The sequence below is a fragment of the Quercus lobata genome, chromosome 2 (assembly GCF_001633185.2).
Source record: "Quercus lobata isolate SW786 chromosome 2, ValleyOak3.0 Primary Assembly, whole genome shotgun sequence".
Classification (NCBI taxonomy): Eukaryota; Viridiplantae; Streptophyta; class Magnoliopsida; order Fagales; family Fagaceae; genus Quercus; species Quercus lobata.
This window is the reverse complement of record NC_044905.1, coordinates 91,110,157-91,182,245: the sequence shown is the minus strand read 5'-3', so window position 1 is coordinate 91,182,245 and position 72,089 is coordinate 91,110,157. Positions and strand designations below refer to the sequence as shown.

The 72,089-nt window shown below is 36.5% G+C and overlaps 5 protein-coding genes and 1 pseudogene across 5 annotated transcripts in view; 3 read left to right on the top strand and 3 right to left on the bottom strand.

Moving 5' to 3' along the window:
* LOC115977165 overlaps nucleotides 1-96 on the top strand; it is a 3,289-nt gene extending 3,193 nt beyond the window's left edge. Inside the window, exon 5 of the mRNA XM_031098858.1 lies at nucleotides 1-96. This exon is cut by the window's left edge and continues 408 nt beyond it. The gene's annotated coding sequence lies outside the window, so the exon portion shown is untranslated.
* An 825-nt stretch (nucleotides 97-921) lies between these two features.
* On the bottom strand, nucleotides 922-3,712 carry LOC115957255 (annotated as a pseudogene).
* A 10,134-nt stretch (nucleotides 3,713-13,846) lies between these two features.
* Nucleotides 13,847-21,370, bottom strand: LOC115977164 (E3 ubiquitin ligase BIG BROTHER-related-like). Its single transcript, XM_031098857.1, has 6 exons — nucleotides 21,068-21,370; nucleotides 17,014-18,003; nucleotides 16,437-16,610; nucleotides 14,495-14,634; nucleotides 14,246-14,356; nucleotides 13,847-14,129 (listed from the first exon to the last, which is right to left on the bottom strand). Exons 1-6 carry the CDS (start codon nucleotides 21,188-21,190, stop codon nucleotides 14,048-14,050), a joined length of 1,620 nt encoding a protein of 539 aa, XP_030954717.1. The 5' UTR covers nucleotides 21,191-21,370; the 3' UTR covers nucleotides 13,847-14,047.
* Nucleotides 21,371-38,280: 16,910 nt separating this feature from the next.
* Nucleotides 38,281-45,634, top strand: LOC115977162 (110 kDa U5 small nuclear ribonucleoprotein component CLO). The gene is made up of 11 exons (XM_031098855.1): nucleotides 38,281-38,591; nucleotides 39,730-40,497; nucleotides 40,956-41,024; nucleotides 41,143-42,342; nucleotides 42,463-42,561; nucleotides 42,654-42,812; nucleotides 43,066-43,151; nucleotides 43,231-43,429; nucleotides 44,056-44,166; nucleotides 44,338-44,544; nucleotides 45,192-45,634. The coding sequence occupies exons 2-11, from the start codon at nucleotides 39,757-39,759 to the stop codon at nucleotides 45,288-45,290; spliced, it is 2,970 nt and encodes a 989-aa protein (XP_030954715.1). The 5' UTR covers nucleotides 38,281-38,591; nucleotides 39,730-39,756; the 3' UTR covers nucleotides 45,291-45,634.
* Nucleotides 45,635-45,718: 84 nt separating this feature from the next.
* Nucleotides 45,719-48,899, top strand: LOC115977163 (putative glycerol-3-phosphate transporter 5). The gene is made up of 2 exons (XM_031098856.1): nucleotides 45,719-47,839; nucleotides 48,168-48,899. Exons 1-2 carry the CDS (start codon nucleotides 46,894-46,896, stop codon nucleotides 48,710-48,712), a joined length of 1,491 nt encoding a protein of 496 aa, XP_030954716.1. The 5' UTR covers nucleotides 45,719-46,893; the 3' UTR covers nucleotides 48,713-48,899.
* A 2,391-nt stretch (nucleotides 48,900-51,290) lies between these two features.
* LOC115977161 (probable protein phosphatase 2C 27) lies at nucleotides 51,291-55,267 on the bottom strand. Its single transcript, XM_031098854.1, has 4 exons — nucleotides 54,881-55,267; nucleotides 53,454-53,651; nucleotides 52,630-52,841; nucleotides 51,291-52,221 (listed from the first exon to the last, which is right to left on the bottom strand). Exons 1-4 carry the CDS (start codon nucleotides 54,983-54,985, stop codon nucleotides 51,660-51,662), a joined length of 1,077 nt encoding a protein of 358 aa, XP_030954714.1. The 5' UTR covers nucleotides 54,986-55,267; the 3' UTR covers nucleotides 51,291-51,659.
* Nucleotides 55,268-72,089: the final 16,822 nt, after the last annotated feature.

The following is a 72,089-nucleotide window of genomic DNA, read 5'->3' as shown; positions in this document are numbered from 1 at the left end:
ATGTAGTACCCAATAGGGAGACTTGTAAGTAGTACCCTATATCAGTTTACTTTTATGTACCATATGAACCATGAAAGACTCTTCAAGTAATTCAAATTCTTTTGCCCCCCACCTTTTTTTTTTTTTTTTTTTGGGGGGGGGCTCCACTTCAACAATTTCTTGCTACAAAAAAATTGTATTTATGAAGATAACACCCGAAATCTGACTTCATCTACTAATAAAAACTAGCTAGGAGCCTAGGACGGCAATCAGTCTGGTGCGAAGCTATACGTCATGTTCCTGTGCACTTATCTCAGAAAGCACAACTTAGGAGCAGAAAATAAGGAAAAATGAGAAAAGTCTAATATTTTCATTTGCAAGCAACATACGGGGGGACAATCTACTGTATGAATAAAAATAAGGTAGAGAAAACAATGAACGGGGGCAGTGAAATGTTGATCTTGCCCCATTGCACAAAAGGACACGAAGTTCCTACTCCGGTAGGCAGATTGGTTAGATACTTTTGGATTGTTGCCATATGTTATGAAGTTTATTGAAATCAGTGGAAAGCCACCCCAATCAAATTGACTGTAGGGCATAAAAACTAAAAAGATGCATTTCATACCTAAAACCAAACAAACCATTTTATAAGAGCTTATATATATTAGCCAATCCTAAGGACTTTTCTTTTACCAATCTCTTAATGTGGTTAAGGAAAACATAAAACAAAAAGTCATGAAACACATAATTTGCTTATGGAAAACATTTCTGAAGTGATTGTCATACAGTAGCGATTTAAAAAATTATTAATAAGGAATTTAATTTGAATTAAGAGTAAACAACTACAATTGACAAGACCAACAGAAAGGAAGCTTTTCTAAAGGTAAAAATTGAATTATATTGAATCACTTGTTGCAGAAACAACTACAATCATTATAGTTTTGAGTTACAGCAAATACATTAAAGCTAAAGCTCATTGCAGAAAGTAAAGAAGGGAGAGAAAACTAAATTTAAAATCCTATAATTCTTATTCTAGCTACAAAGAATTGTATGATTCTGATTCTCTGGATATCAAAGTCCTAATCCTAAATAGAAAGAAAATAAAACATTATCATGCAACTAATCAAAATGCTCAGCATCATCAACCCCATCAGCTGAAGATGCAAACAGATTTGAACATTGGGCTTTGCATATACTCCCCCCTTTTGTCACGCATTGGCAAATCAAACTCAATCAGAGGGTCCAGGAGGTGGTGTGGAGGACAAAGAACTTTTCAACTGATGAAGCTGGATACGCAAATCAGCCATATTGCCCATCAGTGTATCCAAGAGCTGACCGTGTGCAGCCTGAGAAGTCATTAAAGACTGCAACATGTCTCCTTGAGTTGCTTGAATTCCAAGCACTTGCTCTGGAATGGCACGAATAGATGTGGAGGAACTCGAAGTAGCAGGAGGTGCATCATCAACAACAGGATTTTCATAGGAAGCAGACTCAAAGCCCCTGGATTGCTGCAATGTTTGCGCAAAAGCTTGATACTTGCGGATGTCAGCATCACTCACACTCCTTGCAAACTTCAATGACTCCTCAAAGTGAGCTTCGTTGATCTCAGCCATTTCATCTGCAGAATCCTTTGCCATAGTGCCAATTTCCCTCTCAATATCCTTCTGAATGTCCTCTCTAATGGCATATTTGCAAGCCCGCTGGCATATTTCTGTGATATCAGCGCCACTAAAGCCTCCTGTAAGCTTGGCAAGAGCTGTAAGGTCAACATCTTTTGACACAGGTGATTTCCTAAGACAAGATTTGAAAATCTGAAGCCGTGAAGCCTCATCCAGCAGAGGGATATAGATCAATTGATCAAGACGACCGGGTCTCAGAAGTGCTGGATCGATTATATCAAGCCTATTAGTAGCTCCAATGACAAAAATAGTTTTCTTGGATGATAACCCATCCATTTCGGTTAAAAGCTGGTTCAAAACTGTCAGCAGCACCACCAGCATCTCCAATTCCACTTCCTCTCTGAATAGCAATGGAGTCAAGTTCATCAAAAAACAGGACACAAGGTGCTGACTGGCGAGCCTTGTCGAAAACATCCCTAACATTGGCCTCACTCTCTCCAAACCACATTGTGAGTAACTCAGGACCCTTGATGCCAATGAAATTAGCCTGACATTCATTGGCAATAGCCCTGGCCAAAAGGGTTTTTCCACAACCAGGAGGACCATAGAAGAGAACTCATCTAGATGGTGACAACCCAAACTTCTCAAACTTTTCAGGATGCTCCACTGGATATTGAACTGTCTTTTGAAGCTCTGTCTTGACACTCTCAAGTCCACCAATGTCTTCCCAGCAAACATTAGGCACTTCCACAAAAGTTTCAGGCAAAGCAGAGGCAGTGCTGGTTGCAAGAGCAGCGCTGTAGTGATCATTGGTGACAGCCATGGAGTTGAGAACCTCAGCATCGATGGTTTCATCCTCCATGTCAATCACATCCATTTTTTCTCTAATACATTGTAGTGCAGCTTCGGTAGAAAGAGCCACAAGATCCGCACCCACATGTTCATGAGTTTCCTTGGCCACTCTTTCCAAGTTCACATCTTCAGAGAGTTTCATCTTCCTGGTATGGATATGAGGAACCTCAAGACGCCCAACTTCATCCGGAACACCAATATCAATCTCTTTATCAAACCTCCCAAACCTTCTTAATGCAGGGTCTAAACTATTAGGCCTATTGGTGGCTCCAGTAACAATAACATGTGCCCGGGAATTCACACCATCCATCAATGTCAAAAGCTGTGAAACAATCCTCCTCTCTACCTCTCCACCGGTCTTTTCATGCTTGGGAGCAATAGAGTCAATCTCATCAATAAATATAATCGAAGTAGCATTCTCCTCTGCTGCAGCAAAAGCTTTCCTCAAATTACTCTCGCTCTCACCAGCCATCTTGCTCATAATCTCCGGACCATTAATACAGAAAAAGAAAGCCCCAGTTTCATTAGCAATAGCCTTCGCTATGAGTGTCTTTCCAGTACCTGGAGGCCCATATAGCAAAATTCCCTTGGGAGGCTTCACTCCAATATTTTCAAAAAGCTGTGGATGCCTTAAAGGCAATTCCACCAACTCACGAATCTGACCAAGTTGCTTCTTAACACCACCAATATCATCATAACCAATCTCATCCAAACTTTCTGCATCTTCTCTCCTCAAAGGCTCTCCTTCACAGTAAACTTCAGTCTCAGGTGCAACAATGCAATACTCTGCAGGATCAGTCTCCATAACCTTAAACTCTACACTCCTCATCCCACCCCTCACAACAAAAAGATCACCTTTCCTCACCGGCCTAAACGAGTCCATAAAATAAGGCTTCAAGTAGGCATCAAAGATACTCCCAGTAAGGCCTTCAATGGTGTCATCAATAGGAAGAACGTGAACTTTATTGCCGTAATTAATACCATGACAGTGATGAATCGAAACCACATCACCAAGCCTGACTCTGAGGTTAGACCGCACCACCTTGTTCATAAAAACCTTGGAACTGTCACAAGCAGCGTCATCAAGAACAACGCAAACCCTGTCCCGTCTCTTCTTCCCCTTGATCAACACAGTATCACCATGAAAGAAGTTGAGGGTGTGCATGGTATCAGGGTGTAGTAAGATCACAGAGTTTTCATCGTTGTTGATGGGTTCCTCCACGATCAACCTATTGGGAGTGAAAGCCTTGGTTCAGAATATTCAAATCATGAAGAAGAAGGCACTGTTCCAACGGCTACTCGCAAACCCAAAATGGTGTCGTCTGTCAGAGTGGTTAAATATAAAACACGCCTCAAACCAAACGTTGTCGTTTCTCATTAATCCTAACGATGTCGTTTCTGTGGTGCTTGAATTATCAGTTATTGAAGCATTATGTTATCTCACGTGTGGTGTTCTGTTATTGCACGGGTAAAGTGGTTGAAAGTCAGTTGTAATAGACTCCGTATTTCTCGGGCTTCTCTCTTCTTCCATTGTCTGATGTATCTATATATATATATTCTCTTGTATTCATAGATCGTATTGTACTCTTTGTTGATAATAATACTTGATACTATTCAGTCTATTTTCTCTCTCTGTTTTTTCTTCCTAGTTTGATTGATAGAGTAACTGTGAGATTTAGAGAGTTTTATATGTGAAATTGAAAGTGTTTTTACATGGTATCAAAGCTTTGTTCCTTATCAATGGCTTCTGCTCAATCTGATTCATCTTCTTCGTCTTCTTCTTCAAGTGCTTTGCCTGCTATGGCTACTTCAGGTTTACCAATGAACTCATCATTACTGTTGCTGTCAAATATGTCATCTATGATGACTGTAAAGCCTGACTATGGGAATTATATTGTTTGGAAACATCAAATTGAGGTAATTCTTGATACCTATTCAATGATTTGATGTCCTTGATGATTCAATTACCCATCCAGATAGGTTTCTAAAGGATTCATCTGGGAATTTCACTACTGAAATTAGTCCAACATTCATAGCTTGGAAAAATCCTGAGCATGCTATGTTTACTTTTCTAAATTCAACACTCTCTCCTGCGATTCTTGCTCTCACAGTTGGGCAAAAATCTACTAAAGGAGTTTGGAGAGTGTTAGAGAAGAGATTTGCTTCAGTCTCAAGGTCTCATGTTATCAGTCTGCATAATGAATTGAATGCAATCAAGAAAGGGGTTGATTCTATTGATGGTTATTTTCAAAAGATTAAGCAAGCTCGTGATAGAGTAGCTGTTATTTCTGTGTTTGTGGATGATGAGGAGCTTCTTCACATTATTCTTGATGGTCTTCCCTCTGAATATGATTCTTTTAGCTCGGCTATAAGAACTAGAAGTGATGTGTTGTTAGTAGAAGAGTTGAATGCATTGCTTAATGCTAAAGAGAGAGTTATTAAAAAGAGATCCAATAGTGTTGATCCATCTTCTATGGCTATGGTTGCAAATTTCCACTCTCAAGGTTTTCCATGAGGAAGAGGAGACAGAAATCACAATCAAAGAGGTAGAGGTGCTCATGGAAATGGTAATAATTTTGGAGGTATGAGTTCTAACTATGGTGGAGGCAGTTATTCCAATTCTGGTTCTTAGTTTCAGAACTTCAACCCAGGCAATCCACGCTTTTCTTCTCAGTTTCAGACTTTTAATCAAGCTAAGCCTTCCAACAATCAAGGTCAATCTAGTGGGCCAATCTGTTAGATTTGTGGAAAGAGTGGTCATTCAGCTCTTGATTGTTACCATCTCATGGATTTTGCTTATCAAGGAAGGCATGCACTTGCTAAGCTTGCTTCCATGGTGGCCAATGCTGCTTAGGTTCAAGCTTCCAACTCTTGGCTTATAGACACGGGTTGTTCTGATCATGTGACCCCAAATTTGTCACAACACTCTATTCATCAACAACCAGTCCAAGGAAATGAGACTATCACAGTTGGTAATGGCCAAGAACTGCCAATCACTCACATTGGCAATGGTGAGCTTCAAACCTTAACTCATAATTTTAGGATTGATAATATTCTAAGAGTGCCTAACCTTGCTTCTAATCTTTTGTTTGTTCATAAACTTTGTCTCCAAAATAATGCTTTTTGTTAATTTGATGCCAATAAGTTCTTAATTCAGGATTTTCCCACGGGGAAGATCCTCTACGCAGGGTTGAGTAAAGATGGGGTCTATCCTATTTCATCTATCTCTGACTTGTCTTCACTTCCTTCCTTAAGTCACTTCAAGACTTCTGCTTTTGTGTCTGTCAAACCACAACATCTTTTGCTTTGGCATCACAACCTTGGGCATCCAAGTTCTAGAATTCCATATTCAGCTCTCAAGAATGTATTTTCATCTCTTTCTTTGTCCATGAATGAGGTTTGTTCCTCTTGTGAATATTGTCTAAGTGCTAAGATGCATAGATTTCATTTGAATAAAACTCCACTTGTAACTACTTCAGTTCTTGAAATCGTGCATAGTGATGTTTGGGGTCCTTCTCCCATTACTTCTTTGCTTGGATTTAACTACTATGTGATCTTTGTTGATGACTACAATCATTTCACTTGGTTGTTTTTACTTAAGCATAAGAGTGAAGTTCTATCTATGTTTTAGCATTTCAAGTCTATGGTTGAATCTCAACATAATTCTAAGCTTAAAATTCTAAGGACTGACAATGGTTCTGAATACACTAATGCTGAGTTTCAATCATTCTGTTCTGTCAGTGGTATTCTTCATCAAACCTCATGTCCTCATACTCCTGAGTAGAATGGTGTTTCTGAGAGGAAACACAGGCATGTTGTTGAAAAAGGCCTTGCTCTTCTTTACCAATCTCATCTTCCTCTTAATTTATGGTCTTATGCTTTTACTATTGCTACCTACCTTATTAACAGACTACCTTCTTCAGTGTTAGGTTTTCATTCTCCTTGGGAGAAATTGTTCTCTAACCACCACATCTTCATGCTCTTAAGGCTTTTGGGTGTGCCTACTATCATTTTCTTAGGCCTTTTTAACAAGAACAAATTACAACCTAGGTCTAAACCTTGTGTTTTTCTTGGTTACCCTCCTCTGTCTAAAGGGTATATCTGCCTTGATCCTACCTCTAACAAAATCTATATTGCTTGTTATGTTCTGTTTAATGAGACTTTTTTTCCTTTTGCTCATGATTCTCATCTTATCAATCCTCATATTCCTTTTTCTTCATCTTTGTCTACTTGGTTTCCTCAATCTGAGTCTCCTAATCTTCCTTCAGTGACCTCTCCATCTGTTGCTCCTAATACTCCTTCCTTTCCTTCAAATTCTGATTTAGTCTCTTCTCTTCTTCCTTCCTTTCTTTCTTCTTCTTGTCCTATTCTTGTTGTTCCTCCTCCTATTAACACTCTTTCCTCAGTGGATACTCCACGTCCATCTTCCTTACCTGTACTTGCAAATCCTATCCTTCCTTCCTCCTCTTCTTCTGATCTTGTGTCTACTGCTCTTGTTCCTTCTTCAAATAATTTCCATCCTATGATTACAAGGTCTAGGCATGGCATCTATAAGCCTAAAGTTATGTAGGTCCAATGTGATTACACTGTGACAAAACCTCCTTTATTTGCCATTGCTTCTAAACATCCTTAATGGGTGGCTTCCATGGATGCTGAATTTCATTCATTACAGAAACAACACACCTGGTCTTTGGTTCCTCTTCCTTCTCATAAGAATGTTGTTACCTGTAAATGGGTTTATAAGCTTAAAAGGCATAGTGACGAGACTTTTAGTCTTGTTGTCAAGCCTTCTACTGTTAGACTTCTTCTTGATTTGGCTGTGCAACATGGTTGGAAATTGAGACAATTGGATGTTAGTAATGCCCTTCTCCATGGCTTTCTTAAGGAAAAGGTCTATATGGCTCAGCCTTAAGGTTATGTTGATCTTGCTTTTCCTAAACATGTATGCCTTCTTCATAAGGCTCTTTTTGGTCTCAAACAAGCTCCTAGGGCTTTGTTTGAGAGGTTTACTTCTCAGTTACTTCATGTTGGGTTCTATGCTTCAGTTGTTGATGGTAATCTGTTCATCTTGAGGCATCAGTCTTTCATTGTGTATCTGTTGCTCTATGTAGATGATATTACCATCACAGGTAACAATTCTGCTTTAATTTCTAGTATCATCAAGCTGTTTGGCACTGATTTTGATCTCAAGGATCTTGGATTGCTTTATTATTTCCTCAGTCTTCAAATTGATTATACCTCTACTAGTGTGTTTGTACATTTGACCAAATATGCTTCTAACTTGCTTCAGAAATTTGGCATGACTGACTGCAAGCCTTGTAAAACACCATGCTCACCTAATCATCATCTCCTTCCTAATGATAGTCCTCTCTTATCTAATCCTAAGTCCTATAGAAGCTTGGTTGGGGCTTTGCAATATCTTACTTTCACCAGACTAGGCCTCTCATTTGCTGTTCAACAGGCTTGTCAATATATGAGCAGTCCTACTCATAATCATCTTCAAGTGGTAAACGGATCCTCGGATATCTTCAAGGCACTCTTTCATTATGGTATTGCCTTAACTCCAGGCCCAATTTCTTTATCTGCTTATAGTGATGCAAATTGGGTTGGGGATCCTATAGACAGGCATTCTATTACTAGTATTGTTGTGTTTCTTGGGAATTCTCCCATCACTTGGTCTGCAAAGAAGCAATGCACTGTGTCTCGTTCATCCACAAAAGCTGAGTATCGTGCTTTAGCTTCCACTGTCGCTGAATTGTATTTGATTAGGATGCTTCTTCATGATTTTGGAATTTTCCTTCCTCAACCTCCTCTTCTTTGGTGTGATAATGTTAGTGCTTTGGCCATTGCTTCCAACCCTATGTTTCATGCTCGGACCAAGCACATTGAGGTTGATTATCACTTTGTTCGTGAGAAAGTCCTCAGGCGTGATTTGTTGGTTAAATTCATCTTCACTCATGATCAACTTGCTAATTTGTTTACCAAGGGTCTTCCTTCTCCCAGGTTTAATTGGCTTACTTCCAAACTCATGTGGAAATTTCTCATTCGTTTGAGGGGGGATGAAAGCCTTAGTTCAGAATATTCAAATCATGAAGAAGAAGAAGGCACTGTTCCAACAGCTACTCCCAAACCCAAAACAATGTCATCTGTCAGAGTGGTTAAATATATAACACGTCTAAAGCCAAACATCATCGTTTCTCATTAATCCTAACAATGTTGTTTCTGTGGTGCTTGAATTATCAATTATTGAAGCATTTTGTTATCTCACGTGTGGTGTTCTGTTATTGCACGTGTGAAGTGGTTGAAAGTCAGTTGTAACAGATTCCATATTTCTCAGGCTTCTCTCTTCTTCCATTGTCTAATGTATCTATCTATCTATCTATCTATATATATATATATATTCTCTTGTATTCATAGATTGTATTGTACTCTTTGTTGATAATAATACTTGATACTCTTCAGTCTATTTTCTCTCTCTGTTTTTTCTTCCTAGTTTGATTGATAGAGTAACTGTGAGATTGAGAGAGTTTTATCTGTGAAATTGAAAGTGTTTTTACAGGGAGCCTTCTTCTTCTTCTTCTCATTCGGGGAATCCATGGATGTTGATACTTGCTTTGCCATGTTATTGACTAAATAGAAACAAAGGAAACAACAGAATAGAACAAAAGCAAGAGTAGTTTAAGTGTTGGGGAGTATGTGGTGGTATGTATTTATAAGAATAGTTTTGAGGTTTAACCTTAACCTTTGTTAAAAACTGAGTTCTGTGGGGATGACCAAATTAGGAATTGTGGAGTCACAGTTAGTGCCTTGGTGGAAATTCATAACAAGTTTCAGACTCTAATATTGTTCACTAAATTCTGTAGGAATTCGAAGTTGTATTCTCAACTAAAATCAGTGTCTCCACCTCTGGGCCATTGTACACTTGTACTTGGAAAAGCCCACTAATTTTCACTTTTTTAAAATTTAAATATTGCTAGTTTAGTGGCAAATTACTTTATATAGCTCAAGAGGAAAAAAAAAATTAGAAGAGAAAATAATTATTAAAAAAATAATTAATTTTTTGTGCTAAGACATGGTTTTTTTTTTCATAGAAAAAAAGTGCATGGGTGATATGCTAAACACTTATTATTAATGATATATATAAATTACAATGATTTTTTTTGTTTAAAATTATTATTGACAATATTAACGTAAAAAAATCATATATAGATAAATACATGTATGTAATGTAGGTTCAAGCGTTACCGGATTTTGACTTTTTTTTCTTTTATAGAAAGATTTTGATTTATCTTAATGTGAAGTGAATCCTATAAGAATAGGTCCTTATTTGCATTATTGTTTCACGCTGCTAAACCTGCAAATAATGTCTATGGTGGGCCTTTTTTGCAACTCTAGGCTGGACTGTCTCTTGCCGCATTATAGCCGAATGGTTCTGGGGTAGGATAGTCGGGACTGGCTTGACTGCAACACACCCCAAGCCAACTTGTGCATAAGCTAAAACCCCTTTGCTGGGACCTTGGACACATGCCCAAGGCAGAGGATGTTGTTACAAAAAGAGTTATGGCAGGCAGGTGCAATATGACAAAAATAAGAAGAATATGCTTACTGTCAGCCAAAAAAAAAAAAAACTAAATCATTTTCTTAGTAAAAAAGGAAATAATACAATGATATAAATGCAACAGAAATGAGTTAATAACAACAATAAAAAAGAAAATGAAATAATACTAATACTTAATCAATAAAAGGAAGAATGATTAGTCTGTCGTGCTTGATTTCTAAACAGAGTCAAGTCCAGGAAGGGAACCACTCTTCAAGGGGGACAATCTCACAGGGAAGTCCTGCCACAGAAATTGCCCACTTTGAGAGAATGGGTCTAGATGGCTTATCCTCAAATTCCTTAATCCTCACTAGAGAGCAGGCTATTAGAGGGAGAGAAGGGAATAGCTTATTAGTCCGTGCCCACCATCACACTTTTGCTCACTCTTTGTTTTTCCTTTCTGATTCCTTTTTCCTTTTCTAAGTTTCCTGTTTTCTCTCTTATCTTTCACTCCTTTTCTTACTCGTTTTTCTCTTGTTTTATCTCTCCTGTTTTCCTTCCCCCTTCTTCTATTCTCCTCCGTTGTCCCTACTATGCACAGATAAGACCCTTTTTATACTGCCTGTCATGACAGGTTTTTACTGTTTTACCCCTTAACTGCTTTTGTCCTGGTATAGGTATCCTTCCCAGACCACCCATTAGTCTGTCGGCTACCCAACCGTCACTAATTACCTGTGATGGTCGTGCCACATTTCATTCCCAGAAAAAAGAGTTTTATTTTGTTTTCTTGCTCTCCGTGGCATTCTCAACCGGATAAGGGTGGGCATGCTCTCTTACTAACCCCTATGGCATGCACTTAGTGGTTTCAGCTCATCTTTCCCTCTTTTAGGTGGAATGTCATCCCAGTAGGATATTTCCCCCAAAAGAGCTTAAGCGGGAACCTCAGAATAGGCTTTCCCCTTCGCCCCACTGCCAGACCATACCCTCTCTTACCTTTAACCCATGGCCCACCACTCCTGTATTGGCTGGGTACAAGTGGGTGATGTCTGAGCCTTCTGCGTGCTCCAATTCCATGTTTGTCCATGGCTTGTCTGTTGTTCATGCTTTGCCATAACCTGGGGGCTTGCCTGATCTTCGCTACACGTTCTGTTACTCATTCTTAACCTTTTATGGCTTGGATGAGTCACTGGATTTTCATTCTTTATATCTTGCTTCCTCCCTAGGCTTGGTCTTGCTTGGGCATGGGCCTTTCCTTCTTCAATCCAACCCTTACCCTCTTTGTGTGTCGGTTGACACCATTGCCATGTCGTCCCGTTGTTTCTACCATGTTATCATTTGACTTGTGCTTGCTAGCTCTCTTTTAGGCCTGCAGTACACTTTCCTTCTGCTTGCCCAATGCTATCGTTGGGCTTATACTCACGCTGTTTTAGGCTTCCTTAGCCCATTTCATCCCTTTAAGGCTTCCTTGGTCCATTTTATTCCTTTGGGCATCCTTGACCCGTTTCATTTCCTCGAGCATTTTCGACCCATTCCAATCCTTGATTCCCATGGGCTTTTGCCAAGTCTTTTGGGCTTCCCTGACCCAAATTACCATATCCTTTACTTTCGAGGTTTATAGGCTTTTCCACCAACCCCATTTGCTTAGTTCCTTCCTTTGGGCTCCTTCGGTCCATTTTTGCTTGCTTTCATTTCTCATAATGCTCATAGGTTTACTACTTCTTTCTTCAGACTCCTTTGGGCCCGCTTGCTTTCTTTGAGGCCCTTTCACTATTTTACAAGCCTATGGATCATTATTCATGTCATTCGGGCTTAATGATTTTCTTCTCAATTTGCTAATTCTTTCTTCTTTATTCCCTCCCATATTGTTGGGCTTCTTCCTATTATTGGGTCTCCTTGCCAAAGTGGGCATCAACAATGTCCATGGCACACCTTTGAGCCAATGACGAAACTACAAAATTTCTTCTTTTTTTTGGAGGGGGGGGGGGGTGGGGAGCAAAATATACACAAAGAAATTAAATAAATAAAACATATATAAACACATAAAATATGTTTATAATGGTTTTTTTTTTAATGTTTATAACATGATTTAACATATACTATTTTTTTTATATTTAACAAATTATTCACGTGTGTGTATATAATCAATAAAAATTAAATAATTCTTAACTCCTAACCATCAAATCCACATTTATGGTTTCTTTTTGTTGACACTTCATTTTGCAACCCGCATTTAACCTCACATAGAGGGTAAAACAGTAATTTCACATTGGAAATAGTCATCTTAATTTTGACAATTAGATCCTTAATCTTGTTTCATCAAAATGATGTTGATGTTGTAACGATCAAATTGATTAGTCATAAGCCTTAATCGAACTATCAGATCGAAAGTTATCATCAACTCAAGTTTTAAAGGCCAAAATGTACTATCACAAATTAAGTCTAACTATATGTAATTATGAATAATTGATTCCAAATGGATATAATTATAATCACTTTGAAATTGAGGACGTGTCATAATTTGATTGGCTGGGACTACAGCTTATGATAAGGTTGCACACACTCAATTAATTAGATAATCAAACATTGATTATTCAATGAATAATTTGTGTAATTATCTTTTTTTAATCGAGATAAATTTGGGACTAATTAAATTTGAAATGAAAGTAATTGGAGCCTATTAATGTTAATTAGAAATTAATTTTTGGTTTATTAATATTAATTATGCTGAAATTATTTTCCAACAAATGACCTCTGCTCACTATTTCATTAATATCTCTCAAAATATTTTAAATTTGTGAGTGAAGTTAATTTTTCCATAAACTAGACATCTGGAGCTTCAATTTGAACACAAGAATAAGACAATTCCAATCAAAATTGGAAATTATATGATTTTTCGAAGTTAGCTCTCAAAACTGTTACAGGAGCTACAGAAAAAACTGAGGTTTTAGACATTTGGATTGGTCATCACTCCCACCAACCTCCAAATTTAATGCACCAGTTTTCTCTAAATACTGAAATAAGATCTAGGTTCATGATTCTCTTTGATCCTTTGTCAACCTTCATTAAATGTCATTTCATTTATATTTTTTCCACCATTACTATATAAACTCCACCTCTCCTCCATTCCAAAACACACAAAGACACCATCTCTTCTCCTCTCTTAAGTTCTAGTGAAGTAGAGCTAGTCTTATCATATCTTAGCTTTCCTAACACTCAAAATATTGAGTTAGACTCTCTCTCTCTCTCCTAGTTTTTCTTTTCTACTCCACCCTTAGGACCTCCACCAAAAGCCTCCTCCAAAACAATGGTAAGAGAACAGCCGTTTTTTCACCCAATATGAGGCTAACCACCAATTAGTTCAAGAAAAACGACCTTTGCCTTCGCAGCTGATAACCCATACGGCAAAAAATTCAATTTGTTCCATATGCTTTCACAGCATATCACCGGTCCACCTTGACATACTCTGTTTAAAATATCCTTTAGAAAGTCTCCCTTATTTAAAGATCACAACCTGCTCTGAGAGGTCGTATTCACAATCCAGTAATAATTCTGTAAATAGCATCCCCAAGAAACATTTCTTTTTTAATTCAAGTTCACTCTCCTGTCCTCTCCCTCCCAAGTCCCATTCAAAAATATGTAAAGGTGCATCTTCCATTACAGTGATCATTTCTAGACATTCAAGTAGGAAACTACAACATGACATTACTAAAAACCATGGCAATACATGCAAGAACCTTGCAGCTGAGTCAACATCATGCACGGGCCTGGGTAGGTTAGATTAATCATATTTATAAACATTTTTTTTTTTTTGCTGAATATATTTATAAACATTTAATAGAAGGTATAACAATGAAGAAGCTAAAGGGCCGAGCAGCAAAATCTCAATTTCTAAACTGGTATGAAAAGTTGCACAAACCAGATCATGAGGAACAGAAGCTACGAAATAGGAAAAAATAACATTAAATTGTGATACAGTTCAACATATAAAGACTGTGAATACACATTGTATGCGTGACAGTGTGAGAGGTTATCACTATTTACATCAGTATGTACAATTCTATCAAAGGGAAGGGATTTCTGAGTTAGAAACAGAAGATTCAGTCAAACCCTCACGAACATCTCCTCTACAAAGTGGACATACTCTGTAAAACACCAATGGAGAAAGAGAGAGAGATGCATCAGGGGAAAAAAGGATTATAATATGAATAGGGGAGAAAAAAGACAATAAAGGAAGAAGTACAGAGTGGCAAAGACATACCCGTGTATCTCTTTAAGCCACTTATCAACACATGACATATGATACTCATGGTGACAAGGAAGAACTCGGATTTTGTCCCCTTCCTCATACTCAGCCAGGCAAATGTAACACCTATCAAAATATAACTCATTACCAACACATACACAAGCATGCTCAATGCACATGATAGTTCACTAATAAATACACACACACACACACACACACACATATATATAATCATAAATGACAGTGATATGACAAGAATCATACTGTTCTGCTTCACTGCCCTCAGCTGTCTCAACCTTTTTGTGGCTCTTGAGAGGAAAAGAGTTAACAACTGATTCAGGGGCTGGAAGTGAAACCATAGATAGGGAAAGTGACACAGGCTGACGGTGAATTTCATCCAAAACCTGCAAATCACACATTACAACAAAATTAAGTTACCAATATAATCGGTGGAATTCCACAGATGTTATTGTGATCCGATACTTCAACAGTTGAAAGAATAAATAAGAATATTTTGGATAGGAAAATACAACTCAAGAACCAACACAGGATCCGACTGTGGCCTGACACCACACTGCTTATTTATGGGGGAAGGAGACACTGTTTGGTTCAAGGATCATTGATAAACGGAGAATTTTATCCAAGTAGCCATGAGCAAGAATTTCACATTCTCTGAGGACCCAAATCTCACAACTATCCCATCTCTTACAACTAAGGGATCAGTAAACAAGTTAATATGCAATCAAATAGATGCGATTAATGATTAGCACAGGGACACAAACACTCAAAACAGAACAAAAAATAGAATGACAACAATACCAAATTAAAAAAACTAGAAGAAAACTTAATATCATAGGGAAGATTTAGCGTTGAAGGATAGTGAACTGTTGAACCACCAAAGAATCAAACCTAGGCCTCATCTTTAACTTGGTGGATCTCCCAATGTCCCCAAATAATGCTTATTTAACATACTAAATCACAGACGCTGCGTTTTTTTCAGCTGAAAATGGATTTGGGAAAACAATCTACACCCTGCCGTGTGTTTGGTTGTGCATGGAAAATTTGGTCAAATGGAAAATCATTTCCGTTGACTGTAAAATGAGCTTGGCTGAAGTTCAAAATAGATTACAGATCTACTTTACCTTCAAACCATTTCCCAAAAAAAAAAAAAAAAAACCGAACCGAGAGAGAGAGAGAGAGGCTGGTCATCGTCAGAGAGAGAGTGAGAGAGAGCCACCCACTGTCAGAGAGAGAGGCCGGTCACCTAAACTTGAGATCGACTCCACCGCCGTCTGGGCCATGCCTCTCACCGCCGATCAAGCAAAGATCGACTCCACCGCCGATCTGCCCTGTTTCTCTCTTCCTCCCTCTTCCTCCCTTTGCCACCCATGTCACCGATCTACCCTTTTTCTCTCTACCCATGTCGAGCAAACCACCGTGACCCAGTCGCCTCCGCCGCGCAATCTTGCCTCCGCCGCCTCTAGATCGAACCCAATCGCGCTCTCTCTCTTCCTTTCTTCTCTCAATTTGACCGGATTTGATGAATTTTTTGTTGAGTTTTGTTTCTTTTGTGTTTATCTATTGAGAAATGATATTATATATTTGTTTGGAAGCTGAGAAAGTGTAAGAAAATGTGAGCAACAAGTAGAAAATGTGTTTTCTATAGTATTTTCAAGAACACAACCAAACACTAAAATATATTTTTCAAAGTATTTTTTAAAATGCCACCAAACACCTAAAAATATTTTCTTTTCTGAAAAATATTTTCACCTGAAAATATTTTACACTGGGAAAACATTTTACATCGAACCAAACACAGCCAGAAACAGGAGCATTTCTGAACAAACCAAAATCCAAATTTGATACAAAAGTTAACCTATTTATGTTTTCAAATGCTACCTGAAACAAAGTGAAATATTCCTATAGAACCCCAAACATTCTTAAGTTTATATGATGGAATATATTTCAAAAGACGGCCACACACCCCAACCCATCTTCTCCAAAATTATGGCCGCAGAAACCTTGATAAAGTGTTAAGTGTTAATTGTTTAAAAAGGGTCTGGTGGCATATTGGGAAGTGTAAAAAATTTTGGTCTTACACTTACACCTCAGTTTCTGGTGCAAAGTAACCCCCCCCCCCCCCCCCCAAACAAATAAAAAAAGTGTCCCTTTACAGGCAATCAGCTAGTTCAGAAAAGAAAATCACCTCAAATAAAGCTTCAGCAAGCATGACTATGCGTGATATACTTGCACGAGTACTAGATTCTTCATTCATCGAGAGTGACTCACATGAGCATCTACCATCTTGGTGAAGACCTGATGGACAAGTGGTATTTCGCCTGCCATTGTCATCAAGGCTTCCACGAAGTCTTTCCCAGATCTGCAAAGAGTTATGCAGTAGCAGTTCATGAGAAAAAAGTAAAATTTAAAAGTACCATATATCACTTTAGCTGCCCCATTACAACAACTACTACAGTCTTTCCCTGATTTGCAAAGAGCTATGCAGGAGCAGTTGATAAAAATTACCAAGGAGCATGAAGTAAGATTAGACAGTACACAAAACATAGCTAGCAACATATGCCCGTTACAATAACCACATTGAGAATGTATAATAATAATGAGAAACTTCAACAAACATTATCAGGTGTAGGTAAAAAGTGTACTTATGAGAATATAATGGAAATGAATAGTTTCAAAATACTACACCACACTGACCATAAGCTCAAACAATTCCAAAAGAATGAAGCCATATAGAGAATATAATAAAGAGTTCCAAGAATCACCTCAGATCTTGAATGCCGTCGTTGTTCATTCAATCTGTGAATTCTACTGCCCAGATATCCACGATCACTTCCAACACCATCATCAAAAAAGTCACCACTCAAATCAAGGAGCCATCTATCATGAGATCCTAAATCATCAGTATCATCGGTTGACAAAAGAATGGTCGGAGAATCACTGTTCCTTCTAGAACTGCGTCTTGAAAAAGCATCCCAAAACAGTCTTCTACTGTTCCTTCTGACCTCCCGATTACCTTCATCGGCATTGCTACTTGAAATAATGTTGGAAGAGATAGTCACCACATCAACCTGAAGTACACTTCCATCTGCCCAGCTCCGGTCCCTATTGGAAACAAGGAATCCTAAACCTGAAGGTATTGCCTCCGGAAGAGATCCATCTCCCAACGACCGAAATGTTGCTGGTAAATTGGACTCATGAGGAACAGAATCAGAATCAGATGCAGTTACTTCACCAATGTGATTCTCAACAGACACTCTACGGGAACTTGAATCTCCTATCTCTTGAGAAGATGAGCTGCTAGGATGAACCTTGGGACATATCTGAGGTACTCTCCTGTCCACTGAATCATCAATACCATTGACTGCATCCTTGTTAGTGGAAACATTAACAGAGACTGGGTCTGAAGATTGTTGTTCTTTTAACGAAGTACTAGCTGTAGTACCACTATCCCTATAAGACTCATCATGACTATGACCAGCACTTACCTGATGAGGAGGAACTAGCTCCTTACTTTCAGAAAAGCACTTCCCTCGATTATTAGTTTCAATGTATACTGAACCATGTTCAACTGAAGTATCCTCACTAGCCAAAATACTGCTTTCAGATGAGGCACCAATTTCAGTATTTGAGCATGAGAACCTTCCAGTACCAGTACTTAGAGTGGTTTCCTCTGTGATGTTCTGAACTTCATTGATGAGTTGATTAGAATGTTCTGCAGAATCCACCAGAAATTCAACTGGACGATCTTCCAACTGCAGTAGAAGAACATCTTCCAATTAGTTGTTTCATTATTTAATAATTTTTTTTAAGTGCAAAACTCACGTCACAAGAAAATTGAACAATATGAATGGTTGAATATTCAAGACCACATATATAGAATATTCTAAATTTTGAAATAATTCATGATCACTTGATATTGTTGCTTAGATAGAGACTAAGGGATTAATGGATTATCACATTAATGCTTGGACAACTAGAAGGCTCTGTTACCAGTTTGCTTTCTCTTTTCTTTAGGTTCTTTTAAATCTAAAATATTGGTGCAACACCAAACCATTCACCCTCTAATATGAAATGGCCATCGGATTTTAACCAGCATCACCTCAATTACAATAGTTGTTGTGTTTAAAATAGAGTCGGAGGTCCCAAATTACGTTCACATGCAAAGGTGCCTAAAAGCCTCAGTATAAAAGCTGTGTGTACTTTTCAGGATCTCTTTCCTTCAGGATCTTTTAAATCTAAATATTGATGTGTTTCAATCAGGAAGCTAAACATAATAAGTCTATGTCCATTGCAAAACAGCAGCAAACAATTCACCCACTTATATAATATGGCCATAGGTTTCTAACCATCACCAACTCAATTAAAAAAGTTGTCATGCTTATATAATATAGAGTTAAAGGTCCTAAATTACATTCACATGCAAAGGTGCCTGAATCCCTTAATATAAAATCTGTGGATACTTTTTTCAGGATATATAGTTCTGAAAGGACACAGCAAATTACTGACAAGATACGCACATCCAAGAGAGAGAGAGAGAGAGAGGTTCAGCGTTGATAAAAACATGCTTAAGCGCAAAATGCCAAAGCTCCAGCACTTTTCACCTCTAAAGTGAGGACGCATTCAAAGAAGCACGCTTTTTTTTCCCAAAAAAAAAAACCAAAACTAAATTGTAACCATAAGATCTTAAGTCTAAACACTATTGATATAAACTATTGATTTGATATATAAATTCAATTTTATGGTGTGCTACCATTCACAGATACACCTCCCAACCTCTCCAATTTTACAAATTCTATAAGACCCATTTGGGACCACAATCACTCCATAGTCCACCATTGATCCTAAGACTTATATTGACTAATTTTTATAGACTTATACTTATTAAGTGATTAAATTATTAACTAATGTTAGTAAGCAGTCATAGCGCATTATGGCAACCAGAGATTCAAGGATCTTGACATAAGTACTCATATCTAGCTTGTCCAAATACTAAAAATGACTTGACTTGAAATTTTTGTGGTAATATTGCAAAAGGAGGGGCTTATATAAATGCTATATGAATTAAGTAAAATGTTTTATTTAAATTTATATGAATATTTGATCACTTGATTATTGTATTGCACATTAATAATTATTATCAATTTTTTTGTTTTTAAATGTGCGCTTCCCTTCAATGAAGCACATGCTTGCACTTGCACTTTGCACCTAGGCTCTAGAAGGCCTTTGTGCTTAAGTGCGCCTGGTGCTTTTATGGTTTTACCAACATAGAGAGAGAGAGAGAGATTTATTTCATATACCAAAAATTAGACTTATCCAGATAACACAATATTGCATGAATTACTGAAATAGTGCCACCCTCACTACATCCTCACAGTTGAGTTAACAATGCTGTTTTAAGCTCTCTACCCACACAGATGGTCCAAACTGCAAAACCATTCAGCTGTCCCAAGAGCACTCTAAAGATGAAGAGGACCCCAACTTACGATGATTATGGAAAATTGAAGCAAGAAAGTATCTTATATGTAAATAAATAGCCAGCTCTGTTCAATTTATAAAAGTCATACTGGAGCACATCTACAAAAGGGCCCTTAGGAACTTCTTCTCAATGATTGTTAATCATATCACTGCTGATCCCCAGAGAGAACCATTCAAAGGCCACACACCCAGTGGACATTCTTCATCACCTTCCAAAGAGGAAGAAGAAAAAATGCCAAATTACAGATTGTCTTCATAAGCATATTGACCAAGCATCATTAAAAAAAAATGATACTTCTTTGCATAAGAATTAGATTTTTTCATTCCCATTGTCCAAATTTTTTTTTTTTACCTTAGAACTTTAGAACAACAACTACTATCATTATTTTACCATAGGCAGATTCCATAAATATGACATCCAATGCAATGATGGACCACTTCCAAGCTTAAGAAGGAAACCACACAAATTTAACAGCCACTTTAGGAAAATTACCACATCTAAAACCTCCAATTAAGATCAGTTCAATAAACTTTAATTGTCCAAGATCAGAAGTTTCAACCCTAAAGAGCATTCCACCATTCACTAAAATTAATAGAACGACATCACTAAATGCTGAAATTATAAAAATATTAAAAATAAATAAAAAATTATAGTTTCAACTTGCCAAGTTAAGTGTCCAATTTAGTAAACCAACTATATAGTGGACCCTAAATCCTATATCTAATCCTTTTTCTTCATGTTTATATGGCATGATTGTATTGTGAAGGTAAGTTAAGACTTCAAATGAATGACCCAATTCACCAAAATTCCAGATGCTTAAGACTCCAACACCAAATAATTAAAAACTATTACAATTGACACCATATATCTAACAATAAACACATTCATGCATATAATAAAACACAAGAAACAAATATTAAAATAAATAAATAACTAGAAAACAACCCTTTTTTCCCTTTATATAAGGCGATAATCAAAATAGCTAAACAAACCCTATCATTACCGATAAGGAACCCCATCTTTTGCATAAATTGGTCAGTACCAAATCACCCAAAAAGCCTCTACAATTTTTCAATTGCAAATTCACACTATGATGATGAAAACAATCAAAAACCATAAATTGGGTATTAGATTTACAGCTTAAAAAGAACAAGTTTCCTCGATGGCGATGATGAATGGGGACGATCTTTGGCACCGATTGAGCAAAACCCAAATCATCAAAAAGCCATATCTTGAATATCAAGATTCAAGAATTGATGGAAAATAAACACAAAAACGAAATGGGTATTGGTAAAAAATAAGTAAAAGATAAAAGCCTTTTTGGGTTGAAAATGGTGTACCTGATGGGTAGCGCGAGAAGAGGAGCCACCACAGATGAGAGAGAAGACGTTAGAGCGATTGGTGCCGTTGACTCGTGGGGGCCGAGAAGGGCGTGACTCCAGTCGACTATTGCTGGAACCCATGTTAGAGAGAGAGAGAGAGAGAGAGAGATGATGATGATGACGATGATGATAATGGAAAATGGAAAATGGAAAACACAAACACACACACCCAACCCAACTCTCTCTGAGTTGGAGCTTTTGCTTTGCTTTCAAATTTTAATTGTTTTAGGATTAAAGACAAGACTTTTGAGACAGCGCGTCTTGTCTAGTACACCTCCCTTTTTTTGAACTTTTGTTTTGTTTTTTGTTTCTTTGTTCTTTTTTTAATGGTTTTTGAATTTTATCAATGGAAAAAGAATATTTTATTTACAAAATAATGAGAAGCTCAATATTTGCCATGTGGTAGCATAGATAAATGGTACTTTTGGTTTATTTATTTTGGGTAAAATAAAGGTTTGGGTTAATTCCAAATGGTATGTTTTAAAATTGACCAATTTGGTTTTTAAACATAGTCGGCATGTAATGTACTCATAACCGACGTTGCAGTTAACTTATTTAAAAGTCAATCAAACTATTACAACTAACATAAATAAAATTTTTCAATATTTGTTTGTGTTTAGGGAACAAGTTGATCAAATTTGAAATGTCTTAAACCGAATTAGCATTAGTCTGAATTTAAGGGGTAATTACTATATTTTACCCTTTAAAAAAATAGAGACATGATAGTTTATTATTATGTAATTTAATAATTGAATGAGGGGGTTTAAACTTGGGTGATTCTTTTACTTATGATGTTTATTTATTATAATGATACTCTTTCATCAAATTAATATGTTAATTGATTTTTGGTGTAAGCGTGATTGGAACCTAAATCATTTATTCGATAATAAATGGCTTTACTAATTGAGTAAAATGAAGCCAAAAAAAAAATGTTCAAATTATATTGTTAGAGTATTCCCATCAGTTATGTAAAACCTTTTAAAATGCAAAATAATTAACAATGTAGCTAAAACAAATGGGGGAAAAGACTAGCTCCACTCACTTTTTATTTTGCATGAAATCATACACAATTCTATTATGTTCATCTACATATACACAAGCATTGTAGCTTATGTAAAATTTTTCTATCATTGTTTTATTCACTCTTTCTCTCTCCTTTAAACTCCTCTAAACAGGAAAAAAAATTTAATATGATGTATCCAAAATAAAGAATGGAATGTATGATATGTTGTAAAAGTGGTTTTGCAAAATAGGAAAAAGTGGTTTTTGGTAATCTAAACAAAAGCATTTGTTTTGCATAATCAGAGGAAAAATGCTCTTAAAATGTGGATGTTACTTGTTTTTAGTGTTTTTAAAATGTGTTTTCAACTCTTAAAAATAAAATGAGTGGAATCCACGCAAATTTAGCATGGCTTGTTTGGTTCTTATTTTTTCAAAAATAGTTTCTTATTTATAAATTCACAAAAAATTTGAAACAAATTGCAACAGAATACTACCAAATGATTTTTTTTTTTTTAAGATTTTTATTATAGAAACTATCCACCTGTCAGTAATTTATTCTGTTACTTGTAAATAGTTTTTAAATACTTTCTCTGAAAACAGAATCAAACATGTCTGTACTCTGTAGTAGATTGTAGAGTTTACTTTGGCTAAAAATATATATTATTTTTATAAAATGATCCATTAAATTAAATTTACAATAAGCAGGCTTAACCTAATCTTTTTTTTTTAAATGGTGGTGTCCCAAACTAATCCACTTTATAAAATTTATGATTTTCATGACTTTCTGTTTGATGGTAGAAAGTCACCTCAATAGTCAATATTGTCCTTAAACGAGCTCCATTATACTTTATGGAGGGTCAAGGTAACTTCTTGATACTCTCTCAGCAATTGCTTCGTCTTTAATTATTGACCTTGGAAATGGAATTGTGTCATTTGTGCGTGTGGTGCGGACTGGAAAAACTAGAAAGTGAGAGCAGTGTGGTGTCGTTTATTTGGTCTTGATAAGGCCCACCGTGAATCCGACAAGTCGTTTTGCTGAAACTGAGCTGAACAGGCCCGATTGAGGGTTTTGGGTAAGCTTGAGTTTCGTAAAAGAGTGAACTTGGTAAGGACCGGTTTAAAATTTATGTTGTACATCATCTAATAAAACATTGTCACTGTCACGTCGTCTTTTTATTTAATATATCCTACCACATCTAATAATATCTCAATAAACTTTCAATTTAGTTGGATTTTCAAATGAATATTAGAATTAATTAAGTATGATTATGCTTATTCTTTAATATATAATAAAATAATGTGACATGTTAGAATTAGAGGGTGTAAAAAAAAACTTGGGTTTTATACCATATTTTTATAAAATTTAATCTCTTCATAAAATATAAAGTGGGTTGTATTGAGTGAAGAGTAGGTATAACCACAATCCACACTAATCTGATTAAAACAACTCCACCAAAAAATTTCACATGACAAAGAAATTGATGGAAGGATGATTTAATAAACAAAAACTCAGTGGTAAATTCAAACTCAAAACCATCTCATATTCTAAATTATGATGGTGAAGGTAATTCAACATTAGTGAGCTCTAAGCAGTTACAAAGTACAAAATGATTTCACTGACCTCTACATGTGTACAATGGACCATTTATATTTATAAAAGATAAAGGGGTGATTTTTTTTTTTTTTTTTTGAGAAGAAGATAAGGGGTGATTGGTTGTGGCAATCCTACTTGAACATTATCATATCATTATAGTATATTCTTTAGGGAAAAGAAAAAAACACTATGAGTTGAGTCATAAAGGTTCACCTATAGGGTCTAAGTTTAGTGGTTTTAGGGGATAGGAGGCTTCTCTCAAAAATAAAAATTGGTTGGAGTCAATATCGTAATAGTCCTTGAACTAAACTAATACACAAACACTCATTAATATTCAAATTCAAGAGTTAACTTGTCCCAAAAGTCTATGAGCATTCGCACATGCCTCACTATATGGTAATTTCAGCAAAAATCCTACATAATCAACCCAAAAACAATGCACATCAGGCCCAACAATGCATTCTATGGTAATAACAAATGAACATTACCTCAATATTATTATTAGAGTGGTTCTGGTGCCACAACTCTGTGCACAACTTGTTCACGTGACGAGTTGTGATTGGTGGAGGAGTGATGGTGGGTCACTCCTCCACCAACCACAACTCGCCACGTGGACGAGTTGTGCACAAAGTTGTATCAACAGAATTTCCCTTATTATTAAAGTGTTCATTATCATTGCTAAAAAAATTTATATATATATATATATATATATATATTTTTTTTTTCTCTTTCTCTCTCAATTTGGTTGGTGGTTTGGTGGTGTTACGAGGTGCTTTGCGGTAATGGTGCTTTGATTTGACTCTCTCTGTCGACGTTGGCCACACTTTCTCCGTTGATTCTTTGGTTTGGGTTGATTTTTTGTGAGTGTGGTGATTGATTTGTGGGTTGATTCTTGATAAACTTTTGGGTTGCATTGGTTGCTTGGATTGATTTTTGGTGGGGAAATAATATTTAAATGGAATGGATATAGAGTATTGAGATTGATGCAATGGTCTATGAATGGTAGATTAGCCAAAGTAACAAAAGTAGGATTTTTTGAGTCAATTTGTCTAAAAATGCATTGAGCCTAATACTAATGCTCTAACCACCGAATTACAACTCTATTTTTTTTACCTTACCAAATTGAATACTTACTCCTTCTGTAACCAACTATGAATGAAATGTTATTTCTCTAATTTTCAAGTACTAAATGATGTTTAAACTTTAAGTTAATAAACTTAAAATTTAAAGGACTAAAATAAACGAAAGAAAATTAGAGAACTAAAATAAATTCTTGCCAAACATTAAAGGTGAGTCTCGCATTAATTTAGCCTATTAGTTACTAAGACTTTATAATTATTAAGTGTTCCTAGAGCACGATAACATGATGTTTTCCTCTTTTACATTCATGGTGAATCTCATTAATTAAATTTATTATGAAATCCACCATGACTGTGAGAGGAATGAATACTTAATAATTTTCCTCAAGGAAAATGGGTCACTATCACAAGCCATACGCCTATGACTTTGCTTATCAAACAGCCAGCAACGCCTCATTTGTCATACTGTATGATTCATATTTCATACTGTCCAGATGGCCAACATTGATTCATTATTCTTCAAAAACAATTTATTAGAAGCACATATTTTCAATGAATGCTTTTCTCAAGTCTCATCAATGGGAGTATATATGGGACTACAATCATCCAGAGAAATCCATGAATTTTAGGTAGCCCAGCTACCTGCAACAAACAAGAGTATGACTTGCAGTTGTGAAATAAGCTACTAGCTAGCCTCTATCCTCAACCACTAGTATTATAAATTCCACAAGGTACCTCTATATGCTTTGACAATTGCCACAGCGTGTAAAAGAAGAAGAAGAAGAAGAAAAAGAAAAAGATGCGTGACCCTCCACCACCAAATCCTCACCACCCACCACCACCACATGCACCACCACCAGCTCCAGGTCCTCCACATCCAGAACCTCCTCCCCCACATGGTCATCCTCCTCCTCCAGGTCCTCATGCACCACCACCAGGCCCTCCTGAGCCGCACAAACCACATCCGCCTCATCACCACCCTTGATCATCATATATTGGCTTGAAGTTGCAGCATATGTGCTGTGCATACTCTATATATGGTGTAAGAACTTGCCAGAAGCTAGCTTAATAAGTTTGTGCTACTGTTTTTTATTGCACTACTATTTATGTATCTTAACTCTTTTTACTTTGTAATAATTAAACATGACATGTTAATTACTATCAATAAATGTATCTCCGAGATCGATGTTAATCATATAAAGAATTACAAAGAAAAAAAAATCAATGGAAAAAAAAACAATTCGAGACGATTGTTATCATATATGGTTTAGTCTTTACGTTTTTTACTTTGGTTTCGCTATCCCCCATTCGTTCCTTTTCACTAGTCATCGATCTTGTTTGGTCAGGAGACTCAGGATATATAAACCTCAAGCCCTATGGAATCGCCGAATGAGTATTATGATTCTAAAGTAGTTTCACACTTATAAAGCGTTATATTGATGTAGAAAAAATAAGTGAATTAACTTAGATACATCTCCTACGTTCAGACCCAAAAAAAGGGATTTATTAGTACTTGTAATCTAATAATATTTTTCTTCTTAATTAAGGAAAAAAAGTTTGAGATTTATCCATACTAAATATGAGGATATTGCGCATCAAATATTGAGTGATTGAGGGAGAAATAAGAAAGAAAAAAAAAAGATTTATATATATATATATATATATATATCAACATGCATTGATGGTATTTTGTGATGGAAGTAGTTGTATGATTTCTTAAAGTAATTACATTCAAATGCTCATGTCCTACCCGATCGGATGTGCATGAAGTTTTATCTACTACGTTGGTTATTCCAAAAAAAAAAATTTGGGGTGGGGGGTGGTTTGGGGCGGTGTCAATGGGCTCTTGAGGCCTTGGATCGCACAAAATTGGTGTTACTAAAATTATTGAGGATACTTTCAATATTTGAGAATATGTTAAACTGAAACATCCTCCTAGACTCATTATTAGTATTACAATTTTAAACGTGTTGCATATGTCGTTAGTGATCAATGTAGCAACTACAAGGATGAAATCATCTAATTTTGAGTGAATCATGTAAATTTTGGTGTTTATATGTGTGTGTTCAACTCTTCATTTGTTCGAACTCCACGTGTGTGTATATATATATATATATATATATATGTATGTATAGATCATGGGTTAAGAATTATGTTTCCTAATACTTTCTTAGAAATATAGAAGTGTTTTTTATTTTTTTATTTTTAATTTTACGAACACTTTTATTAGGATGATCTGTCTAGTTAGTAGAACCTCTGATACTAAAATTGTTGAACAAAACACATGAACAAATACACTTTTATATTTAATTACAACACTTTAATTTACAAGCACCACTATTTACACTGGTGCACACACGGCACTTTTACATTCACACATGGTTGCTAACCTTGAATACACTCACTCACCAAATATACCACACATCTCACTTCTTTAAACACCTACCGACAATAATGGCTCTCTGTTTTTTCTTTGCTTCACTTTGCACTTTACAACATTTGGTGTTTATGACTTTATGGATTGAAATCGCCGCAATATCTTAATTGCATAGTTCAAATTGCAAGGATCTCAATCCTGTGCTTATGACACAATTCAAGTCACACGGTCACATCTATTTATACAAGATTTATGTCGGTCAAGAAACCGACTTTGAGCTTCCACTTCATCCTTTTTATTAGCAATAAAATAATGCTTGTCACTATCCTTCTAGATATCTTAGAAATTTGTGTTTGAAATTAAATTATGCAGGTAAGATGGCTCCATTAATGATAGCAGATTTGTTTATAGTTCTATGTCAAACAATTTCCCATGAATTATTAAATATATACTTGATATTTTCTGTCGAGATCAAGGATTTCTAGTTAAAACCATTTTACATCTTGGTTCCAAAAAGCATGAGGCTATCGTATATAAGAAAAATTATTTTATGTAGAGTTATAAGAGACTATTGTGAGGGAGTGATTGTATATATAACCACTCCATGAGATGAGATGCTCTCTTGGCATAGGCAACATATATTCCAAAATTAACCTTAATTTTATGGCCGAAAAAACGAAAGTTAAATTATTATGTGGACTTCAAACTCGTATTACGTGGTACAAATAAATATATATATTTTTATATATATATATCTTAATACTTTCACAATTGTCCTATAATTTTTTTTTTCGTTTTTATCACATTAGTGCCGAAACCATATCAACAGGGATGAAAAAAAATACCTTTAATCTACTATGTTCTTCTCATACCTACCCCACTCTACTCTGATCCTCTATGAGTTTTTTTCATCTTAAAGAGGAAATATAAGTTACATACCACTCTTCCTCTAAAAAAAAAAAAAGGTTATATAACACTCTTGTCTCTATTCACGTATTTTTAGTGCGAAAGTCACTTCTCATATTCAAGTTTTAAGGAGCGAGAGACAAAAGTCAGAATTCAACCATTTCATTAAAAAAAAACAAAAACAAAAACAAAATTGTTTCTCAAATAAAAAACAACTTTAATGCCTGGGCTTGGGGGCTTATGAATTTCCCATTGGGCTGAGCCCAAGGTCATGAAAAAAATCCTCAGAACGAGCCTCTGCGATTAGCCATCACCTTACCTCTTTTTCCTTTTTTTTTTTTCTTTTTTAATGAACACCACCACCTTACCTCTTGTGGATAACAACGACAACGTAAATAATGTAATGTGTAAGACTAAGAGGCCGTTTGGATTCAGCGTTTTCCGCTGAATCCAAGCTGCGTTTTTTTTTTTTTTTTTTTTTTTTTTTTTTTTTTTACTTTAGCCGCACATTTGGACTAAATCAACTGTAAACAGTGCATAAATGCACTGTTTACGGACCCACAAATTTCACTTTTTATCAACTTTTTCATTAAAAATGGGTCCCACAATACTATTCACATATTTAAAAATTATTTTGCTACAGTGTTTTCAGTTTCAGTTTTCAGTTTTAGCAAAAATAAGCTCAATCCAAACGGACCCTAAGGCTGGGTTTGGATCCAGCTTTTTGCGTTTGCGTTGCGTTTCTGTTTTTTTTTTTTTTTTTTTTTTTTCACGCGTTTTCATTTGGAGTATTGCGGTTACTGTTCAATGAACAGTAACCGCAATTGTTGACTTTCTGCAGTGAACAGTGCACATATGCACTGTTCACGTACCCACAAATTACATTTTTTATCAACTTTTTCATTAAAAATGGGTCTCACAGCACTATTCACACATTTAAAAATTATTTTGCTACAGTGTTTTCAGTTTTCAATTTTAAGTTTCAGCAAAATAAGTTATATCCAAACAGACCCTAAGAAGCAATAATTGACCTGAGACGAGATCTCCACCGACAATGAGAGTCAGGACCATTGATGAAGGGACATCACCTTTACCTTCACCTTCTCCGAAAAGATCATGATTGAGGTCCGCCCAATAATGCAATAAAAAGTTAATGGTTAAAATTGAAAGTGGAAAAAGCTTGTCCGGTAAAAATTATTTTTATCAATTTATTTTTGTTATTATATATCGTCTTTTTTCTTCTAGAATTTGGACATTTTAATTTAAAATTTTATTTTATTTTAATGAGAAATTATTACATAACTTACTAATTAAATAAAAGATAAAGATTAAATGTGCATTTGGGAAGCGCATTTTGCGCTTCTCACGTCCAGGTTTTGTGTTTTCTCTTTCTTTTTCTTTTTTTCCTTTTTTTTTTTTTCAAACCGTAATTGTTGACTTTGGGGTGTGAACAGTGCACACACAATAACTTTTTCAGCAATTTACTAACTAAATAAAAGATAAATATTAAGTGTGCATTTAGAAAGCGCAAAACGCGCTTCCCACGTCCACATTATGCGTTTTTTTTTTTCTTTTTTTTTCAAATCGTAATTGTTGACTTTGGAGTGTGAACAGTGCACACACAATAACTTTTTCAGCAATTTACTAACTATATAAAAGATAAATATTAAGTGTGCATTTGGGAAGCGCAAAACACACTTCCCACATCCACATTTTGCGTTTTTTTTTTTCTTTTTTCTTTTTTTTTCAAACAGTAATTGTTGACTTTGGGGTGTGAACAGTGCACACACAATAACTTTTTCAGCAACTTTTCAGTCATGGGACCCACAAACCTCACTTTTCAGCAACTTTTTTATTAAAAATAGGTCTCACAGTACTATTCACATATTTAAAAATTATTTTGCTACAGCGTTTTTCAATTTTTAGTTTTCAGTTTTCAGCTGTGTCCAAATGAACTCTAAAATTCACTACCACTTGTTATTGTATATTTAAAACAAAATGATATGTCCAATTAAAAAAGTACTAAAGATAAGCCAATCCACCCCTTCTCCCCCTCCAATGGTTAATTTCACCGGATCAAATCATGACTGACATAAATTTCATTTCATGTTGGCCATATTCAAATGGGATTATTCATCACCACATGAAAATAAAATAATTTTTAAAATATGAAAACTTTATGACAATTATCATCTAGATATTTTATGGCATGTAGGTGACACCCTTATAAATTCACCTAAGCTTCTTACATTTCTATCACAAACTTCACTTGACTCGCACCAAGAAGTAAAAAGAGCAGTTAAGAAGATGCACAACCCTCCACCACCACACGACCCTCATCACCCCCACCATGGGCCGCCACACCAAGGGCCACCACATCAGCCTCCGCCTCCGGGGCCGCCTCATCATGAACCACCACCTCCTCATCATGGCCCTCCACCTCCTCCTCACCATGAACCACCTCCTCCGCCGGGCCCTCATGACCCACACAAGCCACACCCGGCTCATCATCACCACTGATTATTGCAATTAATGGCTAGCTAGCTATATATGTGAACCTTAAATGGTGTCACTGAGTCTGAAGTCTGTAGTCTGTGGTCCAGATATCTTGCTAGTCATGATGGACATGACCAAATTATATGTTCGTGATGCACTTGTTTCTGCCTTGTAGCTAAATAATAATAATATGTGTAATCGGTGAATAACTAGACTGTAATTTGGTGTAGGAGAACAGGAATCATGTTCCTAAAGTTGTGTTTTTGAACTTTTAACTATATGCTGTGGACATGTGGTACTATAATAATAAATGGAGCACCATGTATGTAGGTTGCTCCCTTTTTATGATCTGATCTAGTGCTATCTTTTGGGTATTCTATTTCTTTTCACTCTTTAATTTTTCTCAATGTGTGTCACTACGCCATGAATTTTTTTTTTAAGGCAAAGTCTAATTCTGATCGATGTAAATAGTTATCAATTTTTATTTTCGGCAATCATTTAGAAGAAATTAAACAATCAAAATACAGTGGCTATTTATGCATATATATATTAATATATGTCGCATGGCGCTTCAGAAATTGCTTCTTTGACAATATAAGTCTGTCTTCTTTTTTATTTTATTTTTTTTGGTAAACTGGAAATTCGATTAAAAACAAAACTAGAAAACAGAGGCACCTACAGGGCCTACTCTGTTCGTGTACAAGCCACTCTTATCCACCTCAATGAGAGGGATCAAGTCCACAGGCGGACTAGACAAAGAAACAAAATCTATAGATTGCATGAGTCCTATCCTAGCCAGCTTGTCAGCGCACACGTTGGCTTCTCGAAAAATATGTCTGATACAGCATTGAGGAATGCGAGCAACCAGCTGTTTACAGTCATCAAACAGAGGGGAGATTATAGTATTGGCATAAACAGGGTTGTTAAGAGCAGTAACTAATGCACTAGCATCCAACTCAACAATGAGAGAGTGATGGTTCATAAGGTGACAAAGATGAAGACCCTCCCGGAGTGCCCAAACCTCAGCTATGAAGCTGTTAGTGTGCCCATTGTGTCTTGAAAACCCCCCAAGCCAGTTTCCTTGATCATCCTTTATCAGTCCTCCACACCCCGCAGCGTTTAAAAGATCAGAAGCCGACCCATCTGTGTTTAACTTTACCCAACCTGAATCTGGCTTTTCCCATCTGATCTGTCTAATCATTCTAGTTTGGTTCTTACTAGGCCGGTTGATGCACAAGGCATACTCCGTGGCTTGCATGATGATATTCTTTGTCAGTTGTGGGTTTGCACTTTTACCCTTGAAGACCGTTTGGTTGCGTTGATGCCAGATAAGCCAGATAGCGAAGGGAAACAACACATTCCATGGTGGGTGATTCGAGGAAGACAGCCACTTGGACTTGGCATTGGTGCTTAGCCAATCTTTGATTCCCTGAGAGAAGAAAGTAGAGTTGTTGTTGCGTACTCCAAGTTGGTGCCAAATCGGTTTCACCCCATTGCAATCTCGGAGAGCATGGAGAATGGATTCATTTGCTGCATTGCACATTGGGCAGGAGCCATTTAACTGCATGCCTCTAGCAGCCAACCACTCTTTCACACCTATGGTGTGATGTAAGCATTTCCACATGAACATTTGGATTTTTAGGAGAGTACAAAGCTTCCAAATCCCGGTGCCATCAAAGGCGGTAGTGTCCTTGTAGTCCGAAGCTAAGATATAGGCACTCTTAGCATCAAATTCCCCTTTAGGGGAGAATTTCCACACTAGTTTATTCCCACTTCTTGCAAACATGGAGTAGGGACTGCCTGGACAGTGGCCTTAATCTCCGAAGGAAGGTCGAATGTAATAGTGAGCCAATCTCAACCATTAGTAGAGCACACATCCCTGTCTTTGTATGTAAAAGCAAATTTTGATAGATCAATAATGAACAATCCCAGCACCTATGGAACACACCCCCCACCCCCCCACCCTCTCTCCTGACCACATCAAGATCAATGTTGATGCAGCCATTGCCGAGTACACTCAGCTCTAGCAGCCGTCGCTAGAGACAGTAGAGGTGATGTGTTAAAAATCTGGGCAAAAAAGTTGTAAAGTTCCCCTATCCTAGCCAAAGCCACGCAATTCTATGGGGTGTCCAGCTAGCTCAAGAGGAAGGTTGGAAACGTATAATCATTGAGGGAGACACCAAGAGTTGTTTTGATCCGCTAACTTCTGAAAGCCTCTCCCCAGAATGGACCATTAGCAATGTCATCAATAATGTGTTATGTCTTAAGCATTTATTTTCAGTTTGTTGCTTTCGTTTGCTTAATTTTCAGTTTGTTGCTTTCGTTGGGTCAAAAAGGATTGCAATGCGGCTGCAAAGCTTTCCCTTAGTTCTCGAGTCTTTCTTTTTCAATAAGGACAATCTTCCTAGATCTTTAGTCTCTATCTGTAAGGCAGGGTGCCCATCTTATCTTGTTTTATGAATGAAATTGCAGCTTATTAGATAAAATAAAAAATAAAAAAGACCCCATGTTTATGTGTGTGTGTTTTTATTTTATTTTATTTTTATTATAATTTAATAGTAGGCCATGGGAGGATTTGAACTCTAAATATTTTCATTGAAAACACTAAAAGATGTCAATTAATTGAGTTATAAGGCTTTTGGCTCTAAACATGTGTTTAATAAGCATTAGCTTTAAATATGATATTTTTCCTCTTCCATTTTCTTTTCTATTTTCGGAAGGAAGGGAGAAGATATTTGTTTAATCTTGCATGGGCAGCATGCCTCCAAATTAGGTATCATCAAGCTTGAGTGTTTAAAGTTCTTGTGAGAGACAGCGCCTAGCTTGTTTTTGGTGTCAGGCCAAACTCATGTGAATGAATGAAGTTGTGTTATTGCCTCTTAAAACGAAAGTTCAACTGATTATATTTTCTCCTTTAAATTAAGGGTATTACAATAAAGTTGCCACTTATTTAATTATTGAAATAAATAAGAAAACCAAAATTGAAAAATTCCTTATTTTATTGATTTGCAAATGAATTTACATTAATCATAATAAATTATATGACTTTTGTATTAAATAAAATCTAAGATAAAGTACTTAACTTTGTTTTCTAGTTACAATCTAGAAATTGAAAATTACATGGATAAGCATTGATCTATCAACCTTTGATCTAAGCTCAGATGCTATGTTACAAAATGGGAAGGTGTTAGACACCCATTTTGCCCGGTGAAACCAATCTTCTAGACTATGGTGGCCAACATTCATATCATATCATCCAATATGTTATCAATCAATTTGCATATTGAATTTAATGTGTGTGCATGTAATAAACCCTAATTCAATTTATTAAACATTACATTTAGATTGAAAAATAAATTCTAGTGAATGTGTGTAGATGGTGATATTCCAAATTCAAGGATTTGAGAGAATTATGAAAAAAACATATTTTTTTTCATATTTTTTATGTGGATTTAAGATCAAAGTTAGTGTTATGCATGAACATGTGATGAACAACCAAGAACATGTGAAGAATGCATATGAACATTTAAGAACATTCAAACATATTCAAGGAATTTAAATAAACAGTAGCATACTCTAATCCTAATCTCATCCTAATAATATAAAAAAACAAGTTAGGGAAATGAATTATACCTGCATGCAAAATCCATACAGTGGAGGAGGAGATTCTTGATGAAGGTCCAAATGGTGGAGTAGAAAAGAAGAATTAGGAGAAAAAGAGTGAGTCTTAAGAAGATCAAGATATGATAAGACTACTTTACTTTACTAGAACTGAAGAGAGGAGAAAAGTGGAGGTTTTTGTGTCTTAGAATGGAAGAGATATGGGGGGGTTATATAGTAGTAGTGGAAAAAATATGAATTAAATGTCATTTAATGAGAGTTGACAAAGGATTAAAATGAATCATGAACCTAAACCTTATTTCAGTCTTTGGGGAAAGCTAGTGCATTAAATGTAGAGATTAGTGAGAGTGACAAGCAAGCAAAATTTGGTTTTTCCTTTTTCCTGTAGTTATTATAACAGCTCATGTAACCAACTTCAAAAAATCATATCTTACTTAATTCTTATCAGACATGTCTCATTCTTATGCTCAAATTGAAGCCTTGGATATCTAGTTTTTAGAAAAATTAACCTCACTTACAGATTCAAAAAATTCTAAAAGATATCAACGAAATGGTAAGCAAAGGCCATTTGTTAGAAAATAATTTCAGTACAATTAACATTAATAGGTCCCAAATTAGTTTCCAATTAACATTAATAGATTCCAATCACTTCCATGTTAAACTTAATTAGTTCCAAATTTACCCTAATCAAAAAGATAATTACACAAATTACTCATTGAATAATTAATATTTGGTTATCTAATTGATCAAGTATGTGCATCCTTACCATAAGATGTAGTCCTAGCCAATCAAATTATGACGCATCATTAATTTCAAATTAGTTATACTTATAACCAATTGGAATCCATTGTTTACAATTGTTTGTTCTGTCTAGACCTCTTAAACCAAATTGTTTAACCTAATATATTAGCTAAGTGATTACTTAGGTTAATTATTCAGATCTAGGTTAAAACAATAATAAATCATATCATATACAGCAACGGAAGAGTAAATAACATCACGATATGATGACCTAGGAAAATCAATGAAACAAACTTTCTCAAGGTTAAAACTTAGGGAGGATTTAACCTACCTATCCTCAAGGTAAAGCAAATCTATTATAAGAGAATCGAAGTTTTTACAATTAAATTTAACCCTAAATCTGTTGCTACCTCAAGTAGTAACTTATTGACACGACTAGGTGCAAACTTCAAATCCACAGACTCCTTTTCTTCTTGAATTTATAGCACATAAGCACCCACGCATGTGACTTTGAAATCCCACTCAAAGGTTTAGTAACACAAACTCTCCGGTTTGAGACTTCAAGACCACCCTTAAAGGTTTAGATCATCAGTAATTGTTGATCTTGTCGCAACAACTTCAGATCTACCAGATCTAATGATATGAAAATGATTTACGGTAGTGACTTTGATAGAAGAAGGCACAATACCTTTTAGATCTCACAAAAAGCACCTCCAAAGTCTCTTCAAAACGTGTCTTAGGGTTTCCTTTATATACCATGTGAAATAGATCTAAAACCCTAATCACATAATGGGCTAATGGGTTGCTGGGCTTAATTAAAATTCTGCAAAATCTTATTTTTTGTGATTTTCGATCAGTTGGATCTAATTTTTGATTAGTTGGATCTAATTTTTGATCAGTCGGATTTCACAAAATTTGAATTCTTCTTTCTACAGCTTGTCTGTTCTTATGTTCTGACTTGTAACACTTTGAGCATTATCTAATCAAACATATAGATCTAGGAAACTATATCTAGACAAGTTTGTGCTCATAGTTTGCCAATTGTTCTAAACTTTTAGAACCTAACAATAATCACATATAGTCAAACTCAATTTGTAATAATGCATCTTGGCCATTAAAACTTAATTTGATGATAGTTTTCAATCTGATAGTCCAATTAGGGCTTATGACCAGTCAATTTGATCTTACAACATCAAGATCATTTTGATGAAATGATATTAAGGATCTAGAGGCCAAAATTAAGATACCTATTTTCAAGTTAAATTACCCTTTTACCCTTCATGTGAAATTAAATGCAGGTTACAAAATGGGGTGTCAATAGTTCTTCAAGAAATTTACCATTCTATGGTGTGTATAATCCCTTCGTCCTACATCTTCTGCACCCTTTGCATCACTACCTATTCATCTTGCAAAATTGTCATTTCACGATACTTAGGGTATGTTTGTTTGGGCTAAAAATGGTTTTAGGAAATCATTTTACACCCGTCTATGTGTTTGGTAAGCACAAAAAATTGGGTCAAATGGAAATCAATTTTTGCGTTGACCGGAAAATAACCCTTTTGGCTTGTAAAATCAATTCAAGTTCTATTTTACCTTCAAAGGATTTCCACCCTAGGAAAATAAAAGAGAGAGAGAGAAACAACAAGCTACCCATCGCACCAGAAGCCCTGGTCTCGTCGCACCCCAGCGCCGTTTAGATTGTGCCACTAGAAGCACCACCAAGATCGCACCCCAGCACCGGCTCGTCGCACCCCAGCACCAGCAAGATCGCACCCACTCAACCTCACCGCCATGCTCCACCGCTGCATGTCTCCGATCCACCATCGCCATCATCCAAGCTACCTTCCTCCATGAGCTTCGATCCACATCCAAGCTACCCATCTACCCACATAACCCAATCCCCATTTCGGGAAACCCACACCCACCTTGCTCGATCCACACCCACCCGATCTAGCTGCCGCCGCCCTCTGTTGGTACCGATCTCTCTCTTTCCCGATTTAGGTGCCGCCGTCCTCCGTTGATACCAATGTCTCTCTTTTCTGATCTATCTCTCACTCTTTCTTCCTCCTCTCACTAAGTATATTATGTATATATTGTGAATAAATGATTTTATTTTGATTTTTGGTTGGGTTAAGTGTATATTTTGAAATTTTCTGTTATAACATTTGTTTGGAAGCTAAGAAAATGGCTGAGAAAATGCGAAGCATTTGTAGGAAAATAGCATTTTCAAAATGTTACCAAACACCGAAAATCGTTTTCCAGACTATTTTTCATTGCAGAACCAAACACCCAAATTTCATTTTCCTTACAAGAATTCATTTTCCCCTGTATTTATTGCAAAACCAAACGTGGCCTTAGTGGATTACAAGAAAAAGAATGATTTAGGAGGCCATGGCCATGGCCCCCGACTTTGGACTCGTTCCCTTGTGTACTTCTTAATTTTTAGCCCTCCTTATATTTATTTTATAACATATTAAATTCAATAAAATTTTGGTGCAACACATCATGTTTTATACCCTTCAATAAAATACTACTACATGAAATTTCTTGTAAATAAAAGAATTAGAAGTTCCACACATACAATCAAAAAAACAAATAAAAACTTATTAATCCTATAATTCTAAAATTCCATATTTACAAAAATAAATAAATAAATAAATAAAGAGAGTAAAAATTATTGGTGAAGAAGAACAAGAAACCCTATTAACATCTTTGTCGTCCTTATGCTCCTCATAGATTAAGGGGAATTTCCCATAGACCATTAGAGAAACCGTATTATTATCCTAAAACTTTTATTACCTTGTCAATAAATTGTAAAGTGTCAAAATAACGTGACATGATATCAGTGATAATATTGGTAATGTAATCATCCACTAGTCACAAACAAATATAAATAGGGAGCAATGCTAGTGCCACAACTTGTGCCATAACTCGTCCATGTGGCAAGTTGTGGTTGGTGGAGGGATGTCCCTACATGGATCCACCATCACCTTCCACCAATTACAATTTGCCACATGGACGAGTTGTGGCACCAGCTTAATTCATAAATAGGTCTATAATCAAGCCAAGCTAAGCTAAGTAGTAAATGACTAAGCTTGACTCAACAATAAAAATAAATTTTCAAACTCGGCTCAAGCTCGAGTCAAACCTACAATCAAACTCGAGCTCATCCAAGATACTAAAAGCTCAAGTTCAACATGATATACATTACTCACTTAATATGATTGTATATAATCACTTGCACAAAATAGAGGCTCATGTTATCTTCTTATTATGGGTTGAAAACTAAGACTATACCAGTAACAAAGATTTTGTAGAAAAAAAAAAAAAGAAAAGAAGAAGAAAAGAAAAGGGTACTATTAGAACTGGGTATTAAAATGGGCTAACCATCGGGCTTTTTTCTTTTTTTCCCGTTCTAAAACTCTAAAACCCCTACACTCTTCTGGTTCATTTTCCCTCTCTTTCTTCTAGCCGACAGAGCGAACAGATTTTGAAAAATTGTCTTCCAGTTTCTTCCCTTTCATATGTGGGATTGCACAATTTGCCACAAAGTTTTGTTCTTCAATTTGGGAAGTTCGTCTTTGCATAACTGATTCGGAGATAGGTTCAACTTCCAACGGTTTTGGTGGGCTCAGTGTATCTTCGCCGTTTCCTACTTCTTAGCTCGTAAGTTCTTAGTTTTGGCTTTTTCTATTATGCCCATAAGCTGTTTGATTATATTTCACTGAGTAAATTATGTAATTATACTATAATTTTTGGAATGGTTTTTGTTTGGGCTTGCTTTGATTTGTATCTAATATTGAAAGCTTTTAATAGGAACTTTGAATCATTGTGGGAAAATGGGTGCTTTTTGTCGTGTTTAAATCACTTTCTTGTATCAACTGCTGGTTGTTTATCTGTATGCACTATGGACTTCCAACAGGAAAACAAAGAAGGCTCATTTGTGACTAATGACTTTATTTTCTTCTGCAAAATATTGATTAGTCAGATTTTGTTTTAATCTGAAATAATTCTTGGTTCCTAAATGGCTTTTTTGCTTTATGGATTTGGTTTGGCCACTTGTTTCTAATTTTCAATTTTCGCTACACCCTTTTAAGGCCCATAAACAGAATTCATATTAGTCCTAATTAGGAATGAGTAGAACCTTCTTTTTGAGACTTCTGATTTTATTCAAAGTGAAAATAATTTCACTTCACTATTCCATGATGTTTGGATACATGGTTATGGTCCTGAAGTAAAAGCAACTTGATATGGCTGCAACCTGAATCTATTTTGCCAGGACATGGAATTATGGTCTCAGAATGTTATATGGGAGGTGGTTTATTTTTTAAGCAAAAGCCTATTCAGATTCCCTCCCAGCCTCATAACTCAATTTCAATGTTGGTCTCACGCTTAGACTTATCTTAGAACAGCGTCACAAGTAGAAACTGAAGTGGTCAAAATGAATTGTAGTTTATGGGTCAAGGCCCTCGAGTTGCCATTTCAATACTTAGCCCTTTACATATATGTATATTTATGTGGGTAATGGGGTAAATGGATGGTTCAGGTCTCACCTAGAATAAATGGATTGGGTTGGGTACCCATTAACCATTTACTTAAATAGGTGACCTGTTTATTTCCTGATCCAAGATTTTGTATGTTAAAATGAAAACAAATAAATGTACAGGAGCCAGATTTTGCAGATAAAAAAACCCACTTTGTGTTTCAGTCAAGTTGAGCTACTAGAAGCTCAGTGAGAATTGAATTTCACTATGCTGAACTTTGTTGTTTGAAAGGAGCTCTAATTGCTTATGCTATATGGCAGATTTGGAAAAAAAAAAAAAGGGAAAACATGGATGATAGTTTATATGATGAGTTCGGGAACTATATTGGACCTGAAATTGAGTCTGACAGAGAGAGTGACAGAGAGGATGAAGACGAAGATCTTACAGACAGGCCTACTGAAGAGGAGGCATCAGATGGTGAGGATGCAGCTGCTGCTTCAAATGGGTGGATAACGGCCTCCAATGAAGTTGATATGGATAACCAGATTGTCCTTGCTGAGGACAAAAAGTACTACCCAACTGCCGAAGAGGTTTATGGTGAAGATGTTGAAACATTGGTGATGGATGAAGATGAGCAACCATTAGAGCAACCGATAGTCAAACCTGTTAGGAATATCAAGTTTGAGGTTGGGGTGAAGGATTCTTCAATGTATGTCCCAACCCCATTCCTTGTTGGTCTTATGTCGAATCCCACTCTGGTTCGAAATGTTGCCCTTGTTGGGCACCTTCAACATGGGAAAACTGTCTTCATGGATATGTTGATTGAGCAAACCCACCATATGTCCACATTTGATGCAAATAGTGAGAAGCATTTGAGGTACACGGATACAAGGATTGATGAACAAGAGAGAAGGATATCAATTAAGGCAATTCCAATGTCTCTTGTTCTTGAAGATAGCAATTCAAAATCATACCTCTGTAACATCATGGACACCCCTGGGCATGTTAATTTCTCTGATGAAATGACTGCTGCTCTCAGACTTGCCGATGGTGCTGTATTGATTGTGGATGCTGCTGAAGGAGTAATGGTAAGTAATTTCTTCTTTTATCTGAAAGGTCCATAATTTTTAATTTTTTTCTTCTAACTATTTTAGGCTTTGGTATAGCCTGTACCTTTGTGGATTAATTTATGAGTTTTTTTTGGCTCTAAAACAAAATTCTAAGACTCTGCTTGAGCTTGACATCCATGAAAGACTGAAGATAAGTAGCATGAATTTTGAAACCTTAGATGGTAGGTTACCTTCAAGGGCATCTGCCTAGACAGGAGGTTAGGAAAGTTAGTTTTGTACACTGCAGTTCGTTGGAGGGACAAACTGATGTGCCATGTTTAGCTCAATCATCTTTTGATCCATTTATATCAGTTGCCTTCAGGATTGATTTGTTAAAATGATAGCCACTCTTAATTACTATCTCATCAGTAGTATAACATGTGTGAAAATGATGCGACTGTTTGATATTGATCTTAATAATATTATGTGATATACAGGTAAATACAGAGAGGGCTATACGCCATGCAATCCAAGATCGCCTACCTATTGTAGTTGTAATCAATAAGGTAGCTCTCTCGCTCCCTCTCTCTTTGAGTGCCTTTCTGTTGTGTATTAGTCATTTTATAATTGAGCAGTGAACTTCCATTACTCCTTTGAGTTATTATATCAAAAAATTTGTTCTAGGTTGACAGGCTGATAACAGAACTTAAGCTGCCCCCAAAGGATGCTTACCATAAGCTAAGGCATACTCTGGAAGTCATTAATACCAACATAGCTGCTGCCGCTTCTAATGCTGGGAATGTCCCAGTTATAGATCCAGCTGCTGGAAATGTTTGTTTTGCAAGTGGTACAGCAGGATGGTCCTTCACTTTGCAATCATTTGCTAAACTATATGTCAAACTCCATGGGATCCCATTTGATGCTGATAAGTTTGCGTCTCGGCTTTGGGGAGATATGTATTATCATCCGGATGCCAGGGCTTTTAGGAAGAAACCTCCTGCTGGTGGTGGGGAAAGATCATTTGTCCAATTTGTGCTTGAACCCCTTTACAAAATATATAGCCAAGTGATTGGTGAACATAAAAAGAGTGTGGAAGCTACTCTTGTCGAACTTGGTGTGACTCTTCCCAATGCGGCTTATAAATTGAATGTTAGGCCTTTACTGAGACTGGCTTGTAGCTCAGTTTTTGGTAATGCCTCAGGCTTCACTGATATGCTAGTTCAGCATATACCTTCCCCCAAAGCTTCTGCAACAAGGAAGGTTGATCATATATATACTGGACCAAAAGACTCTATGATCTACAAGGCCATGAAGAATTGCGATCCTGAAGGCCCCTTAATGGTCAATGTGACCAAGCTGTATCCCAAGTCAGACTGTAGTGTCTTTGATGCTTTTGGTAGGGTTTATAGTGGCAGGATAAGGACAGGGCAGACAGTACGAGTATTAGGAGAGGGATATTCCCCAGATGACGAGGAGGACATGACAGTAAAAGAAGTAACAAAATTATGGGTTTATCAAGCTCGAGATAGGACACCCATAGCTGAGGCTCCTGCTGGTTCTTGGGTTCTCATTGAAGGTGTGGATGCTTCCATAATGAAAACTGCAACGCTTTGTGATGAGGATGTTGCACGTTATGAGGATGTCTACATATTCCGGCCTCTCCAGTTCAACACTCTTCCAGTGGTGAAAACAGCTACTGAGCCTTTGAATCCAAGTGAGTTGCCTAAAATGGTGGAGGGTCTTAGGAAGATCAGCAAGAGCTATCCTCTAGCCATTACCAAAGTTGAGGAGTCTGGTGAACACACTATTTTAGGTACAGGAGAGCTGTACTTGGATTCAATCATGAAGGACCTTAGGGAGCTCTATTCTGAAGTAGAAGTCAAGGTAGTTATTTTTTCATGTTTCTTTCTTAACTTCTATAACATCAATTCTTCTGTTCTGATGTTTTGAGGAGTGTACTTTGTGCTGATTCCTTTTCTTCTTGTGCTTAACCTTGAAATCTAGGTAGCAGATCCTGTCGTTTCATTCTGTGAAACTGTAGTGGAATCTTCATCAATGAAATGTTTTGCTGAAACACCAAACAAAAAGAACAAAATAACCATGGTAGGAGATCCATTTCAGTTGAATTTGGTGTCATGGACAATCATATGTGATTCTGTTCAATATGATCACTTATACCTCTTCTCATTTTCTAGATCGCAGAGCCTTTGGAGAGAGGACTTGCAGAGGACATTGAGAATGGTGCTGTAAGCATTGATTGGAATCGGAAGACAATTGGTGAATTCTTTGAGAAGAGTTATGGATGGGATGTGCTTGCATCACGGTCCATATGGGCATTTGGGCCTGATAAGCAGGTGTTGTGTGTGTGTGAGAGAGAATGTGTGCATTTGCCTGCTCTTTATGAATTAGAGAAGAAAGTATAAGAAATTTTATTGCTTTCTTATTAGTCTTGGATGCTATTTTGATGCTCTTTTTTATATCTTAGACCCAGCAATGTTCGCAATTTTTTTTTGAAATTTATAATTATTTTTATGAGATATTCAAGATGTGTTTTATGCAATACTTGAGATTTCTATGCTATTGTTTGACAAAATGCCATACATGCAGGGGCCTAACATCCTACTAGATGACACACTCTCGGGTGAAGTTGACAAGAACTTGCTGAATGCTGTCAAGGATTCCATTGTTCAGGGGTAAACTTAATGATGTCTTCTCTTTTGTTCATGGTCTAACTTTTACCTCAGCATTAATCATTTTATGTATTTTGGACAGATTTCAATGGGGTGCTCGAGAAGGACCCCTCTGCGATGAACCCATCAGGAATGTCAAGTTCAAAATAGTTGATGCAAGGATTGCACCTGAGCCACTGCATCGGGGATCTGGTCAAATCATTCCCACAGCTCGGCGGGTGGCCTATTCAGCTTTCCTTATGGCAACTCCAAGGCTTATGGAACCAATGTATTATGTGGAGGTAAATTCTTGCTACTTCTACCACATCTAGATGAGATTGCATTTTTAAGGAGGATATCCAATTGGCTGTATCTTTCTATGCAACTAAAGAGCAAAAATTGGAGGTTGATGTGATGAGTGTGGGAATAATGTTAATGAAATTTATCAACTGTTAAATTACCGATTCTCCCAAAAGTTTTAACTATTAAGATATGGTAAATTTAATCATTTAACCACACAATTCTAACACTATCCCTCATGTTTGAACTCAAAGCCTCAAACTACCTTTTAATAGGTGAGGCCCAACATGTGTGATTTTAAATGGGAGGTAGAGTGACGGAGATAGGGATTGAACTCAAGACCTCCTGCTCTAATACCATGTTAAATTACCGATTCTCCCAAAAGCTTAAACTATTGGGATATGATAAATTTAATTATCTAATCATACAATTCTAATGTCGACGATACTAAACTAAAACATGTGCAAAATTTTCTCCTTATATTAAATGTCTATGATTGAGTAACTGCTTTTCTTTCATGAGGTTGTATTATGATGGAGATACTGAGAAACAACTATTTTTTGAGCTATGACTTATCTCAAGGCATGAACTTTAAGCCACAATTAAATTTGTGATGCTGTTGTTTCAGATACAAACCCCAATCGATTGTGTCTCTGCAATCTATACGGTCTTATCTCGCAGGCGTGGACATGTAACAGCTGATGTTCCCCAACCAGGGACCCCTGCTTATATTGTTAAGGTTCGGTGACTAAACTTTTTCTACATAAAATCATCTAGGCAACACGTTTATGACTGATTGAAAAATTTTGGGACTGTTGATTTGTTTGGTGTATTGTTAGTTTACATAAGAAGACATATATATCCTTGAACTTTTACTTTGTTCCTAACTTTTCCACAATTGGATTTTCAGGCATATTTACCTGTCATCGAATCATTTGGTTTTGAGACAGACTTGAGATACCATACTCAAGGACAAGCATTTGGCCTCTCGGTGTTTGATCATTGGGCTATTGTTCCTGGGGACCCTCTTGACAAGAGTATTGTTCTACGACCACTTGAACCTGCACCAATTCAGCACCTTGCTCGTGAATTTATGGTGAAGACAAGGCGTAGAAAGGTATAGCTGTTCTCCCTCCCTCCCACCCTCTCTCTTTCTCTCTTTTAGACATATACAACAAAGAGCAGAGCTGAACTCTCTCAGACCTTCTCACTCACTGACTCCTTTGTACTCTTTAAATTCACAGTAGTGCTTTGAAGTACATTGTGTTTGCTTTTATATGCTCCAGAGTGCCTTTTTGAAAACCGTTCTAAAACATCTTTTCCTTCTATAATTTTACATTTTAAATTTATGGGTGTGCTTTGAAATTGTGGCTTCAAGACCCGTGAGTGTAACCTACCAAACCATACACACACACACACACACAAAAGGCTTGGGCTGTCATATTCTTTCAAGTAGTGCACCAGCATGATTGGGCTGTGTCATTTTTTTTTCTTTTTTGTTGATGAATAGAAGACTTTTTCCTGTAATTATCATTTAGGCCATGGACATAAAAAATTTCTAGGTAGGTAATCTTTCTGCCCATGATTGTGCTGCATTTATCACACAATCTGTTAAATGACACAATCTGCATTTATAACTCAAGGTGGATACTGCGAAGTCATGCAAGTTTGTCTGTGGATATAGGAGTGATAATTTTATCAATCATGCAATTTCAGCAATAATGGAATCAGAAATAATGTTTGAGTTTGTCTTGAATTTGGCAGGGAATGAGTGAGGATGTGAGCATTAACAAGTTCTTTGATGAGGCCATGATGGTTGAGCTGGCTCAGCAAGCAGCTGATCTTCATCAACAAATGATATGATAAGAGTCAGTTACGGACTAGTACTCGTGTGCCCACGGCTAGGAGGTGGTTCTAGCATCTTTAATATTGTTATTCTTACAGAAAACATCGAGCTACCCATGATTGTACGGGCTATGTTATCAGGTAGTTGCTTGTTGCTAGAGTTTTGGACTGCTAGCAGCAGTTATAGCTAGTAGTATCATGAAAATAGCACCTCTACTTTTAGTGGGTGGGTACTGTAAGTACATGGACATTCACTGTAGGTGTTCCTGTGGGATGTATCTCTGTTAGTGTACCAGTATGATGAGTATTGCAGATAACTATTTAGATAGAAGAAATCGAAAGATTTTTTTTTTTATTTTTTATTTTATTTGAGAGAAGAAAAAAAAATGCATTTCAAAATGGTGAAGGGTAGTTTAATTCACAATGCAAAGAAACAACTTTTTTAAAGCCGACTTGATTTTCCATAATGGTAAAGAGGTGAAGGCAGCTTATAGGACTTGATTTTTGCCAAAATGGTGAATTTAATAAAATGCTATAGATATGAAAATGTGTCTCTCGTATTAGAAGCCTAGGATTAGATCTCCAAAGAAGTTCTAAAAGATTGTGGGAGAACTTTATGTTTACGTGCCGGAGGATAAACCAATGATATGGAAATTAAGGAAAAAAAGTTAGCTTCAAGCCAGTTTGAAACTATCTTCCTTCAATCCATTATGTTGTGATGGAAAAGAACATATGTGTAGTTTTAGTCTCATGAATATTTTAATGAGTCATATGACTTATTTAAATAATGTACATGAATATTCTTATAAATTAGGTTGAGGAGATAGCTTCAAACTGGTTTAGAGCTAGACTTTGTTAGTAAATTAATACCGGTGAATGTGCATGCATTTGGAAGGTGGCATTCTCCCGCATAAAGGTTAGATTTGAAGGTAGTTTTGCTCTGTTTGTGTTTGTTAAGGTGAGAGTGTCATCTTGAAAAAAAAGATAATATATAGAATGATGAAATTCGTTTAAACACATGGATGATTCTTTTGAAAAAGAAGAAAGACAAGAGAGAGAGATGTTTGGTCATACGTAAAGGAAAACATCAGTGTACTCAATAAAAACTTTTTTTATATGAATTATTAACCAGTATCCTAGAGACACTCATTAACATTTTCTATATATATATATATATATATAAAAGAAGTCAACCTCAGGAACCCTAATAATAACACACTTTTGACTTTCCCTACAACTTCTTAAGAAGGGCATTCTCGGGAAGACAACATTGTACACGGTTTTTTTTTGAGCAACTGAGATTAAGATCTAAGATCTAGATCTGCTAACACATTGGTCAAAACCAAAAACAATACATTAACCTTTTACCCACAGTAACAAAAAAGCCACCTTTCAGACACTGCATCTTCTTCTTCCTCCTCGATAGTCAATCAATGTCATAGTGTCTGAAAAAAAGAATTAAAACCTTTTCCTCTGTATGAAATTCCTTTGTATTCTAAATTCACAAATTTCAATTTGCACCCCCCAAAAAAAAAAAATCCATCATATTCTTTCTCAGTAATCACACACTCACAGTTTGTGTAGAAATCCATGAATATTGGTTATAATCCAATCGCAAAAAATGCAACCCAAAACCCAATCTCTAGCTCCAGCTCTGACCCTCTTCCCAAATCTCAAGCCTCCTCACAAAACCCTACTGTTCCATCAAATTCTAGTCCTAACGATCACATTCTTCGCCTATGCTTCTTTCCACGCCTCTCGTAAACCCCCAAGCATCGTCAAGAGCGTGCTTGGTCCCACACTCGAAACCAACAATTCGACCTCCATTGATACCGGTTGGGCCCCATTTGATGGGCCTCAAGGGACCCACAGGCTCGGCGAGGTCGACCTCGCGTTCCTGTCTTCCTATTCGATAGGAATGTATTTCGCCGGCCATTTGGGTGATCGAATGGATTTGAGGCTGTTCCTTGTGTTTGGGATGATGGGTAGCGGTGTTTTTACTATGGTTTTTGGATTTGGGTATTGGTTGGATTTGCATTTGTTGGGTTTTTTCGTTGGGGTTCAGATTGTTTGTGGTTTGTTTCAGTCAATTGGGTGGCCTTGTGTGGTGGCAATTGTGGGGAATTGGTTTGGGAAATCTAAGAGGGGTTTGATCATGGGGGTTTGGAATTCACATACCTCGGTTGGGAACATTATTGGTTCGGTTGTGGCTTCCGGGGTTTTGGAATTCGGGTGGGGTTGGTCTTTTTTGGTGCCTGGTTTGTTGTTGATTGTGGTTGGGATTTTGGTGTTTATGTTTCTTGTTGTGAGTCCTGAGGACTTGGGGTTAGAGTGTCCTGGAATGGAGGTTGAGATGAATGTGGAGGTGAATGGGGATTCAGAGAGAGTGGTATCGGAGGAAGCGGGGCTTTTGGGAAATGAGAGTTTGGATACTTTGTCGTCTGCAATTGGTTTTTTGGAGGCATGGAGGCTGCCGGGTGTGGCGCCTTTTGCTTTCTGCCTTTTCTTCTCGAAGCTGGTGGCTTACACTTTTCTGTATTGGTTGCCCTTCTACATTAGGCATACAGGTACTTGCTTTAACTTAGACGTGAATGAATGATTGAAATTGATCTTTATGATTGTCCCATAGAGTAGAAGTTGCCTTGTTGTATATGCATAGCTTTTTGTACTAATACATTATCACTTATTTGGCTATTGTCAACTAGTATGAACACATATTTGTGGTAGTGGCTTGAGTTTTCCATGATGACATTGTTGTAGATCATTAGTGCTTTGAAATCCTATATGGTGCATGATGGAACCATTCCAATTTCCATCTGCGCCCGTGTTTCCATATGCATTTGAATTTGTAATGATGTTCTCTTGTTCATTTATAAATCTGTGTTGGCATTGCAGCTGTTGCTGGTGTGTATTTGTCACACAAATCTGCTGGGATCCTCTCAACAATTTTCGATATTGGAGGGGTCTTTGGTGGAATTTTGGCAGGATACATATCTGATTTGATTGATGCTCGTGCGGTTACTTCAATCTCATTCTTGTTACTATCAATTCCAGCCCTTGTTTTCTACCGTGTATATGGAGGCCTCTCTATGTTTGCCAACATTGGATTGATGTTTCTTTCTGGATTGCTTGTAAATGGTCCATACTCACTCATTACAACGGCTGTTGCTGCCGATCTTGGTACCCAGAGTTTTGTTAGAGGGAATTCCCGAGCATTAGCTACTGTAACTGCTATTATAGATGGTACTGGTTCTGTAGGGGCAGCGCTTGGTCCACTATTGGCTGGGTATATTTCCTCTAGAGGATGGAATGGCGTCTTTTTTATGCTTATTCTTGCTATTTTCTTTGCGATTTTGTTCTTGATTCGTGTTGCAAGAACTGAGATTAAAGGGAAATTGAATGAGGGAAAATGGTTTTGGAACAGCATAAGCTCACATTGATTGTGAATTTCTTTGAGGCATGAATCATGTTTCTTATTGTACCTTTATAGGAGGGAAGAGTGTATTTCGCATAGGAAACAACACATAGATAGAGAAGTTACTTGAGTGATCATACATGTACGTCTTTCTTGTATCTCATTCTTTATTCATAGATAATGTTTATACATGTACAAGAACTACTTATCCAGATAGGGTATTTTTTCCATTCTCTTTTTTCACCACTAAACTTGTAAGCCTGTTTGTTCGTTCCTGCTCTTCTAATACCCTACATGTTCTTTGATCCATCTTGCATTTCTGCTACTATGTTTAAAAGTAGTAATGTAATTGTTCAGTAAGTATATTTCAATACTCCTATATCTAAAGTACGGTTCATTGGGTCAATTGTTGGATTAATATTTAACTTACATATATATAATATATAAATTAAAGAAATGTATAAAAAATGAAGATAAACTATAAAAATGAGATGATATTCAATTTTAACATAAATACGCTAGTATATCAAATATTAAAACTAATGAATACCATTGTTTAGAAAATTTATTCAAATTAAGAATATAATTTTTTTTTATATAAAAAATTATTAGAAAAAGGATACTTGAATTGAAATTTGGAAAATGTTAGACCTACAAACTTTCTTACAAACCGTTGAAATGGTGAGTAGTTATTACTTATTGATAATTGAAAAAGTGATATCAATAGTGGATCCAAATGAAAATCAATAAAAACTGTCACATTAATAATTTGTGATGGTAACATTACTCTTGATATTTTGACTAGAAGTATTTTGACTACTTGCTTCTAGTTTAAAAGTAAGAGACTCAAAATCTCATAAATAAAAAGTGCAAAATTGAAGGAAAGAATGTTATTTGGATAAAATAGCATAATATTAATAAATAAAAAAACCAAGATGGTTCAAATGATGGATTCTTTAACAAATTTGGTATTTCTTCCATATTGACTTGGAATTTTGTACAGTTCACTGATTTGATGGTTCAACCGTCAATTTGGTATGGTTTCTAATGATTATGATTTATCATCTAATAACTTTTTATTGAATTAATATTATTTTAAAATTATCACCATTAAATTACATATTTTTTATATTTTTAATATGCAAGCCAAATTTTGTGTCAATAGTAGATTATTCACTATTTGATATATGAAGTCATATTTTATGCAAAATTTTGAAGTACAAAAACTTTAAATTAAAAGTTTTATAGATGAGATAGTTATTGATCTTGATCATCTTGAACTTTTTCAAGGATGGAGGGTATAAGAAAAAAATGTAATCTAATGGAAGATTTGTCAAAATTCACACCCAATAAAAAAAAAAAAAAAAATTAAATTGAGTGGTGTAACTCTAAGCAATAGACAACTTTAAAATATATTTTTTTATAAGTTTTCTTCTAAGGATACATAACCCCACCTCCTAGAACCGTGTATAGGTAATCCGATATAACTCCTAGTGGGAAATCGAACCCAAACCCCCTAAAAATATTAGCTTAGATAAAAGATGAATGTATTTTTTTTTGAGAAGAAGATAAAAGATGAATATTAATAGGAGTCAAGTTGTAAGTGGGAAATATTAGATGTTCAAATCCTCACTAATAGTTTTTTTGGATTACCTAATACACGAGTTTGGTGGGTAGGATTGTTAATCCATAGTTTACTTTCTAGGAGTGAGTTCAAAGGGCCCTACTTTGATAAGGTTATCACAACCAAAAAAAAAGAATGGTAATAAATGAGAAATATAAGTATTAGCTAATAAACAGGCAAAAGAGGAACCGGATATTTCTTTGGACAACTGTAGAAGAGAAGAATTTTTTAATTAAATTAAATGCTGGGAATTTAATGTAATAATAACCACCACCAAAATGGAAATACAGATACTGCAAAGTTGAAGTATCCTACTCAACTGAGGAACAAATTACGCAGGAAAGCTTTGGTTGAAGTAGTGGCTGCTGGTGCAAATTAAAGTATTGGATCGAATTCAAAGCGATGCTTTCAGCTCTTTTTCACTAGTTCTCCATACAGGCAAGGTGAATGTGGGACTCGAAGGTTTTCATCTCAATTTAGCAAGCATTCAATTCATAGGTGCAAGGATGCTTTCTATGAAGAAGGCAGACAGCAGGGTGCAAGAAGTGCAGCCTTCTATTTTTGCTCTTTCCCATGTGGCACAGCATTAGTAGGCAAGAATAGACAGGGAGGGAAACTCATTGCTGGTTGCTTGCTTCCCCACCATAAATAGGTTCAATTGCCAGATGCTTAGCACTTTTGGAAGCTCTATACTCGGCATTTTCCAAAGGTTTCTGCGGGGTTATAGTTCTGGAGCAGCAAGGAGACAATAGATCTTTGTTAAGGCAAATGACAAGTCATTGGCAGGTGAAGGGAGGGATCAACGATATCTAATGCCTGGCTGGAAAAATGAAGATTTCTTGGTCATGTGTCTCAGTCTAACCTTGTTGTTGATACTGTTGACTGTCTTCAATAACTTTAGTTTAGTAGGCAGTAGCAGCTTTAAGGGGCCCAATTTCACCCTAGTCCATGGATGATAAGAAGAACATTGAAAAAAAGGAAAAGGTAAAAACTTGTTGGTCACCAACAGTAAGTTTGATGAATACGGAATAATTGTATGTACATTAGTGCATGCTTCGAATTAATAATAGTACAATTCTCATATCAATTTGTTTACAAGTTGGATTTCCCTCCCCAATTTTATCATATTGCAAATTATGATTCCATGTTTTCTTCTCTTTCCTTCCTTCTTCTCAGAAACCAAATAAGGCATCAATGAATAAAGGGGTAAGGAAAAGGCAGTTCCATTTCCCGGAAGAATATATATACATATATAGAGAAAAAACTCAAGATAAGAGCTGATAAATCAGCTTAGTATTATTGGTTGACTAGTTCTAACCTATGCACACCAGGGATTTAAAAAATAAGATTAGCAATCTAACAGGCCTCTGAGATTCTGAAGGCCTTCGGCCGATATGCTTCTCCTGACTCTTCCCCTTTCTACCACTACATGCGCCAGTGGCTCCATATGAAAACTTACCATTACAACAGTCAGATTGTCGGTGGCTCCCCGCTTTATTGCTTCCTCTACTATTTGCTTGCAGCACAACTTCACATCATTGTGCTCTTGGAGTCTCTTCCGGGCAAAATCTATACAATTTTGACTGGTAAACACATCCCAAATTCCATCACTACCAATTATCAAAAACTCATCTTCCTTGGTCAGTGTCACCAATTTAAGTTCAGGTTCAGCACTCAATGGTCCAAGCTTTTCACCCATTCCCTTCATTCCTTCAAGGTGCCAATCACCTAATGCACGAGTAACACCCAACTGACCATTAAGGTAACCATCAGCAACATATCCACCCAAGGATTCGATCCTTGTCCTTTCTTTAGTGCAGCAGGGTCTATGATCCTTTGACATTTCTATAGCAGTTCCACATCGTGACAACACAGCCCGGCAGTCCCCTGCATTTGCAACAAGCAGAGACCTGTCCAAAATATCGTTGTATTTTAAGAAGAAACTCAGTATAAATGTCACTCATAGATCTTCTAAAAACAAGCTACACTACGCCATGGCTTCATATCTGTGAAAAGGAAAGTTTAAGCATGCACAAATGGAGACAGTATAAGCAATTCCTTAAAGAAGGAATTTTTTAAATTCATCATAGTGACTAGTGAGCCTCTTTTATTACTACAACTTACAATTATGACCAAAAGAGGAAACCAGGCTGCACCAACATCTGTGTCTCTATTTTGTTTCATATTTCATTTTTACTCCTTTTTATTTGGCCCTTTTTCATTTTTGTGCCTGCAGCTCACTCCGCAGTGTCACTATGCAAGAATGGATAATTTTGAACATTATACCTAAATCAAAGGCCAATCAACACTGAACTTACCTCCCAAATACCATTGCAGTGAGGGCAGTTGTCCCGGAAGACAGGGCGGACTCAAGGGAGCATGTCTTTGCAAATGCTGCATCAGTCTCCATAAATGACCTTGTAACCACCTTCTCAAGTTCTAAAGGGAAGTCGGCATCCTCAACAATTACTCTTGGCAAATGGTCACGTACAAATTGTGCTGCACACTTTCCATCATGCCCATCAAATACCTGTTATTCAAACCAATAGCTAAATGTATGTCAAACATCTGTACACCCTCTAAGATATGATCATTCACAATTCTCAAATATGATCAAGTGCTTTCAAGTGGTGCTAAGTTATTCATCAAATTAGCACAAGAACCCCACAATTTTTTTTTTTTTGGTCTACAACAAAATAATATGAACACCCTCTAAATTTGAGGTTGCTTCTAAATTGGTCCCTTAACTTGCAACTACACTCTTGAGTATTACAATAATATCAAAATGCCCCTTCCATCTACATCTATTAGGCTCTTATGGTTATGGTTAACCCACAAAAAATGACGTTCTGGACAAAAAATGATGTTGTTTTTAGGTGGGTTAATGGTGAAAATGTTACAAACCATAATGATGGTGTAAATTTCAAGTTTTGAAAGTCGAGGAACCAGTTTAGAAGCAGCCCCAAACTTGGAGAGAGAAAGTGCATTTTAGCCTTTCTCTATGTATAGGCAATGACTGTTGAAACTTCATAATCTCACATTAATCCATATTTAAGTATGTAATTCTTGTGAAAAGTCCAAATGGTGTAAATTGTATTTGGTAAAACAAAACACAGATAGTTTAGTAGGTATGAGAACTTACACCATAGAAGGAGATAACTTCATCACTGTATGAATTAATACCGAATTTCTTAGCCAGATCACCAATGCAGACGTGAGTATCCTCCATATATTCACGACCCCCTATATCAGACCACTCTCCTGACCGAAGGGAAGGGACAAAGTTTAACAGGTTCTGTTTTCTCTCTACAACTGCTTTATCCTCAGAAATGCTTTCCAGCTGAATGAACCACGCCAATATGAAATTAGAAAGAGAATAAGAAGTATCTTAAAAGATACTTGGCAAGAAAGATAAGGTAGTATGAAGTTATAGAAATTACTAATGTGCCAAGATAAAATGTATCCATTTTACTGCTCAGGGTTAGTCTTCTCCAGAAAAGGTATGATTTTATTAATTAGATAGAAGCATCTGGCTATCATAATTGGAAAGCAAATGCTCTTAAAACAAGTGCAACTATGGAAATTTTTTAGAAAAATGAACCGCAGGACAATTGACATTGGTAAGAGCCAAGTTCATGAGTCAACACAATCAAGGGGCAAGTCTAAGTCAGGGTAACTATATTAGGCACCACTTATTTTCTTTATCCATTAGTATCAAAATGATCAATAAAAATTTTTCCACATTAGTCAAAATATAAACCAAAAAAAAAAAAAAAATCAATCTAGAAAAATCATCATCATCCAGCTTTAAAGAACATGTTAAGGGGCAACCACCTTCCTATAGAAAACTGTCTTCCAATCAACCGTCCACAGCCAGAATAAAGAAGCAAATAAAAATCTAAATAAATAAGGAAGTTTTTTATATGAGAAAAAATTTAGCAGGATACATGGATGATCGAAGCTGAGCTGGAAAAAGCAGCCAAGTTGAGATGAATTATGGGAAACATGATTGAAGAGCAATAATTTCCTAAAGAATACCGTACCAACTGGTAACTACAGTAAAAATTTGAAGTGGTACAATCTCCATCGAATTGAAAATTGTAAAAAATAAATAAATAAATAAAAAACCAACTCATTTTTATACAGTGCAGAGCTACAAAAAGGAAAATGGTTCCCCATATAAGCCCAAGTAATTTCAGACAGATGTACCGGCAATAAACCTCTAAATTTCTAAGAGAAATAAACAAAAATAAATAAGTAAATACGCTAGAATAATTCACATAAAAAAAGCCATTTGCAAAAACAAAAAAACCATTATCAATCATCAATCACCAATCACATGAGGAAACAAATACACAGAACCCAGTTTCAACCAAAATGGTCTTCCAAAAAAAATATATATTTATAATTTGAAAAAAAACCCAGAAGAAATAAATGATAGAGGAACTGAAATCTTAAAGGAAATGAACTTTCAAGACAGAATTGATCAGTGGAACTCATCAAAGGAGATTTCTTGTCCCACTTCTCTATCTGGGTATGCAACACTCCACAATGCAAAGGACGTGTCACCTTGTTGTTATTGTTGTTGTTGCTGCTGCTGCTGCTGCTGCTGTTGTTATTGTTGTCCATATTCTCAATCTCCTGGCCAACTTGCTCAGCTTCCGGGACACACATGATGATAAAGATGGTAGTGGTGGTGGTGGTGTTAGAACTAGAGAACTGGTTCAGTTCCTAAGCAACCTCTTGTTTGTGGGTATCAAAAGCAACACAAAGCAAAGACACGGGGAGAGAGAGAGAGAGAATCAAAGAACAAATTATATGTGGGAGAAAAGATTCTATAGAATATGTTGGGAGACTTGTTTAGTAGTTGTAGTGTCACATAGAAAAAGCGAGAGAAAGTGTGAAAATTGAGAGCCGTTAAATTCCAGATTTTTCTATGAAAGCGTGGCTGAAAAACTGGTGGTTGGGTTATTATAAAGATTGTGCTTTTGGTTTTGCCTTCTTGCGGCTTGCAAATGGAAATGTCTTTTTCTTGTTTTCTTATGAGAAAGTATGTATCCAACATTTTTATAACAAATGATATTTGATACAATATTAGTGGTATTTATTTGAATCCACTATTTAATTTTTTTTTTTTTGTCTACCAGCCTGTAACAACTTGTCACTTAAAATTTGTTATATAATGTTATGGACACAACATTTCCCTATATATATACCATTAATGGGTGGCTATGCGGTTATGGGCACAAGCATCCCAGGTAATTTAGACTTAATGATTCCTAAGTATATGCATATGGCCTCTTTTTCTTAGGTGCTCATTTTGTATGTGCTTTTAGTGGACGTGGTTATTAGCAAGAACTTACTGAATTTATCATCTAGGCTCATAATAAATTAAAAGTTGCTCCTGCTATTTAGCCTAGAGCCTTGAGTATTGTCCAAGGACGTGCTATAGGAGTAGCTTGTTCCCTTCTGAGTGGAATTGCCACAACATGAGCATTCCTCTTAGAATGAATTTTTGCATTAGAATAATGGCTTGGAGGATTAAAAATGCACTATAGCATTAAGATTTCCAAGATTTAGCTCAGGTTATATATAGGGAAATTGATTTTTAAAAATTAAGATTTGTTTTTTAAGGTATTTCATGCATCCTTCCTCTTGTAGTATGTTGGCTCCATAAAATTTTGGATTTACACATTGTAAGAGAAAAAAATGTATATATCAAATGCATAAAATAATTATTATTCTTCTTCAATGAATTGTAAATAGCATTTTAACTTATTTTCTCCAACAAGATACATTATAATTGCTTTAATTCGCCTTGTAGCCTAGATTGTTTGTTGATCTACTTATCACAAACTCTTGCTATTTTTTTTTTTTTTTTTTTTTATATATTTCCTTGATTGTGAATTAAATTATGGAATTCCAAAATCTCATTCTTAGTTCTCATTCTAAAATTTTATTTTGAAAAAATAAAACTCAATTTTTTTTCCTTTGAATCTATATTGAACTAAAATTAATTTAATTACCATATTCAGTTTAAATTTATTAAATTTTATGAATATTAACTTCAAATTTTAAAAGTAGGATGACTTTGGATTATGGCTTGCACTTATAAAATCAATATTTTATTTAAAAATATCCCAACCGCCCATGTAACTTTATTAAATAATACTCACCAATCACTACTTCATTACTTACCTAATCCTTCATCATCACTTATAAATTTTGGTGCAAGCACAAAATGGTGATAATTTTTCTTGAAGAGTTGAATTTTTAAAATTTGGAATTCAATGTTGTGCCAAATTAGGGGTGTCCAACCTAGCCGTCCACCCAACCAACCTGCCAAGCTTGACCGTACCCGACCCATCGCCACTTGATTAGACTGCTCCAGTGGTTGGATGCTAGTCCTAACCCTTAAAAACCCGATGTCAGTGGGTCAGTTGCGGGTCTCCTCCTCCAAAACCCGTGAAACTTGACTCAGCTGAAATACATCAATTTCGACGATTTCTCAAGCTTTTCGGCTATATTTCTACCAAGATACTGCAGATTTCAGAGACTAACACAGTTAGATCAAATGTAGATACACTAGATCTTGCAAAAATTCATTAGATCCGTGTGAGTTCTTCGCATTATTTGGCAGAAATCTCTCCGAATCTGACCAAATCTTCGCCAGATCTGGCAACATCTCACTGGTTCTTGGACGGATCCAGTGAGATCTCACCATTTTTTAGTGATTTTCAGCTTCACCTGAAACTGACCACCACCTAATGCTAACCTGAATCGACCAACCCAATACCCTAATAGGTTGGTTATGGGTCTGGAAATTACCTACCCGATCTGATCGGGTCATGTAACAACTCAAGGAAAAACGCTAGCTACATCTGCACTATACCTCAAAATGATTAGTCACAATTGAAGCTTCTTGTAGTTGTTAATAAAACCCAGATCTACCCAATAAATACCCGATGTGGGACTCATCACACACCCACACACATCACATAATCAATCAAATTGGGGCATCACAATCTCCCCCACTTAAATCCCTAACATCCTTGTTAGGGCCCACTTTGTGGAGTAGTGTCTTTGAGCCCACATGAGATTCAGGACTTTATTAACAACTACAAGGAGCCTCAATTGTGATTAATCCTTTTGAGGTATAGCGCAAATATGGCTAGCGCTTTTCCTTAGATCGTTATAGGTTGGTTGTGGGTTAAGCACAAACTCGGCCTAAATCAACCCATGGATAACCCTATGCCAAATATCATTTACTATTATGATGCAATACAATTATCCGTGTATTATCTAACGAAGATGTAGTTTAAGTATTTAAGCACCTAGTAGAAAAATGTAGATAGTTTAAGATTTAACAATTTTACACGTTTATTAAGTGTGTGTTTGGTTTCAAATTAAAAAACCAGCTTATTTTACTATTCAACTTATTTTTCTATTATTCATGAGCCGCACTGCACTTTTTAGTACTATTTATGGGTCTTACTGTACTATTTCAGTTAACTTTTACATTTATTTACAGTACTTTTAGCAAAAAATTTTTAGATTTAATAAATAAACGGATTTCAAACAGACCTAGGTAAAAAAATATTTAAAAAAAAAAAAATCTAACACCCAATCTATAATTTCTCGAAAAGTCGGTAGCATATCAAAGATGGGAAATGTGATGAGCTTGACTTCAATCATTGCTTCACAATTAGTCATCACGTACAGCCTGTACAGGACATTTTTTTTAACGTGTGTCATAATTGTAGAATGCACACTTCTTTGACTTCTTTTCCAACACATGCTTAAAAAGTGTTGGATTCTTTCCAAGATATTAAGCAGCAGCAGCAGTAGTTAGGATTTTAGGGATATGGTCATATGGGCATAAGATTTTTCATTTATTTTTGTCTATCATGGTCATCATTGTTATTTGCATTATTAGATATATATAGAACTTAAATACGGTACTTTAGGTGCTATTTTTTAAGTTTCTCTCTTGAGATTTAGTCATATGACCACTTAATTAAAAAATAGACTTTCATCACATGAGAAATAATTCACAAGGCATATTCTTAGAAGGGGAACTTAAGGAACAATACCTAAATACTGTACATAAATCTTACCCATTATTTATTTACATTGGTAGTGATTTATCGTTGGAAAGTATTATATTCACAACAATTTTACAATATTTTCACAACATATCATTTGTGGTAAATTGTTATTAGTTCTAATTTGAACTTACCACAAAAATGATTTTTTTGTCCACCAATTATAGCTAATAACAAACTGCCACTTAGGATTTATTATAAAAGTGTTGTGAAAATATTATTAAATATATCATAATTAGGGAGGAAAAAGAAAAAAGAAAAAAAAAACACATCACTCTATCTTTTCTTGTATATCCCTCATAATTAGGGAGGAAACCAGGCAATGGATCTTGGAGAAAATTGAATTCTTCTATTTTCATATCTCTTTCTCCTTTCCCCTCCCCCTTTTATTCTCGTCACAAGAGAATGTTCTCATATTTCCTACATTTTCTCTTCTTATTTTTCTTTCCCACAATTTACCCAAACAAAATGAAATGATCACAAGGTCATTTTGGTTGCCAATCATAATATCCTCGTACTATTTTGCATAACATTACTTGATTAATTTTTTATTTTTTATTTTCGTATGTCATTGAAAATTATATTATAAAGAGTTTTATAACTTAACCGAAACTTCTTGATATTTCTAATAAAAACGTTTAGAATTTAAAACTTCAAAACCCCTTTCCCATCGTAATTATCCAACTATTAAAAACAAGAAATATATTTATTTTTTACCAACCACAATATTACGCAAAACAAGTTGCATTAGGAAGTTCGTTTCATTCTATGTATACATGATGATGATACGAAAAGATTTGATAGAACGTGTTCAATGGAATATGACGTGAGAGATAATATTTTAGTCATTAGAATTGTTTCTCTCTCTTTTTGCGAAAGGGAGAAAAGATATCCTTTTTTTCAATATGCGAAAGGTGAGGACTCATTATTCATTAATCACTTTTACAAATAGACATGAAAAAGGAACAATATTGTTCCGAATCCCAATGGTCAAAAGGCAGAAAAAGGAAAACGAAAAGGCCTCTTCTCTTTTGCTATTTATTTTTTGTTTTTTTGGTAAGATTCCTTTTCCTAATATTATTTAACAACTGCTATCCTACAAAACTGTCAAGTTTGATTGAAATTTGACGAGTTAACCATATTATAACAGATTAACTCAAAAAGATTAGGCGGCTACTTTAGCCAATGGATCAGCATATTGGTTCTTCTTTTTGAAGATGTGTTAGATTCACTTTCTTGAAGATGAGTTAGATTGTCAATCAGTGTAATTTCCTTAATAAGAATATAAAATCATGCAGCATGTACTCCTAATTTTACTCAGCAGAACATATAATCTCTTTCATTTTTGTAAGAGAAATGATATATCTATAATATTTTTACAACAAATTCTAAATGGCAAGTTATTACTAGTTGTTATTGTTAGGGTAAAAAAATAATCTTAGCGTTAATTTGAAATTTGAATCAATAACAACTAACCACTTGTGATTTGTTGTAAAAATATTGTAGACGTATCATCTCTCTTTTTGTAAAGTGTAAATTGATCTCAATCTCAATTTCTATTACTTTTAAAATTAACCAAGAAAAAAGAAAAAAAAAAAGAAGAAGATTTTCAGTACTTTATAATTTCTTTCAACTCTCAATATCTAATTCTAATATTTTGGGATTCCTATATTTAAGTTCCAAATCCAATTCCCCTAAAAAACAAATCCAATAGATGGGGGACCTCTAGTCAATTTAATGCCCACCATGGCATGTGAATGTAACTTAACAAAGAAATTTTATATTAATTTTTTTTTTTTGGGAGATTCACCTTTTTATATATTTTTTTTGTATAAGGGGATATCAAAATTATCACTTTCATTTCTAAAAAAAAAAAATTCATTTTCAAAGCCAAAGTCAACCATAAAAGCACTGTTAAACAATACATAATAGTTTAAGAGAAAAATTTTGTTCATTCAACTCCAGAAATCATTCACCTCGGCTTATTAAATTATGAAAATTTACATTCTAGTTAATTATAAATATACGCAATAATGTTTATGTGCATATAAAGTATAAATATTTTGTTCATTTGTCTTGCTTTTTCTCATTTTCTCCCCCCTCTTTTCATTTATTGAAATAGTAAAAAAAGTAAATGAAGAATGAATATTATGTTCAAATATAATATAATACATAATCTTATATGAAATCTTTTGAAAAGCGGTTATATAAAATAAAAAATATAATTTTTTATATTAAAATGGACTGAAATTATGGTACAATGTGATGTGAAATTAGTTCACACGTTGATGTGATGTGAATTTAGTTCATACGTTGTAGAGAATCTCTGGGTTGCGTGGTTAGTAGACCCTGACATGGCACAATATTATCCAGTCACAGTGAGTTAGAGCCATGCGCAATAATTATGCTCCTTTTTGCTAAGAATATTACGTTTTTGAATGCCCATGGTCTTTGAGAAAAAGATATTCTTTACTTAAGAAAGGATAAGTAGGCATTATTTATGAACATCTTGTTGAGTTAAGCTTAAGCGTTCATTAAAAAGTCAAGGTCGATTTCAACTTCTTCAACAGCTTATTATCATCGTCATCATCATTGTGCTGTTAATTGCTTAGGCGTCATTGTATAAGCGTTCATTAAAAAGTCAAGGTCGATTTCAACTTCTTCAACAGCTTATTATCATCATCATCATTGTGCTGTTAATTGCTTAGGCGTCATTGTATCAATCATGACTCAGGGCCAGGAAGTCCCAACATTGAGTCCTAACATGTTGGAAAAGAAATTAAAAATTACATAGTTTATGGGCACAATGAAGATAAGGTTTCGTTCCCATTGGCTAGGGAGGTGGATCACTTGGCTTTACCAAAAGTAACTTACTAGAGATTAAAAAAAAATATTTGCTGATCCCATTACTCATTAGAATCCCCAAAAATATTAACCATCAATTAGGACAATATTAAAAGCCTCTCATTTTCGCATACAATTTGGTAAGTAGAGAGTCCTAGTTTCCAACATGTCACACTTGGTTTGGCCAAGGCACTAAGGTGCCTGACCCTACAATAGAGAAATCGTTACGTTTATTTATCTGAGGGGGGCACCGAGCACCTCAAAGAATAATTTGAGAAGATCTTAAACGACTTTTGGAGACTCGGAATTATGCAACTGTTAAATATTAGCATCGCGATATGTGTTATACCATGTTATGTATGCTAGAGTGGATGTGGAAGAGGAAGCATAGAAGAGGAACACTAAGAACATGAGAGTTACGTGGTTCAGCCTTAACGGCCTACATCAACGGAGGAATCCCTTAAGGGCTACATCTTTATTATATGAAAGTATAGTACAATAACCTCCTGTGTTACAATGAGCTATAACATGAGTATATATAGGCGACTAAACCCTAAACTACCAGTACAAGCAGGACTGGGCTTGGGCCTATTACATTGGGCTAATATGTCTAATATATATCTCTAACACCCTCCCTTAAACTCAAGGCGGAAGCTCGATGAAGGCTTGAGGTTGGATAAGCATGAGAAGATCACTTGGAGATGCCTTGAAGAATGCCTTTGAAGAAACCATAATGAAGAATGTGCCAATTGACCAATTTCGGAGTCTCAAATGCAGAAACGGAGCCCAAAATCGGAATCTATGCGAAAAACTGAGTAAGATAGGCCATTTTGGAAATTTTGACTTTTGGTCAAAGGTCAACGCAAAAAGTCAAAGTCAACAGTCAAAGTGCTCATGGGTCAGATCCGGGTGGTCCGGGTCGGGTCGGTTCGGGTCAACGATCAGCTAGGTGACGTGGTGCTGACGAGATGACACTGCTGACGTGGCTGATGACGTGTTGCTAACGTGGACTAGGGCTGATGTGGAGGTGCTTGCATGGCTACTGACGTGGAGTGTTGACGTCATCCGGTGACGTCAAATGACATCAGCAGTAGTTGTCTGGCGCGTGGAGGGCGCATGACGGCATGACCGGCGCGTGAAGTATATGCCAAAAATCTTGGAAGCGCGTGAGAGCGCGTGTAATCTCGGATGCGTGCCGGAATCGCAAGTTTCATAGATCGGCGAACGAGGAGGCCGGCAGGGCGGCGTGTGCGCCCAGAAGACGATCTAGAAGTCAGGAATCTATGGCGGCGCGTGGGAGATTTCCAGAGGCTACTGCAGCGCGTGGAGGCGCGTGGCAAGTCTTCGGGTGACCGGATTTCTGGGTTTTGGTCTTGGGAGATCTTGGAGCACGTCTGTGGTGTTGGTTTCATTAGGCGAAGCTTGGAGTTGTACAGATCTGATAAGTTAAGTCACGACTTTGCTTGAGTTTGTGGATCTTGGACATAGCACAGAGCCACGATGACTGCGAGATGCCGTAGAGTCTAGATCCAGCAGACAAACATGTGTGACTTCAGATGGTGGTATGCATGTGTGAATCTTCTTTGCTGTGTAGAGATGTTTGTTTGATGCCAAAAACGAAGTCATGGCTCTGATACCATGTTAAATATTAGCATCGCGATATGTGTTATACCATGTTGTGTATGCTAGAGTGGATGCGGAAGATGAAGCATAGAAGAGGAACACTAAGAACATGAGGGTTATGGGGTTCAGCCTTAACGGCCTACATCTACGGAGGAATCCCTTAAGGGCTACATCTTTATTGTATGAGAGTGTAGTACAATAACCTCTGGTGTTACAATGAGCTATAACATGAGTATATATAGGCGACTAAACCCTAAACTACCAGTACAAGCAGGACTGGACTTGGGCCTATTACATTGGGCTAATATATCTAATATATAGATCTAATAGCAACAAATACACGGTGATTATAAAAGAAGATTCCACTCCTATTCAAGAACCATATTGGTATCTCTCCAAAACTCAAAATTTTGTATAATACTTAAAATAAGTCAAAATTATATTTAGATCAACAAAATGGAGCAGCAGAAAAAACTCCAGGTCCACCCAGTCAATATGATGCTCTCTACTTCAAAAGCCTTCTTTACATGACTAGCTCACCGAAACCAGCCTAACTGGAAATCACCTCACATTCCTGTAAAAGCCTACATTACACCACCAGAAGAACCAGCCGGAGTGACTTTCAACACATTGAACCTTACTGTCTTTGACAGTGGCCTGAAATATGTTGTTTTGGGGGGGTGGGGGGGGGGGGGGTGGTGGAGGTGTGTTGTGGTGGTGGGGGAGATAGCCAGTCAAAATGAGAAACTACGCACGCATTACCAAACCGTACACAGAATTACAAACAGATGACAAAATAAGGGGTCTTCCACTAGAGTGAGAAAATGTAAAGGTGATAGTGGAATCCATCACAATAAAAAGCAGATCATGCCTTTGGTACTTCTTGACAAAATGAAGATAATCTCTACGAACAATAATGGTCCTCATCATCTTAGAACTATGGCAAGTGCCAGCTAAGATGCGACCCCTGATGGAAACATTGCCAGTGAAGGGGCATTTCTTATCAATGTAGGTTCCTGCATTTAAAAAAAAAAAAAAAAAAAAAAAAGCTCTAATCAGCAAATAGTCTTACTTTTGTATACCATATAATATTGTGAAAAAGTAATGAAGTATTTTAAAGTCATATTCTTTAATACCATCAAGAAGCACTGCGATATACAAATGAGACGACCCTAGCAAATATAATCCCAGGGATTGAGATGGAGCTTGTGGCACTTTTCAGACAAGACCAACATGACAACAACCTCTTAAGACTCAGCTACAAGCTATCAGTCATATCATTATTTAAAAAAACAAAACCAGGAATGTGGAACTATAAATTATCTTAATCGAGAACTTTCTCACTGCTATTATCAACAATCGATTCTCTCACTTCTTAAGTTCCTTTTAACCCCAGAAAAGCTGGTTGTCAAAAAAAAATGTTTAGGCCTCGTTTGGTTAAAAAAATGGTCACTTATCACTCAGTTTTCATCACCCATTACTCATCATTCAGTTTTCATCACTCATCACTTAAAACACCCCACCCCGTTTGGCACCATCACTCACTTGTCATCACTCAATATTTTTCAACTATTTGTGGGCCCCATACCTATACCTTGTGTAGCTTTTATTTATTTATTTTTTCCCCTTCAACCCCCAGTACCCAAACTCACATAGTCCAGTGAAAAAAAAAAAAAAAAAAAAAAAAAAAAAGAAAGAAGAAGAAACCCAAAAACCCAAACCTAGTGAAAGAAGAAAAAAAAAGGGAAGAAGAAGAAGATTGAACTTAGGAGAAGAAAGGAATAAATAAAAAAAGAGTTAAAGGTCAAAAGGTGCGGTTGTGGGTCCCTCCATATGTGTTTAATTACAAAAATGACATTGAATTATGAGTTATGAAAACTGAAAACAGCTAAAATATGTTTTCAGTTTCCATAACTCATAACTTAAAAATCAGATAATTGAGTGATGAAAACTGAGTCATGGAATCCAAACAAGTGCTCTTCCATGGGTCCCACCAATTTTGGATCATGAGTTATGAAAATAGGATAATATCACTCAAAACTCTCTTCATCCAAACATCACCTTAGTGACTCCACACACAAAGTTTGAAGAATGAGTTCATCCTAATTCTAGCTATTTTTGTCCTGCCCTTAACCATTTCCATTTTGCTTTGACCAACATAAATATCACCAAACAAAGAAATTTCATAAAGAGTAAAAACACTGAAGATTATAATTGAAAAATAATCTATGTTGAATATATAATATTAACATAGATTAGCCATAGGCTTAGAAAAATAATAATAATAAAAGGGCAAAAGATAGTATGGCTTCAAAAAGAAAAGAATGGTGGAAAAGAATACATATGACCTAACTTGACTAATTTGTTAAGGATAAATAGCCAACTCCAAAAATTTTGGGACTAAGGCTTGGTTGTTCTTGATATTGGTAAGTTACACACACATCAATGCATCTTGAACCTATAACCTTGCACTTACAAGGGAAGGAGGTGCCATTTGAGCTAGAGCTCATTGGCTATATCACATTATATCAGTACTGTTTCAAATCCCAACTTATGCTCCCAAACCCAAATTAACTGAAAGCAAACTAAGTACTTGGTGTATACTCTACTAAGAGTCAATATCCAAAATTCAAACTCACACACACATGTAGAAAGAGAGACCTTCAATGGCTTCTCTGGGGGTCTTAAATTGGAGTCCAATGTTCTTTGAGCTATATACAATTTTGTTTTCAAAAATAGACAAAACAAAAACAGAATCACCACCCAAAAAAGAAAACAAAAAACAAAAACCCACAACAGAAAAAATCCACCCCCCCCCCCAAAAAAAATGCATTTTGACCTATGTTTGTTCTCATACCATAAAAACACTTTTGGTTGCTTCAGAAATGTCTTCTCAGTCTGAAATCCAAATAATAATAATAATAATAATAAGTCTCTGATTTGAAACAAAAGCAACAGGTAGAGATAGAAAAAAGCATCTATTCAGCCATGATTGGAAGCTCTCCCTCTCAAGAACCCAAAGCTGCAATGGAGGCAAAAACTTGAATACAAGATTCTGCTACTTGAAAACGCAAAACCCTAATCCTAGTTTGGGTAGTTTTGAGATGACTTGAAGAAAAAAGGGGCATTTGTACAAGAATCTGCAATTTCTGATTTTGTCCATTTTGGCCCAATTTTTTTTAATTCCAACATCCACTATTGGTACCTTGGCCCAAATGACCCAGCTTCTTCACACTTATCTACAGACTACAAGAGAGAACTTTCTCAAAAAAAAAAAAAAAAAGTTTAGAAGAGAAAAAACTTTAAAAAGTTTTTTGTTATTAACGCTTCGTTTGTTTCGATATAAAATATTTTCAAATTTTACAGTGTTTATTTTGCAGTAAAATATTTTCAGTCAATTGAATCAACCTAAGCAAATTTATGTAAAATATTTTACATTTAAAATTTTGGTAAAACATTTTACATTTGTTTTTTTTTTTTGGGTAAAGAGGCAATGCATTAAAAATCAAAGGGAAACAACAGAGTCATGACAAGTCCTATTAACATACAACCCGTCCCTATCATCCTGGAGAATTTGCAAATGTCCACAGGCGAACTCAAATGATTAAGTAATTCTATTTCCTGCTCCACTCCCATTTTGGCCAACACGTCTACACATCGATTAGCTTGCCGATAAAAATGCTTGATCTGAATTTGCTGGAAACATAACACTAGCTACCTACAATCATCCATTATAGGAGATGTAATCCTGTTATCATAGCTATAGTTCCTAAGAACATCAACCATTGCTTTAGCATCCAACTCTACAACAAGGCAAGGTATATTTAAAGAAAGGCACAAGCTCAATCCATCTCTTAAGCCCCAAAGTTCAGCTACAAAACTGTCAGCAGCCCCTATATGTCTTGTGAAACTCGCTATCCAATTGCCATGATCATCTCTAACAACACCACCACACCCTGCTTAACCAACACTACCCAAAACCGACCCATCAGTGTTTAATTTCTTCCATCCTATTGCTGGCTTCTCCCATCTGATGCTCCTTGTCACTACTTGGGTTGGGTTCCTAGGTGAAGCTACATAACACAAAAACTCCATAGCTTGGTTAACAATTTCATTGGAAAGATTCAGGTTTTGGCTTTTCCTCTTGAAAATAAACATGTTTCTACTCTTCCATAAATTCCACACCGCTATTGGAAATATAATATTCCAAGGAGGATTACCTTGAAGGCAGCTTTTCCTATCTTTACTATTGGTCTTGATCCAATCTTGTAGATTACTTGTCCAAAAAACTCGGTCAATCCTCTGAATTCCCAGCTGCCTCCAAACATCTTTAATCTTATGGCAATCCCTAAGAGCATGTAATATTGTTTCCGAGGTCCCTTGACAGATTGGGCATGACTCCTCCTTAACCACTCCTCTTCTCAAAAGGCAAACCTTAACCCCTATACTACCATGAGCACACATCCACAAGAAAGTCTTGATGCGAGACAACATGTTCAGCTTCCAAATCCACCCAAAATCACGCACAACCAGATTAGATTCCGTTCCCATGGCAATAAAGTATGCACTCCTTAAATCAAAGGTGCCTCTTGAGTTACCCTTCCAAGAGATTCTCTCCCTTCCTCTACTAGTGAAGGGTGTAGGTATGGCTTGAATCAAGGATTTTAAATCCCAGGGCAACTCAAAAGGAATTTTGCTCCAATCCCACCTTGTATTTGTTAGGACATCCTTCACTTCCAAATTAGTTGCACCTTGAGTTAAAGGCCCTTGAATCAAATTTCGGAGAGGTCCTTTACTCAGCCAATTGCCCCTCCAAAAGCTAAGATTACTATCCTTGCTAATCATCATCAAACTTCCCTTATTAAAGGTCTCCCTACCTCTTTTAATGGTTGTCTAGACCTGCGAGCATGGCAATTTGTTCGGATTGCTAGCATTGAGTCTTCTATTGTTGTGGTACTTTTGCCAAAGGACTTAAGCCCATTGAGCTTCTCTTTCCGTGTGCAAACGCCAATTAAACTTGGCAAGGAGGGTTGTATTTCTACCTTTTGCTGCCTGCAACCCAAGCCCTCCTTCCTCTTTTGTCCTAGTAACTTTTTGCCACCCCACCCAATGAATCTTTTTGGCAGTCTCCGTTGTTCCCTATAGGAAATTTCTATTAACCCGATCAATCCCATCCAAAATTTTTCCTAGTAACTTAGTACACTACATAATATAGGATGGAATTGCCGCAAAAGATGCTTGAATAAGGATGGCACGACCAGCAAAGGAAAGCATATTTGCCTTCCATCCTGCAAGTTTTTGTTTAACCCTATCCAACACAAAATTGTACTCATGGGAGGAGGATCTCAGGTGCCTAATAGGTATCCCAAGGTACTTACCAAGCGAAGGAGTGGAGGCAAAACCAAGAATATCACTTAATGATTCCCTAGTATCCCTATCCATATTGGGTGAGAAATAGACTCTAGAATTCGCCTTACTAATAGTTTGCCCTGATATGCTACAAAACTCGTCCAAAAAATCTCTAATGGTAGAGCAATTGGTGCCATCAACCCTTGCAAACAAAACCAAATCATTCGTAAAAAACAAATGTGAGAAAGTCGGCCCACTACCAAACGCCTTAACGGGCTGCCAAAGCTTAGCATTGCATTTTTCCACAATAAGTTGACTCAAATACTCCATACAAAGTATAAACAAATATGGAGAAAGAGGGTCTCCTTGTCTTATCCCTCTAGATGAGTATACCGGCTCCAAGGCTTCACCATTAAACAAAATGGATGCAGAGACGGTGGATATGCAACTCATAATTATATCAATCAAATCAGCCGGCAAATTTGCTCTAATGAGAACTTCCCTAATGAATCTCCACTCAAGCTTGTCATATGCCTTCTCAATATTAATCTTCAAGGCCATATATCCCACTTTCCTTTTTTCTTACTCAAAGAGTGAATAACTTCTTGCACTATAATTGCATTGTTGACTCCTTTCCTTCTGGGAGCAAACGCTACTTGAAGGGGAGAAATAAGCTTATCCAAGTGAGGCCTTATTCAAGTAACAATGATCTTAGTTATGATTTTGTAAACGGTGTTGCATAGACTAATTGGTATATAATTGGCAATCGTTTCCGGCCCTCAGATTTTTGGAATGAGAGCAATGTGAGTTTTGTTGAGATAAACCAGAACTTTTCTCTCCAAAAACACCTTCTTCACTACGCTAACCACCGAGCTACCCACAATCAGCCAAAACCTATGGAAGAACCCGGCATGCAAACCATCCGATCCCGACGCTTTAAAAGCTTTCAAGGACCACAATGCCGCTTTAATTTCATCCTCCGAAGCAACCCCCCCAATGCTTTGTTTCTCTTCTTTAACAAGACTAACCTGCCATCGGGAAGTAGATGGGGCAGCTCGGGTAACATAGAAAAAGGAAGAGGTATAAATACCCTCAAACCCATTCCTAATGTACTCCTTGACATCCCTTTCCTCAAAAATCCACTCGCCAACTGAATCCTTGATCGCCAAAATTCGATTCCGTTTCCTTCTCACCAAAGTAGAAACATGGTAAAAATTAGAATTTCTATCACCTTGTACCAACCAGTTAACCCGAGACTTTAAGGCCCATATCTCCTCTTCTTGATTAAGCACTACCTCTAACTCTTTAAGCAACTCATTTTCAAGATTGATGAGAAAGGTTGAAGGCCTATTTGCTAAATCTCATTGGATGCCATTAAGCCTTGCCATGATATTCTTCTTCCTATTAAAGACATTCCCAAATTGTATCCTATTCCACCTTGTAGCCTTATCAATAAACTTGCTAATGGCATCCCCTAGTACTTCAGATTGACTCCAAGACCATGACATAATGGAAGGAAAGGAAAGGGTCAGACAGCCAGCATGTTTGGAACTTAAAAGGTCTAATTCTCCCCCCACAACCTCCTAGCTACATCTCTAGTAAAACTGGACAATGGTCTAAATGGTTCCTAGTAAGGTGCACCACTTTAGCTTCCGGGTATAATAGGCACCAACTAGGACTCACAAAAAATCTATCTATCCTTTCTTGTATAAGGCCATGAAGATCCCTTCTGTTGGTCCAAGTGAACTGGGGTCCAGAAAAATCGATGTCTATCATACTACACTTATCCAGACATTCTTTGAACAACAGAGACCTATTGACACTAATTGCTCTATCCCCAAACTTATCCTCACCTATAAGCGGTTCATTAAAGTCACCTGCTACCACCCAAGGCATGTTATGGAGATCAGAAACTCTAGCTAAATTATTCCACAGAATATGTCTTTCAGCAGTCCTAGGACTAGCATACACAGCAGTAAACATCCAGCTAGAATTTGAATTTCATACCTTAATTACTGCATGAATCTCTTGCTCCGTGCTTGACAAAGGTGTGACCTCCACTTTATCCAAGTTCCAGAGCTTCCATAGACCACCAGTATAACCAATAGTCTTCGTGTGATAAGCTCAGTCAAAAGGCATTCTATCGGTGATCTGCTTTGCCCTTTCACCCCCAATTCAAGTTTCCATTACAACCATTATAGTTGGACTATGGTTGTGGACCAACGCACTAACATGCTTCAGAAAAGAGGGCTTTGAGGCACCCCTACAATTCCACGCTATCATATTCATGAGGAGTTTGGTGATCAACAGAGAACCACTTATCAGCAGGTGGTAGCGGCTTTACCCTCCCCTTCAAAATCCATTCGCTCCACCTCAACATATCTATCCTCTGTCCCTTGCCCGGCGACATGAACAGATTGTGCTGAGATAACCCCAACTCCATCTCCTGTGAAGCCATGTGTAGACTGGGCATACCCATCAATTGAGGCACTTATATTAACTACACAATGAACTTGCTTCTCAAACACACTACACGGATCGGGTTTGACATCTCCGAAATTGTGACTGCCACTCCCTCGAAGAACTTGGCCCACCATGGCTTGTTGATTGGTTGTGAACTTGGGTTTGCCATCACCGATACTATCGTGACTACCATCGCCAGTGCCATCGTGACTACCATTCCCTCGAAGAAACTGACCCACCATGGCTTGTTGATTGGTTGTGAATTGAAATTGGGAAGTAGAAGCCATTTGATGTCCGCCATAGTAGCTACGGCTTGTACTTGCATCGTGGAACTCATGCTCATGGGAAAGGATCATTGATTGAGGACAAGCAGAGATATCTTCTCCACCGGCACGCACCATCAAGGATTGGGAAGCCCTTAGCCGTGCAAGGACTTTCATACCCTCTACAGAGGAATTGTAACTCGAGTTGGGCTTGCTTAAATCCACAGTAAAATGGGTATTAGTAAGTTCCAACTCTTTAAATTTTGGCTACTCTCAATCCTGTCCTGGGCCCGCCGATTGGGCTCATTCACAAAGTGTTGGATAAAACTATCTCTAGCAGACCCATCTGATTTACGTTTTGCCTCCCTTGCCGTTACACTTCTGGATTCAGTCTGGCGTGGTACAAAATTCGTCCTCAAGACCGACTCACTTCTCTTTTGGCGCTATTGTGGTTGGCTACTCCCTTGTACCATAGATACCCCACCACTCCTCTGACTCTTTGTCCCATTCTTCTTGCGCGTAACCACTACCCATGGCCCATACCTCCCATCTGTACCTCCCTTTTGCTCATTGGCAAGCACGCTCTCAGTGGGCCCCTGAACAAATTTGTCATTATCCGCAACACATTCATGGCATGTGCCTAACTCCCATTCCCCTTCTGCCACCATTTCTGCCTTCTTTGATGGCAAATCTTGCCAGACAACTTGTGGGCAGAATTCCTGAGTGTGCCCCATCTTCCCACATACAAAGCACAACTTATGTATTCCCTCATAGCAAATAGGTTGTTCGAACTTACCGATCAAAATAGCTGTGGCTAGAGGTTTGTTCACATCAACTTGGACATAAAGCCTAGCAAACCTTCCCTTCGTTTCAGAGGTCGTATGAGTATCCACCCTTAAGAAATTACCTATCATCGTATCGATTTGGTGTAGCACTTCAGCATGATAATATTCAATCGGCAATTCGTTCAGTCTTATCCAAACGGCAATGGAAGAGACATTAGCTGTCGCCGGATGAAAGTTTGCTCCCACGGCCTAATGGACAAAAAATGCTCATCGATAAACCACGGTCCCCTTTTCAATACTATTTCGAAATCTTCTCTTAAGTAGAACCGTGTGAGGAAGAAGTCGT

What these genes read in the sequence shown, in the direction of transcription:
- LOC115977163 (XM_031098856.1), top strand. Translation starts at nt 46,894, where the DNA reads ATGCAACCCAAAACCCAATCTCTAGCTCCAGCTCTGACCCTCTTCCCA. An exon ending in CTTCTACATTAGGCATACAG is followed by an intron (nt 47,840 to 48,167) that starts GTACTTGCTTTA and finishes TTGGCATTGCAG; the next exon opens with CTGTTGCTGGTGTGTATTTG.
- LOC115977162 (XM_031098855.1), top strand. Translation starts at nt 39,757, where the DNA reads ATGGATGATAGTTTATATGATGAGTTCGGGAACTATATTGGACCTGAA. An exon ending in ATTCTGAAGTAGAAGTCAAG is followed by an intron (nt 42,343 to 42,462) that starts GTAGTTATTTTT and finishes CTTGAAATCTAG; the next exon opens with GTAGCAGATCCTGTCGTTTC. An exon ending in TGAAGACAAGGCGTAGAAAG is followed by an intron (nt 44,545 to 45,191) that starts GTATAGCTGTTC and finishes TGAATTTGGCAG; the next exon opens with GGAATGAGTGAGGATGTGAG.
- LOC115977161 (XM_031098854.1), bottom strand. Translation starts at nt 54,985, where the DNA reads ATGTGTGTCCCGGAAGCTGAGCAAGTTGGCCAGGAGATTGAGAATATG. An exon ending in AAGTTATCTCCTTCTATGGT is followed by an intron (nt 52,842 to 53,453) that starts GTAAGTTCTCAT and finishes TTTGAATAACAG; the next exon opens with GTATTTGATGGGCATGATGG. An exon ending in ACTGCAATGGTATTTGGGAG is followed by an intron (nt 52,222 to 52,629) that starts GTAAGTTCAGTG and finishes TATTTTGGACAG; the next exon opens with GTCTCTGCTTGTTGCAAATG.
- LOC115977164 (XM_031098857.1), bottom strand. Translation starts at nt 21,190, where the DNA reads ATGGGTTCCAGCAATAGTCGACTGGAGTCACGCCCTTCTCGGCCCCCA. An exon ending in CTTCTCGCGCTACCCATCAG is followed by an intron (nt 18,004 to 21,067) that starts GTACACCATTTT and finishes CTTCTACTGCAG; the next exon opens with TTGGAAGATCGTCCAGTTGA. An exon ending in GACGGCATTCAAGATCTGAG is followed by an intron (nt 16,611 to 17,013) that starts GTGATTCTTGGA and finishes AACTCTTTGCAG; the next exon opens with ATCTGGGAAAGACTTCGTGG.